General features: G+C 36.6%; 4 protein-coding genes, 2 long non-coding RNA genes and 1 other non-coding gene across 13 annotated transcripts; 2 read left to right on the forward strand and 5 right to left on the reverse strand.

Moving 5' to 3' along the window:
* The first annotated feature begins 5,312 nt into the window (after nt 1-5,312).
* LOC145583083 (acireductone dioxygenase 2-like) lies at nt 5,313-14,526 on the forward strand. Its single transcript, XM_081640209.1, has 7 exons — nt 5,313-5,469; nt 12,840-12,951; nt 13,039-13,133; nt 13,235-13,349; nt 13,489-13,613; nt 13,997-14,067; nt 14,158-14,526. The coding sequence occupies exons 1-7, from the start codon at nt 5,449-5,451 to the stop codon at nt 14,222-14,224; spliced, it is 606 nt and encodes a 201-aa protein (XP_081496335.1). The 5' UTR covers nt 5,313-5,448; the 3' UTR covers nt 14,225-14,526.
* A 775-nt stretch (nt 14,527-15,301) lies between these two features.
* LOC145583081 (transmembrane emp24 domain-containing protein p24beta3-like) lies at nt 15,302-21,650 on the reverse strand. The gene is made up of 4 exons (XM_081640208.1): nt 21,321-21,650; nt 19,037-19,223; nt 18,816-18,923; nt 15,302-15,603 (listed from the first exon to the last, which is right to left on the reverse strand). The coding sequence occupies exons 1-4, from the start codon at nt 21,543-21,545 to the stop codon at nt 15,470-15,472; spliced, it is 654 nt and encodes a 217-aa protein (XP_081496334.1). The 5' UTR covers nt 21,546-21,650; the 3' UTR covers nt 15,302-15,469.
* A 3,822-nt stretch (nt 21,651-25,472) lies between these two features.
* Nucleotides 25,473-25,579, reverse strand: LOC145583695 (small nucleolar RNA R71). The gene has a single exon (XR_014100294.1). It is a non-coding gene; the product is annotated as a small nucleolar RNA R71 (small nucleolar RNA).
* A 14,660-nt stretch (nt 25,580-40,239) lies between these two features.
* On the reverse strand, nt 40,240-42,514 carry LOC145581040 (uncharacterized). The gene is made up of 7 exons (XM_081638112.1): nt 42,350-42,514; nt 41,810-42,283; nt 41,560-41,685; nt 41,292-41,413; nt 41,049-41,235; nt 40,706-40,967; nt 40,240-40,520 (listed from the first exon to the last, which is right to left on the reverse strand). Exons 1-7 carry the CDS (start codon nt 42,512-42,514, stop codon nt 40,240-40,242), a joined length of 1,617 nt encoding a protein of 538 aa, XP_081494238.1.
* Nucleotides 42,515-42,538: 24 nt separating this feature from the next.
* On the reverse strand, nt 42,539-43,309 carry LOC145581041 (uncharacterized). Its single transcript, XM_081638113.1, has 2 exons — nt 43,247-43,309; nt 42,539-43,066 (listed from the first exon to the last, which is right to left on the reverse strand). The coding sequence occupies exons 1-2, from the start codon at nt 43,307-43,309 to the stop codon at nt 42,539-42,541; spliced, it is 591 nt and encodes a 196-aa protein (XP_081494239.1).
* A 1,154-nt stretch (nt 43,310-44,463) lies between these two features.
* Nucleotides 44,464-48,398, reverse strand: LOC145582123 (uncharacterized). 2 transcript variants are annotated; one of them, XR_014099782.1, is made up of 5 exons: nt 48,032-48,398; nt 47,445-47,530; nt 45,886-45,973; nt 45,244-45,273; nt 44,464-44,789 (listed from the first exon to the last, which is right to left on the reverse strand). It is a non-coding gene; the product is annotated as an uncharacterized LOC145582123 (long non-coding RNA). The 2 variants fall into 2 exon arrangements; XR_014099781.1 differs by having other exon boundaries at nt 44,464-45,294.
* Nucleotides 48,399-56,610: 8,212 nt separating this feature from the next.
* LOC145583084 (uncharacterized) lies at nt 56,611-59,616 on the forward strand. 6 transcript variants are annotated; one of them, XR_014100034.1, is made up of 5 exons: nt 56,612-58,548; nt 58,641-58,714; nt 58,824-58,902; nt 59,000-59,235; nt 59,328-59,616. It is a non-coding gene; the product is annotated as an uncharacterized LOC145583084 (long non-coding RNA). The 6 variants fall into 6 exon arrangements; XR_014100033.1 differs by having other exon boundaries at nt 56,611-58,548; nt 58,641-58,902; XR_014100035.1 differs by having other exon boundaries at nt 58,641-59,093; nt 59,167-59,235.
* The last annotated feature ends 12,473 nt before the right edge of the window (nt 59,617-72,089 follow it).

Here is a 72,089-nt window from a genome sequence, read left to right on the forward strand (position 1 = left end):
GAAGCGCCATGGCTCAGGGGCCAAGGGAACCATATCCTCAACAGGATCAAAAGTGCCCTGGTAGACGATAGATACCAGCAGAGGCACGAACTCTCTGGTCGAAGCCTGTCAAATCAAACCCGAATAATTAGGATTGACTCGGGGGCTATCAAATGAACAAATGGAAAATGCAAAAAGTATACCTCTCTCGGCTTTGGCAAGCAAGGAGGTGGAGCCAAGCGTGGCAAAAGCCTTTCCTCATAGCAACGGTCCGAATGGATATGACTCCTCCAATCCGAACTCGTTGATGTCCTAGCCGCCCGGTCTCTCAGCCTCTTCTGATCAAACATGTGACTAGGAGGGCGAAAAAGAAGAACAGGGAACTCTGAGGAATGCTGAATCGCAACTCTCTCGCCCAGATAGACCGCAGCGTCGTATGTCCCCTGAAAATACCGATGCTGGGCAGTGTACTGCACGGCCAACACAGGAAGGAAAAAGTCATCTCACGGCCAAAGTCGAACCTCGGGCTCCTACAAGACGAACATCCATAAGCTCAAATCCCGCTAAGGGTAAAAAAACAAACGCAGAGTGTTAAGAAGCATACCGAGAGAAGTAGCTCTTGAACACGAGCAGTAGCAGTCTGGTCATTCACACGGCCTCCTAAACTGGCGGCAATGGGGAGCCCACGAGGCGAAGGCCTCGCTGGTGAAAAAGAAGGGAAATACTCGTAGAACCAGACCTGCGAGACAGGATAAAGTGTCAGCAGAAGATAAACACAAAACCAAAAGCAAGCTCTGGTTAAAAGAAATATACCTCTACGATCCCCCAGAAACTAGAAAGCGTGACTTTCCCGTCAAAACTGCGATGGCGACAAGCGAGTCGCAATCCAAGCAAGAAGTCTGCATAGGCCAAGCTGGCCCAATCATATGATCCGACCATGCAAAGGTCACGAAGAACAGGCAAGTAGTAAAGTAGCACAAGCCTACCCTTGTCAGGGGAGAAGGTCCCCGACAAAACGATCAAAGCAAAGATGCGTACCCGCTGCTTAAGGGTAATCGCACCATCCTGAAAGGCCTCCATCAGCATGGTCCGGCGAATACACCGAGCGCTGATTTGTGTCAGTCGAGCCTCGGCACGAGCCCGGATGGCTATGGGGCCGATGAACGCCTCTACCTCCGGGGAGTAAATAATGATGTCGCTGCCGAAAGGCACCGCGGTCGCCCAAACTCTAAACCAGTAATGAGGGAAAAGTCGAGAGGAGTGATAGTCATCTCGCCCCACGGAAAATGAAAAGTGTTAGTGGTATCCCAAAAGAACTCCACTAGAGCTTGAACTAAGCAGCGGCCCGACGAGAAAGAGTACACGGCCCGCGTAGTCAGGAGAAGAGGAGTCAGAACGCAAGACTCCCAAAGCTCGCATAACTCGATGCTGTCACGAAAGTATAGGTCGTATATCTGACTGATAATTACGTTGCCTGAGCCATGACAACGAATACGGTCGCCTGTCATCCCAAGCCGCACGCGCTTTGAGATGTGAAGGTGAGGAGCAAAGTAGAGAGTGCACTCGTCCCACTCAGGAAACTCCCCTAAGCTAGTAGAAGCTCCCTCGCCTGTGTCAACAGGCTCGTCCTCCCAATGAGCGTCGCGGGAGCGAAAACCAGAGCCACGATGTCTAACCATGCTAAATTATGGAAAACGATAATAAATCAAAGGTTCTATGGTACCTAAGGTTCGCCTAGCCGCATGATACTATGTTCAACAAAAAAAAAAAAAAGAAAAAAAAACAACAGGGTACGTAGTACTAAAACAGAGTATGATTTTGATTCGAGCCGAAATAGCATTTTCAAGTAATTAAACAATTTCTTACAATACTATGGCAAAAATTGTGACAAATTGAGCATGGATAGCTAGAAAGAACATCAAGAATGAGCAACATTGTTTTCACGAACTTAAAAGAGTCAACAATGGCAAAATGTTCGTTTCTTCACCAATTGAGTCAAACAAGTCTCAAAACACTCTCAAGGCAATATACAAGTATAAGCAAATAGATTCATGGCATAAAATTCAATAAATAAAGCAAATTGGGCGAAATTAGGGTTCGAATTTTCGAAAACCCGCGAGCAAACATACACAAAATTGAGCAAAACCGAGGTGAGTTTGAAGGAAACTTACATGGATCAGGAAACTAGAGATCGAAAGCTTCGATTTGCAAGAAACTTGAGCGAATTCGGTTGAGAAACGAGCAAGATGAAGTTTTTGCGAAAACTCGAGCAAAATGAACAGCAGAGGCGAAATGAAGGAGAAGGGGTTTAAATCCGGAAAACCCGACTTTGTCGCCAAACAACAGAAATCACGCGCAGCGTGATTCTTGTCGCATCGCGACAAAGCATATTCGTGGCGACAGAAGGTTTCTACGCGCGCTGGCTCAGCGACAAGACGTATGGCCCCCATACTCGTTTATGCGGACCTCATGAAGCGGTTTGGGTTCCTTAGTACGCCAGTTAGCCCATATAAGCAAATTGACATGATTAGTAGTCGGCTCCATTACAATCACAATAAGTGAACGACCTGACCACGATCGTCTCACTTTGCTTAAAGCGCCAAAGTATTGGCTCATCACAAACACTGAGGTAATGGTTCACAAAGCGAGTATAATCACCGAGGTAATGGGTCACAAGCAACCACAAGCGCAAAAGTACCGGCTCATTACAAAATGCGTCGAGGTACTGGCATAGTAAGGAATCACAACGAAGTAACAACAAATAGCAAACCGAACTATTAGCATTGAGGATTAACAAGCAGTGATCTTCGATAACTCTCCTGGGAAGGTTATCATTATAGAACTAAAGATAGCTACAAGTAGCGATCTTCGACGATGTCCCGAGGTAGAGAGGAGATTGTCCATAGCGGCGAGGTACTGCCGTGGCGAGGTACTGCCACAACCTTAAAGATGGCTACAAGCAGTCACCTTCGACGATGTTCCCAAGGTACTGAGGAGGATTGTCACAAACAATCGAGGATAACTACAAGCAGCGATCTTTGACGATGGCGTTCATGAGGCACTGTGGAGGTTGTCATAACAAAAACACAACAACTAATCTGTTACTCCAGAGACGTGTGCTCGACGATGCAAGATACACGTTTCTTAACTCTTTTATCTGTTTAACTAACGCTAGTTTGCAGGTATCGGCGTTACAAGAGTGATTTAGGATCGCAGAACATTCTGAATCATTCTCCGTCCCTATCGCTACTTTGACTTTTGTTTTCGAAACTTGCGTTTCTCCAAACTCAGTCAAAGTAGGGGCTTCTATAGACACCCAAATGTGTCTCCCCAAAACCAAACCCAGTGATGAGTACTTTTCACGTCATTTGATTATCGAATAAAGTGAAAGTGTGAAAGGCCTTGTGATGTGTTAGTTTTTAATAAAAATCTTTCTTTCTGTTTTTGAAAACTTCTCTATTTTATGAAAATAGCCAGTCCAATTTAGTTTGGTCCATGATAAGGGTCCAATAATAGTGTAGTTGGATCGGGCTCATAAAGACCTTTCCAACGATGTATTATAAGCCCAATTCCAATGAATAATGAGGAAGTTATGGTCCAAATACTAATTTGGGTCTGAAATGGTTTTATGGCCCAATGATCTAGTGGAGGGCCCATTAATTATTAATCCTAAAATTATTAGGATTGATTATAGTCTTCTAGAATAGTCTAGAAGGTTATTTTGAGTTCTAATAGCATTAGGATTGATAATTAATATCTTTGATAAATAATGAATTTGGTTTGAAATAAAACAAGTGTTTTATTTTGATAAAATCTGGTTTGAAATTGATTAAAACGGAGTTTTAATTGCTTAATTATATTAAGAAAACGATTTCGTACAAAGCGCATTTTATCTTTTAATTGTCGCAAAACGACAAGCCTGTCGCCAAACGATAGAGCTTGTCGCCATGTGTGATTCCTGTCACATGGCGACAGGCTCTGTCGCTTGCGACAGGGAGCAGTTTTATTCCAATTCAAATTCTGATTTGTTTCTATCAATTTCGGACTATTTTCTTATAAATAGGATCATATTTCCTCGTTTTTATTCATTCACAATCATCAACAATCATCTACTCTCTCTCTCTAAAAGCTAGAAGCTTATTTTCTCCTTTTTCTAAACCTTCCCCTTTTACAAAATTCTACATTCACAAGTTCTAGACACACCTAGCCAAATTCGAAGTTGTCTTCGCCCTAGACGTGAAAGAAAGAGATATGAGGCATCCAAGTAAGTTGCCTTAATTATTCTTTTTCTATAGAAATCATGCTTTAATTATTTTAATTCCTAGTATCATGTTAGGATATCTTTATGATTCCTAGTATCATTTTGAGGGTAATAATTAACATTTCTAATATCATGTATGTTTTTAGTATCATGTTTTGGTTGCTTCCTATTCTTTCTAATATCATGTTAGTATCATGTTAGGGATGAAGTTTTGATCTTTAATATTTAGTGACATGCTAGGATTTGTTATTAATCTTGTTAGTATCATGCCTAGGATTTTGCTATTATTATGTTTTATTGAGAATATTATTATGATGATGACTGTTGTTATGTTGCTTGATATATATTATTTATTGTTATTGCTTGATCACGCCTTTTATGCATGTTTAAAGGGAATTTGTACTTGTAATCACGCTTAATAAGATAATTAATAATCTTGTTTAGGCTAATATGATTATATTTCAAGTGATCACCAATAATAGTTTTGTTTGTGCATTAATATTCAACCAATATAGAGTAAACAGATTTAGGGTTAATCTATTGATTGTATGTTAGTCAGAAAGCGCACATGAATATGAGAAGAATAAAGTAGATGCCTATTTTTAGGGCAGATTCAATCTCTTTTAGGTTGGATTTGTACCTTCATCCCCGAATATCCAGTCATGGTTCCGGACCACTATGGAGTTAGCGATCTCATGGATTGTGAAGGGGTGTAACCTTCACCCTGTAAACGGTTTACAAGTTCCTAAAACTTGTTGGCGACTCTTTTACTCTACCTTCCTTCCCTTTGAACGTCACCATGCTTAAGGTTATGATTACATTGGGCTCAAGTGTGGGATGTTTGAAATATTCTCTAAATTAGTGAAAGAAATTAATTAATTATTGTAAATGATTTCTAAATAAGAAAATAGAGCAGTATTTAAAAACGACCGAGAAAAAAAAAAGTGGAGTAATATATATTTAAAAACGGAGGGAGTACCTAACTTTAGGTATCGCTTGTGTATGAAAAATTTTACCATTGACCAATGACCCCGTATTCCCATTTCAGGCTGTCGAATATATGAGCAATGAGCTGACGTAAATACCACGGATCCTTCACGCTACCCGCATCTCTTGTAGGCTTGTATCCATAAAACAAGCACATACCACATTTACCCCATAAAACTGCCCGTTGCATCCACAGAAATCTAGCAACACAAACTCTAATCATGGTGTCCGAAGCTCCCAAGGTATATTTTACTACTCTTTTGTTTATGCTATCATTCTATCAATTCTACTCCTTCAGTTAATCAATTTTTTTCTGAATTTTTATAAATTTTTGGCCCTTTTTTTAATTTATGCTTGATTAATTCATTTCCTATTAATTTGACGGACGTTATGGTTATTTGATTTGTCGCCGGAAAGTTCTGGCTTGCTGATTTTTTTTTTTTTTTTAAAAAAAAAAAATTGTTTGTCCGATTGCAGAATTGGTGGTATTTTTCTTTATGACGATTCATATTAGCCGACCCCAAATTATTTTATGACTAAGGCTTTGTTGTGAGTCCTAATCTTCTGATTTTTATTCTGCATAATATACCTTCGTCTAACTAGGGTTAATTGTTTCGATATAAGAAATTATTGAAAGTCACCCTTTTATTGTATCTGAAAGGGTAATTCTGTTTAAGAAGTAGAAAATTTTGGATAAAATAATATCAATAAGCAATGAATAAATTTATATAATAATCACCTGTTTTAGGTTGTTGAGTTTAAAAATCTTATATTTAGTGAGTCCTTTTCTCATCAAATTTTGATTTTGCATGGGCTAGTCTTTACCTGTTAGATCACCATGGCTTGGTTGAACTATTTATTTGACATAAAGTAGTTGATTATTACTATTATCGATTGACCTTGGCCCTTGGGTGTACTGAGGAGTGATGATGTTGCCTTGATCAACCCGGGTGTCGAAACACGTGATGCGCCTTTTGTGTGTGGGATGCATCATAAGGAGCATACCTACACCCACCCTATTATCTACTAGGTAGCTATTTGTAACTTGCTGTCCCCATTTCCCAAACAGAGTTTTTAATAAGGGATAATAACGAAAGCCTATAATTGCTGCGTAGATGTATCTTGCAGTCTTGTCCTTGTATATGTTCTGTTGAATTTTTTGTTGGCTTGGAATTCTTTTTCATCATTGATTAGTATTGTTCAATGTTAATTACTTCGTAGTTTGTACTACAATTGATTAGAGGGTGACTGATAGTTTTTATCAATATTTTGTTCATTTACAAGTACCTGTGAGCTGTATAGGGATGCTTGAGGGGAATGAAGTGTCCATACTTAGTGAGTCGATCCACCACTACTAGGATAGAGTCCCACTCCATGGACTTAGGTAATTCCTCGATAAAGTCCATCATATGTCTTCCCACACCTTGTCCGGTATGGGTAATGGTTGTAACAGGCCTAGAGGAGATAAGGTCGAGGCCTTGTTCTGTTGGCACACATGACATTGCTTAACATAGGAGGAGACATCTTTCCGCATTCTGTAATGGACTGAGTTCGGTCACCCAGTGATTTCAGATTTTAAACAGCAAAATTAATAAAGGTGAAAGCTTTAAATTGATTAATAATAGTAAAAGGGTTACAAACGATAATTTAATAGCTTAAGGCTATCAATCTTCGAAAGTGAGTTTAGCTCACAACTCTCCAAAATGGCTTTAGGCCATAACTCTCTAAAGGGTTCATACCAAATTTCTGCCTGCCTTCATTCTACTCCTCTCTACCTATTTATACTAAGGACTATAAACCCTAATAAATTAACATATACTAGAATACCTAAACTACCCCTCCAGATTGATCTATTACAATACCGGCCCCCTAAACTTTCATCTTGTCCTCAAGGTGGATAATAGTCAGCATTCGATTTCCGGCCTTGGCAACTCTGACCACTGTTCCAGCTCTTGAATAGGCGAAAATTAAGAGCGGACTGCATTGAGGAATGTTGTTCCTTGTTGAGAGTTAGTACTCCCTCTAGGAGCCTAAACATAGCAGAAAAACGCAGCAGCTTGTCAAGGGAAGTAATTGGAATTAGGATGAAGTCAGTGGTAAAACAAGAAGTGTGCAATCTGGGAAGAAATGAAGTATAGCTTGGTATGTAGGCTTGTACTCGGAGCAGGTCAACAATTGTTTGAATGGAAGAAGTTGGGAGTTGGAGGGTGGGATAATCTGGGTTAAAGAATATGGTAAGATTGGACTTAGAAATATAGTCATAAATCTTGGGCCCAAACTTTTGTGCCTGAACTAAGATTAGGAAATAAAAAAGGATTGGCTTTAAAGATGGGTTTAGTTTATAAAGGGTGTTGGATGTTAAAAATGGTTGTGGGGTAGAGATGTTAGGCTTGGGAGCATGGAATGGGGTAGTGGGCCTTGTTGTGGTGAGCCCAATTAAGGGTCTGGCTTCATAAAAGAAATTGCTGCTAGACTCATTAGGGTATAGGAAGAAGATTGTAAACACGTTGCCCTTGAGCTTATCTCTGACACTTGTATTTGTTTTGTCTCCCAATACACAAATGACTATAATACCCTTAACAACATAATTTGAACTCATCTTCCAAGCTGAGAAGATATCATGTGGTCCAAGTCCAACTACTCCTATAGGGTTAACACTTTTATCAGCCCCTGCCATGTAATCAGCTCCCACATTTACAAGTCTACCCTTACTAGTACCTTCCACTATTGGCTTCCTCTCCAAGCCAAAGTATGACTCACCCAAATTTCCCAACAACTTTCCTTCGTCAGATTTTTGAAACTTACCAAATACCCACCACCCTTGGGATTCTCCACCTTCTGTCCCGCCACCTGCAGGGGACCCCAGCCCACTTTCGAACAAGCTACCACCACCTGTAAAACCACCAGAAAAATCACCGTTCTTCACTGTAACTCTACTTTGCAAGTTCGGACCACCTGCAGCCCTTTGTTTACTCGCCCAACGCAGACAACCCGAACCACCACCTGATCCACTTCCTTCGGTGCCGCCTCTCTCGAAAATCCCTCCAACAGTGTAAAAGTTACCGGCCAAATTATTTTGTTGCCCCTTACCGAAATCAACACCTGAGTTAATTTCTCTCGTCGGCTTACTCATGAACCCACCTGAACAGCTAATGCCGTTACCAGCCTTGTTCGCTTCGCTAAATCCTTCTCTGGCAGTCCTACCTGGACCACCGCCGGATCCACTAGCATCGGCACTGCCCTTCCCAAGAAATCTTCCTGACCAACCACCACAAAAGATACTAGCCTCGCTCACTCTAACACTATCAAAAACACCCCCAATTTCACGAGTTCCACCACCGAAGTCGCCACCCAAGCCACCTTCGAAAACGCTAACCCCACCACCCCGACCACCCGTCAACCCACCAGCGCGCCCATGAGGTACAGCACCAGACTCGCTTGCACCAGATCTGCCCTTCATCCAGCCATCGCTTTCTCTTTTCAGGCCACCACTAGCGGTGGTCTTGCCACCACTCTCTACCTTTCCGGCTGAAACTCCTGCACCCAATTCGCCGGCGAAGCCACCTTGACCCCCACCGGTAAATCCATCTCCAATGTCACCAAGCCTTCCACTAGATTTGACGACTCCTCTAAAACCCTTATCTACACAATTTAACTCACCACCAAGGTTTGTCAAACCACCAAGGGCTACACCCCCAACAAAAAATCCATTTTCTTCTTCTGACATAGAGTGTACCTGCTCCTCCTCTATATCATCCGCATTTTCGTCTTCTGATTTTGCTTGATGATCTTCTCCCTTCATCTCCATTGGGGAATTGATTTTGGTAGTGATTTTGTCCTCTACCTCCTTTGAGAATTCTTGAGATGGCGCCTTTGTTTCCTCTTCGATTGATGGTGTCGGAACTGGAGTTGGTTGCTCGTACCAGGGCGTTATAGATGACGAGCCGAAACGACTCGCCAACACTTTCTTCAGAATTCGCCATTCCCGTATTGGTAGCCACCTGTGCTCACTTTCAAACCACTCCAACGTTTCGCCGCTAAGCCCTATAATGGCAGCCTTCAATTTCACCTCCTCGTCTAATTGGAAAATTTGGAAAGTATCCTCTAGTTGAAGTACCCAATTATCCAGATTACTACCATTAAACTCAGAAATTTGAAGCTCACATCGGACTCTTCGTTCGTCATTCAGATCTGAAACACCACGCTCTCTCTTTCTGGAAATATATGCGTATCCCTCTTGGATCCAATTTTGCATAAGTTGTGATGCCTCTCTCTCAGCAATAACAAGCACCATTTTTTTTTTTTTTTCAGTTTCGTAGTGGTGGTTTCCGACACCGGACAGCCAGGAACACCGCTCTGATACCAAGTGTAATGGACTGAGTTCGGTCACCCAGTGATTTCAGATTTTTAACAGCAAATTAATAAAGGTGAAAGCTTTAAATTGATTAATAATAGTAAAAGGGTTACAAACGATAATTTAATAGCTTAAGGCTATCAATCTTCGAAAGTGAGTTTAGCTCACAACTCTCCAAAATGGCTTTAGGCCATAACTCTCTAAAGGGTTCATACCAAATTTCTGCCTGCCTTCATTCTACTCCTCTCTACCTATTTATACTAAGGACTATAAACCCTAATAAATTAACATATACTAGAATACCTAAACTACCCCTCCAGATTGATCTATTACACATTCCTGACCAATACCATTCAGCAGCCAGGCGTTGATAGGTTTTCAAATCCCCGGCGTGCCCCCCCCCCCCCGGTGAGTCATGGTATTCCCTGAGTAACCGAGTCCTAAGCTCAGATTTGCTGGTATGACAACCCGGCCCTTGTACTTCAACACCCCATTCTCTAGACAAAACCACTTTGGGGCAACTTCTCCCTTCTGGAGCAGTGTTCGCAGCCTTTGCAGAGTTGTATCCTTCTCAATAAAGGCCTGTATCCCACACGAAGTAACCAAAGTAGTACATTCCACCTCTGGTGGATATTTGCGAGACAAGGCGTCTGCTACTTTGTTTGTGGGTCCTGGTTTGTAATGGATGTCGAAGGTGTAGCCCATTAGCTTACTGACCCACCTCTAGTAGGCTTACCCAATCTCTCGTTGCTCTAACAAAAACTTCAAACTCTTCTGGTCTGTTCGAACTATAAAGTGTCTGCCAAGGAGATAGTGTCTCCATTTTTCTACTGCAAACACGATAGCCATTAATTCTTTCTCGTTAATGGCCTTACTCCGAGCTCGCATTCCCAGTACCTTGCTGAAATAAGCTACTAGATGCACACCTTGCAGTAGTACAGCATCCTGATGCATCGGTTTCCACCACGAAGGGCTGGCATAGCCAGAATTGGTGCTTGAGTCATAGCTACCTTCAATGTGTCAAAAGCTTGAGAAGCTTCCTGTGTCCAACCCCAATTATCCTTTCGAAGTTGGTTAGTTAGGGGTCCTGCAATCACAACATAATTGTGTATGAATTTTTCGTAATAGCTCGTGAGTTTCAGAAAACCTCTGAATTCCTTAAGATTTTTAGGTACTGACAAATCCACCATAGCTTGGATTTTTGTGCTGTCCACTTCCACTTCCTGAGGTGATATCACATGACCCAAGTAGGCCACACGCTCCTTCCCAATTTCACACCTCTTAAGGTTCGCATATAACTGATGTGAGGCCAGAGTGGAGAGAACTTGCTGCAAGTGACCCCTATGTTCCTCCATGGAATGACTGTAGACAAGTATATCATTGAAAAAACCAAGACAAACTTGCGGAGAAAAGGTCTGAAAACCTCATTCATCAGAGACTGAAATGTCGCAGGGGCGTTTGTAAGACCGAAAGGCATTACTAAGAACTCGTAATGCCCTTCATGTGTGCGGAAGGCTGTTTTGGGCACACTATCCTGCGTGACCCGAATCTGGTGGTATCCAGACTTGAGATCTAACTTTGTAAACATCGAAGCACCATGTAATTCGTCAAGAAGTTCGTCAATAACATGAATAGGAAATTTATCCAGGGCTGTTTACCGAAAGGCATTACTAAGAACTCGTAATGCCCTTCATGTGTGCGGAAGACTGTTTTGGGCACACTATCATGCCTGACCCGAATCTGGTGGTATCCAAACTTGAGATCTAACTTTGTAAACATCGAAGCACCATGTAATTTGTCAAGAAGTTCGTCGATAACAGGAATAGGAAATTTATCCGAGACTGTTTCTTTATTCAGAGCTCTGTAATCAACACAGAACCTCCACGAGCCATTCTTTTTCTTAACTAATAATACAGGACTGGAATATGCACTAATAGAGGGTTGTATTATACCTGCCCTTAGCATGTCCTTCACCAACTTCTCGATCTCGCCTTTCTGATACTGAGGGTATCTATACGGCCGCACGCTAATGGGGTCACTCCCATTTTTCAAGAGAATCACATGCTCAATCTGCCTCGGAGGTGGGAGGCCCTCCGGCATGTGAAAAACTTGCTGAAACTCCTTGATTAACGGTTTAAGATAGGCAGGTGTGTCCAGCTCTGCTTCCTAAGTGCCCTCTACGTGATTGCGCTCCAGCAGTAACCCATGCCCTTCCTTTTGAAGAGTTTTTACCATTGCCTTCAGTGAAATACAAGATCTCCCCAACTGAGGATTTCCCTTCAAAGTCACCATATCCCCTCCAACTTGGAATTTCAGAGTCTGGGTTTTCCAATTGGAGGTGATAGTACCAAGCTTCTCGAGCCATTGAATACCAAGAATGAATTTCCCTATGGTAAAACAAGGAAATCCTTGATGATGGTCGGTTAATTCCTCAATACAACTCCCTTCTTTCGAGAGGAAGAGATTCTCTCCAAAACTACTACTCACAACTTTTCTGAATGATACTACTCCCTTTCCCTTTTCTCTATTTAATACATTATTCCCTGTAACAAACTAACAGCTCAGAATAACAAACTTCTCTCAGATTACTTAATTGCCCTTTTCCTCACAAACTTCAGTAACAGAATTATTCCACATCAGCTAGCAAGTTGCATCAAGTTGCTGCTACTGGTTTGGCCTTCCTTCTAGCAGAACAATATGTTTGGATAAAGAAAGGGGAAGGAAAAGAAGGGGAGGGAGGAGAAGAGGAGGAGAGGGAAGAATGGTGAGTTTTCCTAAAAATCTCTCCGTTGTTGGAGGGATCAATTTCCTACAATTTAATCCCTCCATTTCTCTCCCCTCCAATTCCCTTACTTCCTCATTTTTTATCCAAATAAAAGATACCTCATCTCTCCATTTCCCTTCCCTTCCTTTCCCTCCATTTCCTTTCAATCCAAACACACCGTAAGTGATGTGAATAGCAGGCTTGGGCCAAGCCCTTGCACGCTCATCAGACACTTAGTGTTTTAGGTTTGGAGAATTGGTAATTTTGACGCTTTGAGGAGCTTATATCCCTCAGAAATTAGCATTTGGCAGTGACTTTTGGCCTTTTGAGCATGTACATTGTGCCGAATGCTGGTAGCAAGGCCTAAATAACATAGGAGATTAGTGAACTTATTATTTAGACAATTATCTTTTGCATTGAATTCTCAAATATCAAGATCTATTGACTATATCATAATACAGTGTCACAGTATTTCTTTTCTTCATGCTTTACAGGATCCTAGGGAAGAAGTCATCCAAGCATGGTGCATGGATGACAGTAATGAGGATCAGAGGCTTCCTCATCACAAGGAACCTAAAGAATTTGTTTCTCTGGAGAAACTTGATGGTGTGTTAATTGAACTTTTCTTCATTTTGCACAACATTTTTACTCTAGCCGTGTCATTTATTTTTTTCCTTCTCTTGTAACCTGAAGAACTTGGGGTTCTGAGTTGGAGATTGGACGCTGATAACTATGAAACTGACGAGGAATTGAAGAAAATTCGTGAAGCTCGAGGATATACCTACACGGTATTAATTTTTCTTGCTTATTTATTCTTTTGAGGAGAATATGAATTAAACATGTTTTATTTTTGACTTTTGGTCACCTCACACACTCTTTATGCGTGAAGGATTTCTGTGAGGTATGCCCTGAAAAGCTTCCAAATTATGATGAGAAGATTAAGCATTTCTTTGAGGAACATCTGCACACTGATGAAGAAATCCGCTATTGTGTAGCTGGAAGCGGTAATGTTTGAGCTTGCATTTTTTAAAAATTATTTTATTATTTTCTTTTTCCATGGAGCAAGAGAGAAAGAGGAGAGGAGGTGGCGTTTATGCTAGAAGGAAAAATAAACTGATATTTGTGTATAATTCTTTGTTTAAGGGTATTTTGATGTGAGGGATCTTGATGATAAATGGATACGCATATGGGTGAAGAAAGGTGCTATGATTGTATTGCCTGCAGGAATTTACCATCGGTTTACTCTGGATTCAGACAATTATATTAAGGTATGATTATTGGTATCTTTATTCATCTTGATATCAAATTTACACATTGCACTTGTCATAATGAGATATTTCTTGAAAAATGAGGACAAAGATAAAGATTAGAAATCAAACTCTCCTCATACTCTATGTAGATTTCTGGTCGGTGATATATGATCGTTTCAGCTCTTGAACGTATAAAGTATTATCTCTAACCTGAATAAACTCATGAGAGTCAAAACTTTCTTTAACCAGATGTGTAATAGCTTTCCTTTGCCCAATAGGCCTCGTATGTTATTGACTTATTGTGTATTCTTTCTCTTTTCATCTGCGAGCCTTGAATATTTGTACATCACATCTACATTCATTATTTCACAGTTTACTTAAGGTAGCTTAACTTTGTGTAGGCCATGAGACTGTTTGTTGGTGATCCAGTTTGGACACCCCATAACCGCCCTAACGATGATCTGGCTGCCAGGTATGTGCTGGCATTTTCCTTTACGAACTGGTAAATAATGAACCAATGTTTGTGTGACAAATAAATTGGATCTCTACTTATTGTTTTCAGGAAGGAGTATCTGGAAAATTTCGTGAACAAGGGCACTTCTAACCAGGTCGTTGATGCTACAGCATGAGCCACTTTCTTCAGACAAAACTAGATGTTGATAAAGTTATGCTGGAAATCTATAAATACCATGCTGTTGAGGATGCAGAATGAACAGCTTGCTGTAGAGAAAAATAAAGATATTGAACTGCGTAATTGCGTTGTATGTCTACGAGTGCAGATATGTATTGGTGAGGGGATCTTGTAGAACTTTAATTTGCTTATGGACTACATCTGTAGATTGGCCATTTATGATGGTGTTTGGCTCATTGGAGCACAATAATAATAATGTAACACCTCAAATTTGCCCTTATTTCATTGGGGTTTTAATCAGTTTTTGGGACAAGGATTTAAGTAGATATAAAAAGGTTTTCATAGGACGGTAGGAGTATTATTATATTTTTTTTAAGAAAGTTACTTGGGCCACTATGTAAACAACAAATCGTCATTTGCATTTTTGGTTTGAATCCAAATTAGTCAACTCTAATGGGATTGGATTGGATTGGATTTTATAGAAATCATAATCTAAAAACCAAGCTATAATACAAGATTTATAGTGCTTGTGTCAAATCCAAATCAAAAACCAAACTTTCATCCCTGTTACCAATTGCTCTTTTTATAACTGGTATTAATTAGCTTATGATTCCCACTTTATTCACTTTCGTTTCCAGCACACAGTTGTAATCCATGGTTAATCGTGGTTATTGCTGCTCTTGCATTCAGTTTCTGCTGTTGATAAGGAGGAACCTGACCGTACCTTATTCAGTTTCTGCTGTTAATACTCATTTGTACTGATCAATATTTTGTACGAACCATGTCTCAAATGATATCTATTTTGATAATGACTACAATCAGTTTCCTCTATTGAGGCAATGCTTCCCTCCAACGGAAAGAAAGTACAATCCAGTTTCTGCTGTTGATAAGGAGGAACCTGACCGTAACTTATTCAGTTTCTGCTGTTAATACTCATTTGTACTGATCAATATTTTGTACGAACCATGTCTCAAATGATATCTATTTTGATAATGACTACAATCAGTTTCCTCTATTGAGGCAATGCTTCCCTCCAACGGAAAGAAAGTACATCGACCGTGGCTTTCAGTCCTGCTAATCGAAGTAACTTTTTGCAACATATTTACCTAACGTACAGCCAACGTAAGGATAAATAAATAGAAAGTGGCAAAAGAGGGATCTATAAAACAAAACAGCCAAAATACACTCTGTTTTTCGTATCTAAATCTAGTAAACGGCAACAAAAAAAATTAATTACTGCAGCTCAAACACGGTTGTAACCCACAGACTTGCTGAACAGTTTACGAATGTAAACGACTTGAAGCCCACTAGCTGCTATCAGCATCAAATATTCGGCCAATGTATAAAAGATGACACGCTTTCTAGTGCTCTCGTTTGCTGCAGCAAAGAAGCATGCAAAATAGTTCAGTTAGGTTGCAAACAGCAAATAAATAATTATAAAAAATAAGCCAAATCAACTAACTAGTATCGATGTTGATGCAGAATATTGATAAGGTTTTTTTTTTAATTTTTGAGAACAGAATATTGATAAGTTACAACCTTGTAATGATAAGAGAGGCTTTTTCATGCCTCAAAGTGATAGGAACGTGAACTTGAGAGTAGTATCCAACTTTTCATGTAATAATCATTTATTCAACTATAAATTTTCAACAAATTAAGGGAGAGAACTAGAACAATAGAATAGGAATTGAAAATCAAACATGTAAGATGCATCCTGCCAACAGGAAGTAACCTAAAAAAGCTGTACGGCACAGTAATAACGATGCAAGACTCGTAGCACATCCTCAATGAGATAAATTCTCCAGGAAAAAGTTCTATAGTCCCAAAGATATCCATTCACAGTTCCTTCAGCAGTCAAAATACAACAGACAATCTGATGCATTGAAAAGCAGGAAATGTGAAGCTTAAACTGATTAATGTAGCAAAATTTATAGGTATATATTTCAACAAAAACGGACTAAAAAGTGTTTTGAACCAAGTGGGGATCCTCACACACCAACACCTTCGATTGAGTCCAAAAGACACAGCAGTTGAAAAATAAGTCAAAAAAATCAAGTGAACAGAAAGAGAAACAGAAACTTAAATAACACATTTCGTCAGTGGAACAAAAATGCCAGCTCCATCTTTATAGTTAATTGACTGAATCTCCTTCAAAGAAACTTAAATCACTGACCTCACTCAGAAAATTGCAACCTAAAATGTATAAGTCATGCAAGAATGTTAATATGATGCTTAGTGTATCAACCACTTCTCTAACAGTCAAGCAAGCAAAGGTTTGCTGGCTACAATGGTGCCAAGGAAAAAAAAAGACTTAATTGTATCAGAGCCTCAGAGGGGTGCTAGTTAACTAATATCTAAGCAATCAAATTCTGCACATTCGTCAGAAGCCATTGGGTTCTCCTGGGATCGGGTCTAAATGAGTGCACCAACAGAGTAAAGATACAGATTTTATCCTCTATCAAACCTGTGTATACTACTTAGATATTTGCTGAAGTCAAATGTATTATGAGATCCAGACAATACGTTAAATGGATAATAACAAGTTAGCTTCGTCTATTCCCTTTTATCTAATGCTCTACATCACACATTGTAAGCCCACTTTCTCCATGTCCTTTTTAACTCCCTTCATTCAATTCATCTTTGGTCTTCCTTGACTACATTTGAAATCTCCAATACCCCAACTCTCCACCTTCCTTACTGGTACATCTTCCCATCGACATCTTACATACCCAAACCATCTGATTCTTCCTGTCTTATTCTCAATATCGAATTGCAACTTTAATGTACATTCCTAATGTTATCCCTCAATGTAACTTTCCTCCAAAAATGTACATTCCTAATGTTATCCCTCAATATGTTCCCACGCATCTCTACTACACTCATCGCTTAATGTGTTTCTTCATAAACTCCAAATATTCCAATCCGTACAATAATGTTGGTCTAGTTGTCTTCTTATAGAACTTCTCTTTTAAGCTTTAAGGTACATTACGATCACAAAATTACCCAGTCAATCCCTGCTTTGTTCTCCATACTCCATTTGAGCCACCCATACTTAATTCTATGAGTTACGTCCAGATCTATGTTTCTGTTTCTATGTAGAATCAACCAGAGGTACTTCAAACATTCATTAACAAAAAACTCCTTAATGTCTATACCATCCAGTACTCCAGTGTCACAACATCTTAGCTTTACCCCCTTGTAATGCTAAAATGGCACTCCATGTACTATGCTTTACTCCTACCAAGACTAAACCTCCTAATTTTAGTTTTTATAGCCATGTCTCTTTTTTTTGAAAACTTGTTTTTATAGCCATGTCTCTAACTTTACAGTAATCCCAGCTTTTGTTTCATCTATCAAAACGATATCATCTGCAAAGCAAACACCACAAACACCTCATCTTGGATAGACCCTGTTACTTCATTCAAAACTCTTTTGAAAAGGGAAGGGCTTAGGGCTGACCTTCAGCAAAATCCAATTGTAATTGGAAAATTCATTGTTAATCCAGAACATAACATTTGTTTTGGATAGACCTTGTAAAGATGATGTGTACAGTGAAATTTCAATATTCAATATATCAATATCAAATATTTGGGGGGACCTGGGATAGAAATTTAGCAGGTGGTCTACACTTTTTTTTTTTTTTTCAAGATAACACCTTATACCTACGTCATATTTCATTATAGAAAAAATTATCAGATTCACTCCTTATAACAAATGAGGTGGCTGGTTCCTTGGAGCATGGTGAAGATAAACCAACAAAGAAGTCTCACAGCTTCAAAAGATTGCTAATCAAGGTGAGCAACAAAGACACAGCAGACCAGCTGACTAGCCTTTATGTTCATCTCCTTATTTCAATAAAACACTTAATTTTAAACAAAAGGAAAACAGGACTACAGGAGTGTAGATCTGCTAGAAAATTCAGATGTTTTCATTTTGTCATAGTAGATTCAAGTCCTATGGACACCCTTATAAGCCAGGAATATGCTCAAGATAAATTCAGTCATACAATCACAGTGATTATCCCAAAGATAGATTTACATTGATTCAAAGACAGAGCCCAGATCTTTTAATGAGGTCACAGCTTGTAAATAAAACTTGAGATCAGTCTTATGAAATATATCTTTGAAAGTTTCATTGACAATTCCTTTCATATTAAATATTTCTGTTTCCAAGCAACCTAGACTCTCAGTTGGCTTTGGCATGCATACATCATTGCTTTTTTCAAACAAACTAAAATAATACATAGATTAGAATATGATGCTATCTACAAATAATCATTGTATACTAGCATTAATTTGAGGAATATGGTAGTCTGTGGGTCTCCCTAAATTGGCAATCCTAAGATTCAGGAGATGTGGTCCCCTTAGTCTTCGGTGAACAATTCTTTCATGTCATACAAACTTCACCTTCACCTTCTCTCACTAAAAAAATAGGCAATCTCTTGCAGTTGAAGGCCATACCAGTAAAAAATAACAAAAAATTCATAATGCCCATGGGCCCGTCTCACATTTTTAAAAAAGGACGAGAAAAAAAGATAACATCATTGTAATTTAGTAAGTATTTATTTATAAAATACAATAGGAACTTACTATGACGATGACGTGTATCACGTGCTTTCAAATACTTCTGCTCTGCCGTTACAGACTCCAGTGCTTCTCTGAGCTCAGCAATTTTGACATTGATTGGGTCCAAGTGCTCTACATAGCAGTACAACAACAATGTGTAAAACGTGAAAGATTGACAAAAGTCTAAGAACATCAGCATACTCTCTAAGGAAAAGAATATGTAATTGATGGAAACATTCACAAACCATCTTTTGCAATATTATGCTCGCTTGGAATATGGCCCACGTGAATGTAGAAAGAGACGGTCTCTGGTGCTGAGTATGGATTGTGAAAACAGAATTTATACATCCCACTTCGGGGAGCTTTCAGTTCAAACTTGTCACCAGCTGTTCCTTTCTGAGTATGGACAACATTACCTGCCGGGGATGTCACCTGCAATGAAGCCACAATAATCACATATGAACCAATTGGTAGCAAGTACATAGATCCAGCAATCAGGCATATGGATACATAACTGGAAAAAAGTACAGCTTTGAAAGCACATGTGCTAGGAAGGTATATCCTGACCAGACAGTGAAAGCATCTTCCATATTAGATCAGACAAAAAATATAAGAGAGGAGAGAGGGGGGGGGGGGGGGGGGGGGGGAGGTATGTGTGGTTTCACTAATCTTTTAAATTTGCTGTGGACTGCAATTAGTTTTACAATAATCCACTAATCATCTAATTAACGAATGCGAGAGCAAAACCAGAGTTTGACTTGTGCATACCATTATTTATTATAATGCTGCCACGCCTGATCTGCTCACTAAAGAGGCTAGCAAACTGTTTCATGGCTACTAGCTACAGCAGATTTTTCAAGGAACATGCTTAGTAGATGTGCAGATGATTCTTGACACCCAACTACGCAAGTAAACAATCTTTCTCAATTTATGAACAGAGATTTCTTTCAGCTACATGACTCCTTGAATGGGGAATGTCAAGAAACTCAAGACTTAAGACTTTCAAGACAATTAAACATTCTAACGCCCTCTTTCGTTTTCTTCTTTTATTTTTCAGAATATAATTACACTAAAATTCATATTATGAAGATGTCTTCAACAAATTGCTGGAAAACCCTGTTCAGAAGCTCATGCTGAGTCTGACAAGAACCTATCCTGCCTTATTGCTAAATAGTTTGACTAAGCTTCTCTTTTACTTCTATCCTGAAATTTATGTTTTCCTATCTTTTGATATATAATATGATGTATCCACTACAATAGGTATAAAAATATTATCAATATTTTCAGTGATGGACCATTGGATACACACAAACAATTCTGAATTGTTGCTCTATCTAACTTGATAGACCTTAGTACATATTCATATTTCATAAGACTCATAACTCATAATGATATAACATTTGTACATAACTTAAAAATAAATAAAGAATCCCATGTCAATTTCCATAGTAATACAACTCTACCTCAAATATGTATGCATTTTTTACTTAAATTTTCATTCCTACTTGTTACTACATGGAAATAAAATATGATTGGAAATAAAAATTTGTAAAGCTAAACACATATTAGGATATGTAATGTATTATTCAAAGCGTTACTAGACTTTGGCATGTGATCTTCCAAGCAAAACAACACATGGATTCATTACCATAAGTCCATTACTATGACTCATTATCGTCAACCAAACAGGCCCATAAGTACTATCGATAATTCCGGAAAACGTCAAGTTCAAACACCTATACTCAATTGTAAGTTGTAAAGCTTTAATTTATAATGAAAATGTCACAATATATTAACTTCTTGTTAGAACATATTAAATCGAAATAGTTGGATTAACTTCAAATGCTTCTAATTTTACTCCGATACCACAACTGAAGACTCATCAGCAAAATCACTAGCTATTACTCGTAAAAAACAAACATTGTAAGCTGGACATGAGCTACATCGAAGTCTAATATAAGCATCAATGAATCGGAATTGCACTGCCTTTCCCAATATCTTACTCCGTACTTGTATTATGAATCAACATACAAATATAATCTTGTGAAAAAAATTACATTACCCAATAATTTTCGCCGATACTACGGCTGAAAGCTCATCAAAAGAATTACTAGCTATTACTCGTACAAAACAAGCATTGTAAGCTGGACATGAGCTACATCAAAGTCTAATACACGCATCAAAGAACCAGAATTGCACTGCCTTTCCCAATATCTTCCTTTGTACATGTATTATGAATCAACATACAACTATTATCTTGTATAAAATTACATTACCCTACAATTTCGAGTCAATCAATAACTATGAAAAAAAAAAAAAAAAAAAAACCTAAGCAAATTATTACAAATAATCCACCAAAATATTTCCCCAAAGTGCATCTAATTAAAAAAAATCAAAATTTTGTAATTTTTCTACAAATTCTAGATAACAGAAACCACAATAACCCTAATCAACTTAAATCATCAATCAAAACATCAAAAATCAACAAAAAAAAAAATCAGAAATTGTAGGAATTAGGGATAAACATACAGTAAAATCGATCCCAGGGTGATCGGAGCTCCAAAAAATATCATGATCAACAACAACGAAGTTTCCAGAAATTGTGTCGCCTTCGTAAAGAACATATTCATAGATACATTCGACATCGTTTACAGTGACGGAGAGAGCAGAGATGTTCGAAACATAGCAGCTCAATAAGAGTCCAAGTATGGTGTAGATCTGTATCAATCGATTTCTCTCTCCTCTGACCGCCATATTTGCCGGCGAAATCCCGGTTGTTTTCCAGCGAAGTTTGATTTGACGGAGAATAGAAAGGGGGGATGTGGAGAAGAATTGCAGAGGTGATTTTATGACGGTGTCGTTTGTTTTTGTTATACAAAATTTGTTAATTTGACGTGGCGATTTGTGATTGGCAATAACACGTAGGGGAACATGGCATATATAGGAGAAATAGGACTATAAGTTTTTTAACAAGGAAACTACTTTGTGGCTTGGACGATGTTTTGAGTTTTGTTTAACAACTTTTGTGTGTTGCCAGCAAATGTATGAGTAATTCCTGATGAGGTAATCCTTGTCGATTGAGTAACCCCGACCAATAAGTAATTCCTGAACGAGTATCCCCTGATCAAATAACCCCTTACCAATCGAGTAACCCCTAACTGATGAGTAATCCTTGATCAATCGAATAACCTCTAACCAACTGAGTAACCCCAAACTGATCGAGTAACCCATATTTAACCGAGTAACCCTTGACAAAATAACCCCTGACTGACTAAGTAACTCTTGACTGACCGAGTAACCCCTAACTAGCCGAGTAACCCCTTACCAAGTAACCTCGACCATTCTTTTGAAAAAAAATGTGACTGGCCACATATGAAAGTTTGTGTTGTTTAAATATCATACGAAAAAAAAATATCTTAATTATAATTTAAATTGAATAACATTTTGAAAACATTACATTAGTTTAAAATAAAATTTATTAAAAGTAAAAAAAAAATGGAGATAGAAAGAGAGATGTTGTAGTATACTTATAAATGTTACTTTGTCTAATCGCAAGCTGATATTAAATTAAAAAAATTAGAATTCAAGCAATAACAATTATATGTGATTAATTTCTTACAAATTAAATGGGATAAAGCTAATATCTTCAATGTAAAAAGCCATAAGAAGATTGCAAGTGTATTGTTATTAAAGTATCCATAGCTAATTACAGAGTATTAATTGATTGAAATTCTAATCGTAAATTATTCAAGGAAGTAACAAAAGCATCATTTATTGATTTGATATTCACATTTCATTATTGTTTAAGTTAATAGCTTCTATTACATAATTTGACAAATACAAAGAAAAAAATATATAATCTTGTTGTGATAAACGTACATATAATATGTCTTTCCTGAATATAATAGTTCATATATCACAAATTATGTTAAGAATATTATTTTTTATTTTTTTAGCTTAGTTTATAGTTGTCAATATGTCTTTTTTTTTTTTTTGGAAGAATACATCAAATCTTTTATTATACTTTGTATGTAATTATTACTATGTAAAAGATTTGTTTCTTAAATAATTTATTAGGAATTTTGCTAAATAACACCACAAAAAGTCACGATTTTGATTATAACACTAAAGGAAAAACTTGTATTATATAACACCACAAAAAAATCAAAAATTTGATTTCACCACCACCTAACGGATTTTTGATGGAATTGATAGCTTGCTATTTTGTATGATTATAGAGTGGTTTTTAATGATGAATATGTGAGGAATTGATGCCTTACTTCATTACTTACCCTATTTTTATGCATATTTTTTGTGTACTATGTGCTTCACGGGTTGTTATTATTTATAATAATGTTATAGGCCCAAAGAGCGGACTACGAAGCACCCCGGGAAGTATGCAAGGAATTCTAAACAAAGAGGAAGAGTAGTGAAGCAAAAATGAAGAAGAAAGAACCAAGATCGAAGAAAGGAGGGAAAACAGGACAAAGAAGACCTTGCACGGTCATGCAACATCAGGCAAGTCCATGCAGGAGTGACCAAGTGGAATCAGGAAATCGTGATTCAGCTCTCCCCAGCCAGCACGGACGTGCAGAAATCGGCACGTCCGTGCAACTTCTGGCACTTTTCGTGCTGATTTCTTGCACGTCCGTGCAAGTCTGCAGCACCAAAATAATAGCTACTACTTCTATTTTTCATGTTCTGCACGGCCATGCACAGGGTGGCACGTCCGTGCAACATAGGCTGCACGTCCGTGCCAAGCTTGGCATGTCCGTGCAGGCCTGTAGTCGAACCCAATTCTTGTTTTCTCCGTCTTTTTTATTTGGGGGTCTTATAAATACCTCCCTTGAGCTCATTTGTACGGACCTTCTTCCTTTTGGTCTTCTTAGGCCCTTAGTTTCTTAGAATTCTCATTAATTAGATTAGATCTTCTCAAACTCAATCATTGTAATAGTTAATTGAATATTATTCTCTTGAATTCAACATTTCCTCAACTTTGAAGCATTTTAAGTAATCTCTTTCCTCTATCTCTTGTTATTAAATTTCTGTTTTTATTCACTTTGAATTGTTAATTTCTTTCTTAAACTTGTTTAATTATTGCTGCATGTTCAATCCATCCTTGCTTTATCTCTCTCCTAGCTTACTTAAATTCATAAAAACCATAGATTTAATTGTTAGAGTAATTCCCACCATGTTTAGTGAGTAGTTTCTTAGTTAGGGGTTGGGTGAAAACCCAACCAAGCCATGGTTGATTGACTTAGATTTATTCATGTTCTACTTTGGATTGATAGTTGTTTGTGCTTGAATTGATTGTTGCATGTGTACTTTGATGGCCACTTTATGATCATGTGTTCATCCCTCTACTTACATCGAAAGATGGGGTTTTGGAGTGAGTCCTTTCTTGTGCAATTAGATCATGCCATTTTCATAATTATGGATGTTTGGTTTCATTGAATATGATGCTTTAATGTGGTATTTAGGTGAGAAATCCCAATTATCTGTGCTTCATGCTAGCTTGGAACGACCGAGAGACAAACTCGAGCTAGAAACCCCCTTCCTATTCTTGAGACTTAATCCTTGTTATGTTAGTGCTTAATCTAGGGAATACTTATGTTGTGACTTTGAAAGAAGACAATGTTAAGTTCCTACTCTATCTTCCATGTATGCTCATGATTTATCCTTGTTATTGATTCTTTGGTTTGGTTGGTGTTGAATCCCCTTTCCCCTAGCGTTCCCTTATATAGAAGTTAACTAATCAAAACCCAATTTGTGACCGAATTAGCTTACAACCGTTTCATACTCTTGGTGTTCTTTACCCATTCCCTGTGGATACGATCCTCTACTTACCCTAGACTTGTCTTAGGTTGGTGTAGGTAGAATTATTGTTTGGTTTAGGGTGATTGTCCAACGACCGATTATTCCTCTACTAAAATAGCGATGTTGCCGGGAATGACGTTAAGTATTGAGTTACTTGTAAAATATGTGAGACTAGTTCATTTCTTTGCTTTTATTTTTCTTTGTTTTCTTTGACTAACCTACTAATATCCCATCTAGTCTTCTTTGTTTTATGCCCAAACGCAGCAATAGAACACTTCCTCTTGTGCCATTGAACCTCGAGCTTGAAAAAGTGGTAAGGGAAATCGAAGAGAAAAGAGGGCGATAGCTAGTGGTGCTACATAAAGTGAGCCACAAGTAGTAGTTGAGTCCGATCATTCTAGTTCTAGTGAGTATAGTGGAGACACCATTCCATTAGAGTCACCAAGGACAAATTCTCCAACTTCTCCACCTATTCACCAATTTGAAATGGCTACTCCAAACAAGACTTTGAGAGAATTTGGTGTCCCTCCACCATATCAAGAAGCGAGTGGGATTGTTACTCCCACCACCGAGGTAAACAACTTTGAGATAAGGCCCACCCTTATCACCTTGATCGAGGGTCATCAATTCTTCGGGGCAAAGCATGAGGATTCCATTGCGCATCTTTAGCAATTCACACGGTATTGTAGTACCGTGAAGGCAAATGGGGTGACTTCGGAATACATTCTTCTAAGCATGTTCAAATTTTCTCTTTCGGGGAGTGCAAGTGATTGGCTTGATAGGTTGATTCCGAACTCACTCACAACTTAGAATGAGGTAACTTCGGCATTCCTTGGAAGGTTCATACCTCTTGGGAGAACGGCGGAATTGAGATCCAAAATTTCGAACTTCCAACAAGAACCCAATGAGTCTCTCTATGATGCTTGGGAGAGGTTCAAGAGCTACTAAAAACAATGCCCACATCATGGCATGGAAGATTGGCTCTTGTTATATGGGTTCTATAGGGGTCTCTTGAGGACGAATCATATACTATTGGATGGAGCATCAGGTGGGCCACTCATGAATAAGCCACCATTGGAAGCACTCAAAATCATTGAACACGTGGTGCAAAACTACACCGATTGGAGTCCCGATGAGAGGAGCACTACTAAGAAAGGAGGAAGGTATGAGGTTAGTGCTATCAATATGCTTAGCTCAAAATTAGATGCCTTGTCCTCTAAATTTGATCAAATGCAATCTTCTCCTCCCCTTATCTCCCCTCTCCATAACTCACATGCATCTAATTCTTGAAATGATAATGTGTCTATGCAATTGATATCTTGTGAAGTGTGTGGTGGTGAAGACCATATATCTTCATAATGTCCCTTGTTGAATGAGAAAAGTTTCCCTTCCCCTTCTATGAAACAAGTAAATAATGTGCATGCCAACCCTAGATACGACCCCTACTCCAACACCTATAATGATGGATGGAAACATCACCCTAATTTTGGTCGGAGAAGTGGCCAAACCCAAGGGTAAAGTAGTGGTCAAGGTCAAGGTCAAGCTAGTGGTAATGGTAACTATGTGTCTAATAATCAAGGGAGTTATAGAAATGACAATAGATACCAACAAAAAGGTCAATACTCTTCCACTCACAACCCACCAGGTTTTAATGGAGGTGTAAGACCAACTCTAGCTCCTACTCCTAAACCGCCACTTCAAATTCAAGCTCCCCCTCTCCTAAGTCTAAATTAGAAAGCATGATGGAGCAATTCATCAACACCCAAACTAAAAAGACAAATGACTTAGAGGAAAGCTTAAAACAAATGCAAACCCACAATAAAATGTTGGAAAATCAAATGGCCCAAATAGCTAGTGCCCTTAAAGACAAGTCTAGTACCTCATTGCATAGCAAGGTCTAGATCCTAGAGAGCAAGCCAATGCCATTGTTACTAGAAGTGGGAAAAGCTTGGGGGAAGTCCAAGGGAAGGGAATGCAACGTGACTTAGAAGGTGAAAAGTCAAACCAAAGAGTGATTGAGATGAGTGATTCCCATGGAGAGTTGAGAGTGGAAAAAGAAAAAGAAAAAGAGAAAAACAAAGAGAAAGAAGTTGAAAAAGAAAAAAAAAAAAGAGGGTGAAATCCCGCTTCATGTGGCAAAGCTTCCCTTTCCGAGAAGATTTGCCGGGTCTAGACTTGATGAACAATTTGCTAAATTTTTAGAAGTCTTGAGAAAGCTTTATGTTAACATTCCATTCAGTGATGCTATAAAACAAATGCCAACTTATGCTAAATTTCTTAAAGACATCTTGAGTAATAAAAGAGAAGTTGACTTTGTGGAAACGATTAATATACCGGAAAATTGTAGTGCAATTATTCAAAATAAGTTGCCCACTAAGCTTAAAGATCCCGATAGTTTTTCTATTCCATATCTATTCGTGAAATGGTGATTGATCGTGCGTTATGTGATCTAGGTGCTAGCATAAGCTTGATGCCCCTCTCTATGTGCAAAACACTTGGCCTAGGAGAGTTAAAACCCACTAACATTTCCCTTCAATTAGCCGATCGTTCAGTTAAGATGCCTTTGGGAAAATTAGAGGATGTCCCCCTTAGGGTGGACAAACTTTATATTCCGGTGGATTTTATTGTGCCTGATACGGATGAGGATTTGAATGTCCACCTTAGGGTGGACAAACTTTACATTCTAGGTAGGCCTTTCTTAGCAACGACGGGGGCTATTGTTGATGTGAAACATGATAAATTATCTTTGCTTGTTGGAAAAGTGAAAGTGGAATTTAAATTAAACCAAGTTATGAAATGTACTTCCAACATGGATGATTGTATGAGAATTGATATTGTTGAAAATGTTATTCATGAATCCATACAATGGCATTTGCATAATACTAATGATTCTCTTGAGATTGAACTTGAAAACAAAGATAGGTTTTGCAATGAAGACATGGAAATGGAGGAAATTGAGAAGAATCTTGACTCTACTACCATGGACAAGGAAGAAGCAAACCTTGTGATTGGAGAAGAAGAAGTAAAAAAGGAGCTCAAGAATGACAATGGTAAGGAATGTCCAAGTGTAGAGCTAAAACCTCTACCATCCAACTTGAGGTATGAGTTTCTTGGTCCATCTTCTACTTTTCCGGTCATTGTCAATGCATCATTGGATAGGTTCAAACCTCAAAATTGTTGGAAGTCTTGAGTATGCATCGCAAAGCTTTGGAATATAAAATTGATGATTTGAAAGGTATAAGCCCAACGCTTTTCATGCATTGAATTTCATTGGAAGATGATGCTGCCATCAATTAAAAGACAAAGGAAGCTAAATCCTCCAATGCTTGAAGTGGTCAATAAGGAGGTTCTTAAACTTCTTGCCGCCGGTATCATTTACCCTATTTCTAATAGTAGGTGGGTGGAACCGGTGTAAGTAGTCCCTAAAAAGGGGGGCTGACGGTGATTAAAAATGAAAAATGTAAGCTCATCCCTACTAGAACCATTACCAACATTTGATCAATAAAAGACAAAGGGAAGTGGTCTTTCTTGGTGGATGTGTTTAGCTTACGATAGTCTATACACATCCACCAAGAAGGACCACTTCCCTTTGTCTTTTATTGATCAAATGTTGGAAAGGCTAGTGGCTCACAAGTATTTTTGTTATCTTGATGTTATTCCAGGTTCTTTCAAATCCCAATTCACCCGGATGATCAAGAGAAAACAACATTCACTTGTCCATATGGCACCTATGCTTAATGTAGGATGCCATTTGGTTTATGCAATGCCCCCGCTACTTTCCAACGGTGTATGATGGAAATTTTTTCGAATATGATTGAAAGAGAAATGGAAGTATTCATGGATGACTTCTCGATGGGGGGAAGTTCTTTCGATGATTATTTAATTAATCTCACACGATGTTTGAAAAGTGTGAAGAGGTCAACCTTGTCCTTAATTGGGAGAAGTGTCATTTTATGGTTTAAGAAGGCATTGTTCTTTGCCATAAATCTCTCATGAGGGGATTGAGGTTGATAGGGATAAAGTGGATGTAATAGAGAAGCTCCCACCCCCTACAAATGTGAAAGGGGTGAGATCTTTCTTGGGTCATGCCGATTTCTATCGACGTTTCATCAAGGACTTCTCTAAGATAGCCAAACCTCTTACTACACTTCTTCAAAAGGCGTGTGATTTTGTATTTGATGATTCTTGTTTAGATGCATTTTGTAGGTTTAATAATGCATTGGTCTCAGCACCAATAGTGCAAGCTCCAAATTGGAGCCTCCCCTTTGAGCTAATGTGTAATGCAAGTGACACGGCAATTGGTGTCGTGTTGAGGCAAAAGAAAGAGAAGAGGGTGCACGTGATCCACTATGCAAGAAAAACATTGAATGATGCACAAAAGAGCTACACCACAACCGAAAAGGAGCTTCTTGCGGTAATCTATGCATTTGACAAGTTCTGCTCTTACCTCTCGGGTTTAATGACCATTGTCTACACCAACCATTCGACAATTAAGTACCTCGTGTCAAAGAAACATTCAAAGCCTAGATTGATGAGATGGGTGCTTGCTTTGCAAGATTTTGATATTGAGGTGAAAGACAAGAAGGGGACGGAAAATTTGGTAGCGGATCATTTGTCAAGGTTGGAGATCCGAGATGAAGATGTTGATCAACTTCCAATCAATGATGAGCTAAAATATGATGTTTTGTATGCCATCCAAGCAAAGTCATTGCCTTGGTATGCCTAGGGGTGAAAGTAATACGGTTTAAAATCGAAAACCAAACCAAATCAAACCGAACTAACAATTCGGTTTGATTTTTTTCGGTTTTCGGTTTGGATCGGTTTTAAAAATCCAAAATCGAAATATTTCGGTTTGAGGCCTCAAAAAACCAAACACCAAAAATCCAAACCGAATTATACAAAGCCCATATATCCCAGCCTATTTCCCTTTCATATATATACCTAAACCCTAATTTTCTCTCTCTCATATCCCTTTCCTCTTTCCTCTTTCCTTCTTCTGAGTTCTGAGTTCAATCTTGTGGCTCCCTCACCATGACAGCACCTCCCTAAATTCTACCCCTTTTCTCACCGCCTCCCTCACCACCTCCGTTAGCACCTCCTTCACCACCTAGCAAAACACCTCCGTCGCGTAAGACCTTGTGGCTCCCTTGTATGCGAACACTTCTGTCGCGTCACTACCTTGCGGCGCCCTCACCAACACCTCCGTCACTTTCACTCTCTCATACAACACTCAAACGTAACAGATCTATTCCCAAATGTTCGAATTAAGTCCATTGATGCTGCCTATGTATGATGCTGCTGCTTATTGCTGTTATCCTACAATATTCCTACTGCTGTTTCAATTTTTAAAGTTGTTATAATGTTGAACAATTTTTTTTTTGGATGAAGTGTTAATTTTTTTTCCAGATTGCCCTTGCAACTTTGAACTTGAATTAGAAGTGTTGAACTTGTTTTAATCTTATTATGCTACTGTAGTATTGGTTTATATGGTTTGGATTTTAGAAGCCCAGAAAAATTGCAGATTAAGGCCCAAATTAATAAGGCCCAAAAAATCCGGTTTGATTCTTTTTTTTTTTTAACTGAAATTTATATGGTTTGGTTTGGTTTGGTTTCAAAGGTAAAGTGGTGCGGTGTGGTTTCTAAAATTCAGAAACCGAATTAGAGTGGTTCGGTTTCTGTTTGGGGTATAAACGAAACCGAAAACCAAACTTTCACCCCTAGGTATGCCGACATAGTGAACTACTTGTCTTGTGAACCAATTCCGCCAGAGTTCACCCCTCAACAATGAAGAAAGTTGAAGCATGAATCGAAAAGGTACATATGGGATGATCCCATTTTGTACGAGATAGGGGTGGATGATCTTTTGAGAAGATATGTTCCCGACGATGAAATTCAAGATGTGCTTCATATGTGCCACTCATCACAATGTGGTGGTCACATGGGAGCAAACAAAACGACGGCAAAAGTGTTGCAATGTTTGTTATTTTGGCCTACTTTCTTCAAAGATGCATGGGTCTTTGTGAAAACTTGTGACAAATGACAAAGAACCGGGAACATTTCAAAAAGGAATGAGATGCCCTAAAATCCGATCTTGGAATTGGAGGTGTTTGATGTTTGGGGGATCGATTTCATGAGTCCTTTTCCTTCATCCTATGGTAATCTCTACATCCTTGTAGCGGTAGATTATGTGTCCAAATGGGTGGAAGCTTTTGCATCGCCAAAGAATGACTCAAGGGTGGTGATGAAGATGTTTAAAAAGATCATATTCTCAAGATTTGGCATTCCACGAGCTGTGATAAGTGATGGAGGGTCTCATTTTGCTCATAGAACATTCAAGGCTTTATTGGTTAAGTACGGAGTTCACCATAAGGTTGGTTTGTCCTACCATCCTCAAACAAGCGGCCAAACAGAGGTATCTAATAGAGAAATCAAGCTCATTCTTGAGAAGATCGTGGCTAGAAGCAAGAAGGATTGGGCGGCAAAGCTAGATGATGCCTTGTGGGTATACCGTACGGCGTTTAAGACTCCCATTGGAACCACTCCCTACAAGTTGGTCTAGGAAAGTCTTGTCATTTGCTCGTAGAGTTGGAGCATAAGGCTCAATGGGAAATCAAAGCCTTGAATTTTGATCTCAAGAGCGCCGGAGAAAAAAGAATGTTAGACTTGTATGAATTAGAAGAATTGAGAATGAATGCATACAATAGTGCAAATTCCTACAAGGCAAGGTCAAAGGAATTTCATGACAAATACATCATCAAAAGAGACTTCAAGGAAGGTTATAGATCCTTCTCTACAACTCGAGATTAAATCTTTTTCACAGAAAGCTCAAGTCAAGGTGGAGTGGCCCTTTTCAAGTGGTTAAGGTATTTCCCTATGGATCAATTGAAGTTTGGAGTGAGAGCACCGGAACGTTCAAGGTAAATGGTCAACGCCTCAAGGTCTATTATGAGGGTGACAAGAGAGGTGTGGTTCACTCCATCAAGGTGAAAGAATTCAATGACTCCGATTAATGTGATCGAAGGGTCGTCAAGCTAGTGACGTTAAAAGAGCGCTTACGGGAGGCAATCCGAGTTTCTCACCCTTCTCCCTTATTTCTTTCCTATTTTTGCTTCTCCTAATTTTTATTTTCACTAACTCCTTTCTTTTTATACTTGTAGGTATGCTTGAAAGGGTTATTCTTAAAAAAAAAAAAAAAATATGAGAGAGAAGTGTCAATAATAATAATAATAATAATAGTGATAATAATAATTTTTTTTATTATTATTCTTTATTATTATATTTATTCAAAAGGGGGGGGGGAGTGTGCAGCATCAAGTCTGCACGGACGTGCAGAACATCGCACGTCCGTGCAGAGGCAGTCAGGGGCGACCAGGAACTTAAGATTTAAAATCCAAGTTTCAGCACGGACGTGCTGAGACGTTCCGAAGTCAGCACGTCAGTGCGTCAAACTTTGCAAGTCCGTGCAAGTAGCTGTACGTTCGTGCGGTATCCAGGTCAAGAAACAGATACTACTGACCGACGCAGCCTCGGTTTAAAGCGGCAGCAACACGGCTTTAACATCATAAAAAAAAAAATTCTCACTCCTCACTCCTCACTCCTCACATCCACGAAACCCACTCTCTCTCTCTAACTTCTCCTTCCTCCTCCTTCATACTCACTTAAATCTCCCTCAAACACTCAAATTTACACCCAAATTCAACAAATTCTTACAAATTCCTTACTCCTTTTTCAACATGTTCATAATCTACTACTCCTTTTAACCACTTTAAACCCAAAAATTACCCAAATTCTCAAACCCTAACTTAAAAAAAATTGATTTAGTGGTTTTATTGTGGGTTGAATTTTAAAGCAATAGGTTAAAAGAGTAAATTCAAGCAAGCACAAGGAGGATTAGGAAAGTTCATTGGCGGGTTTTACACCCATGTTAAGCTCGGTATAATCGTTCCATTTCTCTCACTAATTTCTTGCTTGTGGTCTTGAATGTTATGTTTTATTTTGCTTGAAAAGGTTGTTTGAATTGGTTGTGAGTGAATGTTAGTTGATAAATATTAAGCATTGTTGAATTTGAAGGTGTTTGGTGAATGTTGTGAGAATTGGAATTTTGTAAGGAAGTGTGAAATTAGGGAGTTGATTTTTGTGTGAATAAAGAGCATGCTTGTTTTGGTGGATTCTTGTAATTGATTTATTTGATGATAGTGCATTGTTGTGTAGAATTGGATTAATGTTGAATTGTTATGGAGTGAATTGTTGAGGTAATCTTGGTTGTTTGGTGATTTGCTTGGTCTTGGTTTTCAGGTGGTCGACTTAGAGCTTGACTTGATTGGTGTGGCGCTTGTCGTTGTTTGAGCCTTGAGATTATTAATTTGGTGGACCTATTACTTTTGGTGTGTTTTGTTGCAGTGATTTCATTGTGTGGTTTGTGTAATTGTTTTGCAAAGACCGACCATGTCTCGAAGGAATCGACCTAGAAATACCGATGCTAGATACCACAACCTATCGCCTCCTCCTCCTGTTGCTCCACCACAAGTGGACACAATGGGGATATTGTTCAATGACCCGGCCTTCTTGGCCAATTACCTTAGAATAAGTAGGAGGAAAATAAGGCCTACCAAATTCTATAATGACGATGTAGCCGACACTTTAGGGGTAGGGTTGAGACGTAAGGATGGTCTTTGAGGGTTCCGGACTAGGACCTTGGCTAGATTTGCACGCCCTTACCTACAAGAGATTGACTCTTGAGTTCCTCTCTACCCTCTACGTGCACAAAGACACGACCCGGACCCCCCGATACATAACCTTCCAACTAATGAACGCCAACCATAAGATGACTATTAGGAGGGTTAACCAAGCCTTTGGGTGGCCAACTACCGGAACCATAGGGCCTAGGGATAAGTACCCTCGTGACTATGACTCAGGGGACTTTTGGAGAAGAATCTCGAGCCTTTTCGAGTATAACCCTAGGTCTAACAAGGCCACGACCATTATTCACCCCGCCTTTAGGCTTTCACAGCGCACCATAGCAAACACGGCGTTTGCTAGAGGTGACAGTTCAGGGGTGGTGTCCACTAGGGAGCATTCCTTCTTGTGGCACTTAAGCAAGGGGAACACGGCCCTAGATGTTGGGTCTTGGTTTGTGGAACACCTAGAGGATGTTGCCACAGGTTCCGAAAACATCACAATAGGCGGCATAATCACCATTATTTCTTCTTTTCTTGATCTTGATTTTGCAGATGCCGAGGTTTATCCAGGACCGACCTAGTTGGATATGTAGTCCCTGTGAACGATGAAATGGCTAAGGGACGCAGAAAGGGCCTACCCCTTCCTTTTGTTGGTGAGTAGGCGACCCTACGCCTATCCCCCTAACCCCGAGAGAACCGTCATCTATGATGAGAGCAACTGGTTCTTTGCTAAAGACTTCCCTTCGGCTCCCTGTGCAGAGGGAGAAGAAAGAGAAGAGCAAGAGTAGCAACAACAACAAGAGCAACTAGAACAACAACAACAACAACAACAACAACAATTCCAACAACAGCAATTCCAACAACAACAATTCCATCAACAACAATTCCATCAACAACAATACCATGAGCACCAACAAGGGTACCAAGGTTAAGGTGTGGGTGAAGCCAACCCACCCCTATAATTCGAGAAACAAATCCAACTAATGAACGCGGGTTTCACCTGCACAAGCACTGAGTTTGAGACCATGAGGAAGTGCTTTATCATGTGAATCATTGGGTCATGTTGTGTTCTCGTGTTGGCATGTTGAATTTGCTTGTTGTTTGTTTCCCTCTCCCTAACATCCAAATTCCTTGAATCTAAATTTGCTCTCTTTGAAATCCAAATCTCTCATCATGTGAATACTTCTACTCTCTCCTTAGTTAGTGCGTAGTTGTGTTTTATTTTCATGATCAACTTAGTTTACTATTATAAATATTAGTGCTTTGTAGAATTTTCTCTCTTTCATAAAAAAAAAGAAAGAAAAATCGAAAAGTCGATAAAAAATGCCCAAGGATGAGACTCAAATGACGACATTTATGTGTTTTGCTTGCTTGACTTAAGTAATGAGTAAAAGTTCTCTTAGAAGGGTGTATGCAAGAGTTGGGGTCATTTAGAGAGTTATTAATCTTGATTGCATTAGTGTCTATGAAATGAAAGCCAATGAATGATAGCATAGGATATTGTATAAATCTGCCCAAAGTAGGATATGTTTGATTTGAATTCCGGTCCCTTGTACTCTTGATATGCATCCTTTCCTCCCCGAAATAAAACTCTATTAGGGAATTGGTTCTACTTGTTTCATGCGTAATAAGTGGCATAATAAGCCACATGTTTTGAATAAAGAAAAAGCCGTTCACAGTTAAAAGAGGCGAGGGCAATGAAAAAAAAATGAAAAGAAAAGAAGAGCATAGAAAAAGGGATAACAAAAACTACCCCAAGATTTCTCAAATTGTTATTTTCTATTCTTTAGAGGTCAACTTGTGGATGCCTCCCACAACGTTTTTACATTGTTATATCTTGTGAAATCCCCGATTTAGAGTGTAGTTGAAGGGTCTTGAATGTGCATTTTGGGAGTTGAACTAGCATTTTGAGATTTTATAACCGAAAAAGGGGCTTGTTACAACTTTGGAATATCTAGATGTGCTCTAATGAACTAGTAAAAGGTCTAAAGAAGTAGCCTAGTGCAACCTTGCTTAGTTCTTCTCGTTACCCCTAACTCATGTGTACATTTGTATGATTAGTAATTCTCGAAAGTTTCTCACTTGTCTTAATTATGATTCACATCCCGATGAGTTGACTTGGGCAATAAAAAACATTGGAATGTGTGTAACCATTGATGGTTTGTTTTGGTTTTTGTGTGAGTTGTGGGTTAAACTCAAGGGAAACCCTCACGAGAACAAAACTCGTCTCGTAAGGCGACTTGTGGGTTTAAATGGCTTCTCACTTATGCTAAAAGTGATTCATGTTTGCCATGAGTGCGGTTTTGTTTGCATTCTTTTCCTCCCTTGTTGCCTTAGCTTTATTTGCTTTGAGCCTAGCGAGTTCTTTCCTCTCTTAATTTGGTTTGTTATGTCTGATTTGCTCGGGACAAGCAAAAGCTTAGCTTGGAGGAATTTGATAGCTTGCTATTTGTATGATTATAGAGTGGTTTTTAATGATGAATATGTGAGGAATTAATGCCTTACTTCATTGTTTACCCTATTTTTATGCATATTTTTGTGTACTATGTGCTTCACGGGTTGTTATTGTTTTTGATGACGTTATAGGCCCAAAGAGCGGATTAAGAAGCACCCCGAGAAGTATTCAAGGAATTCTAAACGAAGAGTAGTGAAGTGAAAATGAAGAAGAAAGAACCAACATCGAAGAAAGGAGGGAAAAACAGGACAGAGAAGACCCTGCACGGCCATGCAACATCTGGCACGTCCGTGCAGGGGTGACTAGGTGGAATCAGGAAGTTCTTGATTAAGCTCTCCCCATGACGGAGGGTGGATTCTTGGTCGATGGAAACTAAAATTCCTCCAATCAAACTAAATTTAAAACCAAACCTACACCTAGTAATAGGGCAAGTTCGGGTTGAACCACTAGGAATGGGGGGAAGTTTGCTACAGCCAATGTCAAGCTACTTCGAAAGGTAAGATGGTAGTGTAGGTTATCTAATTCAACTAATCAAACCAAGTAAATCAATATATCAAGACACTAGGGATTTAGGATCCACATGTACTTGCAATGGACACACACTAATCGGGTTGGAGATTGATTAATTCGAGTATTGCGAGGGAAGATAGAAAATGCAATCAAAAGAGCTCGACAAGCTATCTCCTAGAGGTCTAGCTAGCGCCAACTACGAAAGACTTTAACTAGGAACATCACTAACCAAGCTCAATCGACAAATGCGAGCTACAAATCAATGGTCCGTATCAATGTAGGCACACAATGCAATCTAGTATGATAATTAAAGTTAGCTACTCTTTAACTAATCACACACATGCACAAAATCAATCAACCAATTTAATCACAATGGTAAATCAATCAAAACCCCCAATTAGCTATGATCCATCACTCAAACATGCTTCACCACATCCCTAGCGAGTAACTACTCACAATCCATGGAAGAAATCAAGATCAAAACTAAGCAAATCAACAAATTCATCATCATCATTTCAATCAAACAAATTCAATCAACTAATCAATAAACTTTAACAATCAACAAAACAATTGAAATCAAAAGCTAAAGATTGCATTAAAGTAAAAGAAATCTTTACAAACTTTGATGAAATCAAAGGAAATGTGCTTAGAATCAATCATCAATCATCAACCATGAGTTTCTCTCTCTAAAATATTCTCTAATTCTTCTCTAATGAATTATCTAATGAAAAATCCTCCAATCAATTCTCTCTCTAAAAATCTCTAAACTTCAAAATTCTCTAATCAAATCCCCTCTAAAAAATAGAAGAAAAATCTATATATAGTAAAGCTAACAAAGAGAAGTTGGTTAGATCGTCCAAAATAGACCCGTACAGGAGCGACCTTCTTCAAGAAGATGCGCGGCCGCGCAAAAGAGGGTACGGAACAGGGGGAGCAACAGGCGCGTACGCGCCATTGTCGCGTGCGCCCGCACCTGGGAGCAGGGCAACTCTCTTCCCCTTCAACTTGACGCTCCTCGTGTGCTCCACTTGGTGTGCTTGATGAACACGGAACATGGCAGATTCCAAACACCTTGACGGTGGGTTCAACACCAAAATTGGTGCCCCCACGGTTTGAATGCACGACCTAAGGAAACTTGAAACTTGCACATCTCCATACTTGGGCTTCAAATGGAAGACACTAAGCATCCCAATTAATGCAAAACCTGGGAAGAAACCTCGGGAATCTTTGGACAACGATCTTAACTTGAAAATGAAAGAAAACAAACAAATAAAAGGGAGAAAGACAAAATAAACCAAGAAATACACGAAAATGGAAAATCAACTAAGGAAAGTGCAAACTAAAGAAATAAAGAGCAAAACTAAGGAAAAAGGAATGAAAAGATCTATAAGAGCAATATAAAATCACCCTAAAAGAGAACAAATGAGTGCCATAAATGACACTCATCACCCCAGCCAGCACGGACATGCAGAAATCGACACGTCCGTGTAACTTTTGGCACGTCCTTGCTAATTTCCTGCACGTCCGTGCAAGTCTGCAGCACTAAAACAATAGCTACTGCTTCTATTTTTCATGTTCTGCATGGCCATGCATAGGGTGGCACGTCCGTGCAACATAGGCTGCACATCCGTGCCAAGCCTAGCACATCCGTGTAGGCCTATAGTTGAACCCGATTCTTGTTTTCTCCGTCTTTTTTATTTGGGGGTCTTATAAATACCTCCCTTGAGCTCATTTGTATGGACCTTCTTCCCTTTAGTCTTCTTAGGCCCTTAGTTTTTTAGAACTCTCATTAATTAGCTTAGATCTTCTCAAACTCAATCATTGTAATAGTTAATTGAAGATTATTCTCTTGAATTCAACATTTCCTCAACTTTGAAGAGTTTTAAGTAATCTCTTTACTCTATCTCTTGTTATTAAATTTCTATTTTTATTCACTTTGCATTGTTAATTTCTTTCTTAATCTTGTTTAATTATTGTTGCATGTTCAATCCATCCTTGCTTTATCTCTATCCTAGCTTACTTGAATTCATGAAAACCCTAGATTTAATTGTTCGCGTAATTCCCACCATGTTTAGTGAGTAGTTTCTTAGTTAGGAGTTGGGTGAAAACCCAACCAAACCATGGTTGACTGACTTGGATTTATTCATGTTCTACTTTGGATTGATAGTTGTTTGTGCTTGAATTGATTGTTGCATGTGTATTTTGATGGCCACTTTATGCTCATTCGTTCATCCCTCTACTTACATCGAGATGGGGTTTTAGAGTGAGTTCTTTCTTGCGCAATTAGATCATGCCATTTTCATACTTATGAATGTTTGGTTTCATTGAATAGGATGCTTTAATGTGGTAATTAGGTGAGAAATCCCAATTATTTGTGCTTCATGCTAGCTCGGAACGATCGAGAGACAAACTCGAGCTAGAAACCCCCTTCCTATCCTTGACTTAATCCTTGTTATGTTAGTGCTTAATCTAGGGAATACTTATGTTGTGACTTTGAAAGAAGACAATGTTAAGTTCCTACTCTATTTTCCATGTATGCTCATGATTTATCCTTGTTATTGATTCTTTGGTTTGGTTGGTGTTGAATCCCGTTACCCTAGCGTTCCTCTATATAAAAGTTAACTAATCAAAACCCAATTTGTGAACAAATTAGCTTACAACCATTTCATACTCTTGGTGTTCTTTACCCATTCCATGTGGATACGATCCTCTACTTACCCTAGACTTGTCTTTGGTTGGTTTAGGTAGAATTATTGTTTAGGGTGATTGTCCAACGACCGATTATTCCTCTACCAGGAATCCGTTAGTGGGGCCCTAGAAGACACGTGTCAAGTGTCTATTGGTTTAAATGAATAAATTCATAAAAAGGAAAAAAAAAATTTAAAAAGAAAAAAAGAACCTAACCCCTTACCCAGCCAGCCCCACCACCGTCATCACCTGCTTGCCGCCATTAAAATCGGCGAACCAGCCCAACTTCCACCCTATAATTTCCGACTCCACCGCTTCCCCCTTGCCCCTTCCTGAAAACCACCCTAAGCCCATCAAAGCACCGCAAAAACCAACTTGACCACCGCACAAACCCCCCCTTTCCTCCACCCTTGAAATGGTCATATTGGCCATGGAAATCGACCATTCTGGGTTTCCATCATCGATTTCGGCCGTTTGAAGGTGAAGGGTTTCCATGGTTCGTTTTCTTGGTTGGATTCCATGATTTTGGTGGTTTTCAATCGTTAGTTTTTAGCTTCCATAGGTTTTAGCGCCGGTTTATGGTGGCTGGGGCTGGAGTGTTTAAGGGTCGGCTTGGGTGCTGGTGATAGGCTGGAGATGCCGGTGGTGGGGATGGGAAGGGGATTGGGGTCGCTGACAGTGGATGTCAGGATCGCTGGTGGTGGTGGTTGGGTTGGGTTGGGTTAAGGGTTAGTTTTTTTTTAATATTTCTTTTTTTTTATTAATTTATTCATTTAAACTAATAGACCCTTGACACGTGTCTTCTAGGGGCCCACTAATGGATTCCATCCAAGAATCTGTTAGGTGGTGCAGAAATCAAATTTTTGGCTTTTTTTTTTTTTTTGAAAAAGGTAAAAAAAATCATATTAAAAGATCAACACCAAATACAACAAAAAAACAGTCCAAAAAGGACTACAAAAAAACAAAGCACCAAAACACCACCACCCCTTACACCCAATGAACAACATAAACACAAAACTAAATCCAATGCAAAGCATTGAACCACTCTAAGTTCCTTGTACTAGTTTGGCATTACATGAGAAATTTTATGATAAATGTCTCTGCACAGGTTCTGAATAAGCTTGTCTGGCTTCATTATGCACTTGTCCCAAACTGCTTTGTTTCTTTGAATCCAAATACAATATAGTAGACCTGCATAGTAACTCTGAAACACCTGTCTCTGAAATCTGCCCTTGATATCAAGCAGCTTCTGATTACATTCTTCCAAAGAAGAAAAACTGACATTCTGCCCAATTCTCAACTATAAGTCATTGCAGCATATTCTAGTACACTGACAACTGAAGTACAGATGATCTACAGTTTCAATACCATTCTCACATAAAGGGCACCTATCATCTGAGATGACCCCAATTTTTTCAAGGTGAGCTCTCACTCTAATTCTCTTCCACATAATCATCCAGCAAATAAAACGATGCCTAGGAATATTCAGCCTATTCCAGACCCAGCCACTCCATTTCACATCTTCATACTGATGCTTCAGCCACTTATAGCCACTAGCAATAGAGTAACCTTTTACATTAGCTATTCATCTATCACCACAATACCCAAATTTCATAATATCCTTTATTTTCCAAACTTGCTCCAATTCCAACTAGCATTCTCAGGGCACTAGAATCTCTTCCAAGTTCAACCCTTTAAATATAAGCCATTAACCCATCTAAGCCAGAGACTATCCTGCTTCTGAGCAATATTCTAGATATTCTTACCAATAGCAACAACATTCCAGGCATGACAGTCATGAATGCCCAAACCTCCTTGCTTCTTACTCCTGCAAACAATATCCCATGTAATAGGAGGAGCTCTAGAATACACAGGCTTCCCACCCCATAGGTAGTTCCTACAAATAGCAGCAACTCCATCTAAGATAGCTTTGGGGAGAACAAAAATAGTTGCCCAATAAATGTGCAAAGAGAGTAGGACAGAGTTGACAAGCTGAGCTCTCCTAGCATAAGAGAGAGTTCTGTATCCCTAAATTTTAATTCTATTGGTGATTTTATCAATCAAACATTGACAATCATCCTTAAAGAGCTTTTTATTACTCACATTCACCTCAAGGTACTTGAAAGGAAGCTTCCCTTCCTTAAAACCAGAACTCTGAATGATATTAGCCTTGACAGAATGATCAATGTTGCAGCAATAGATATTGGACTTTCCTTCAATTGCAACTAGACCAAAAAAAGCTGCAAAAGTAGCCAGAGCTCTTAGCAAAAGCCTAACTGAGATATCCTCCCCCTTACTGGAGATAATCAAATCATCAGCAAACACTAAGTGGTTCAGACCTAAACCTTTGACCTAGGGTGAAGCTGAAACTGAGGCTGCTCCCCAACAATCTTAAGAAGCCTGGTCAAGTACTCCATACAAATCACATAAAGGAGAGGAGACATGGGATCCCCATGTCTCAAACCTCTCTTTCCCTTAAAAAAACCAGTCAAATTACCATTAATACTCAAAGTGAAAGAAGGGGTCCTAACACAAACCATAATCAAGCTAATCAGCTTATTAGGGAAGTTTAAAGCACCCAACATTTCTTCCAAAAAATCCCATTGAACAGAATCATAACCTTTCTAATGTCAACCTTCAAAAGACAAGCACTAGGAGACCTCTTCCTACCATATCTAGCCACCAGATCCTGAATGATACTAATATTCTGAATGATCTGCCTTGCTTCAACGAAAATTGTCTGATTCTGAGACACAATATCAGGAAGAACTAACTTCAGTCTGCTACAAATCATCTTAATAAATACACTTATAGATGACATTGCAGCAAGCAATCGGGCTAAAGTCGGTAACAGAGCTAGGATTATCCACCTTATGAACCAGAGTAAGGATAGTATTATTCACTTCCTTCAACAACTTCCCATTCTCAAAAAATTGGAAGATAGCTTCTGTAATCTGCTCACCAACAGTGTCCCAAGATCTCTTGAAAAATGTACTATTGTGCCGATTAGGCCCAGGAGACTTATTGCCTGGAATAGAGAACATGGTTTTCTTAACCTCACCTCTAGTGAAAGGGGCATCTAACATTTGAGCTTGAGCCTTATCCAGAATATACCCACTCCTAACCACCTCAAACTGCACACTCAGCTTATCCCAAGGATCAGAACCAAGCAGCATCTTGTAATAAGAGACATAAACTTTAGAGATCTTGTTAGGTGAATCACACCAAGAATTGTTCATATCCTTCACTGCTATCACCCTTTTCCTGTATTTCTTCAACTTAATACAGTAATGAAAATACTTAGTATTTTCATCCTCAACTTTGAGCCAATTAATCTTTGCCTTCTGAGACAACAAAGAAAAATACTAAGCTCTAATCTGAGAGAAGTCATCTAACATCCTCCTTTCAACCTCTCTTAACCCCATATCATTTATATCAGCTTGAACAGCCAATTGAGCATTTTCTAGATTGTGCTTGCTCTTAGCAAACTGAACCTCAATATCAGAGAACTCACTTCTATGCAATTTCTTTAACTCTTTCTTCAAACTCTCCAGCTTACTCACCACTTTATACATCTCTACCCCTCTAACATCAGCATTCTAGGCTACTCCCACAATCCCAGGATAAGCAGAATGAGAAGTCCACATATCAAGGAATTTGAAAGAACTCTTACCAAGAACATACTGATTATCTAAGTGAATCAATCCAAGGCAATGATCAAAGTACATCTTAGGTAAATAATGAACATAGGCCTCTAAACAAGTCAAAAACCACTCATCATTCCCCATAACTCTATTAATTTTAGAATAGACTCTACTATCCCCATCTTGCTTATTATTCCATGTATAGGTACACCTAACATGCTTAATATCCCTCAAACAACAAGCATTAACACACTCTCTAAAGTCATCAAACTTAGAGTGAGTAACAGGCTTACCAATTCTGTTAGCAAAGTTAAGAGGACGGTTAAAATCCCCTGAAATCAACCAAGGACCCTCCATAGAATTCCCAATCTCCTTCAATGAACTCCATAACTCAACTCTTTCCTTAGCATCATTCATGCCATAAACAATGGTACAATGAAACTCCAAGTCAAGAGCTATATTCTTTACTCTAACATGCAGAAACTAAGCATGACAAGCAATAATATGAACATGGAAGAAATCTGGAAGCCAAGTAATCAAGATTCTACCACCCTTTACAAAAGAAAAATTCGAGGACACACACCATCCTTGAAAAAGATGATTATGAACAACAGAAAAATTAGCACACCTAATTTTAGTTTCAAGCAATCCACAAAAACCAACCTTATTCTGAGACAAGAAGGCCTTAACCTCCTTCTGCTTTGAAAGACCATTTAAGCCTCTCATATTCCAAGTAAGGACTTTATCCATTACCACCCTTTTGCTCAAGAGTGGGAGCACCACCTTCATTCACCTCCCCAAAACCTATGAAGGCCTGCAGTTCATGAAAAGAACTTCTCACCATAACAGGAGAATTAGGATTCGAAACATTCCCAATCCCTTTCTTCTGTCTAGTAGCAATCCTCCACTCACCCTGCTCATCATCCTTTAACAAATCATTCTCATCAGCTGAACCTGTATCATTGCTAGGCCCTAGCTTGTCCGAATATTTTTGTTGCACTTGTTCAGCCTGAGGTTTAGGTCTCCACACTTTCCTCACCTTCTTACACTTTCCTTCCTCATGACCCAATTGTTTGCATATAGAGCACTTAATGGGTTTCCACTCAAACACCACCTTCTGCTGATACAAACAACCCTTCTCCGAAAGGAACTCAATCATGTCAGGAAAATCACCATCAATCCCTACCTCAATTAAGAATTGAGCAAAATTAACCCTCTCCTTCGATCGGGTAGCATTATCAGGACGAACAAGTTTTCCAATCAAACCCAGAATCTTCTCTAAACAATTCTTACCCCAATATTTAAGAGGTAAACTTGGCAATTGAACCTAGACAGGAATCGTAGTAAACTCCTCACAATTCACTTCCATTCCATCCTCCCATTGTTTCATGAAAACAGGGCGATTATCAAAAAGCACATGCGAAGCATTCAGAGCTTTTTCCTTCGATTCTACATTCAAAAATCTAATAAGGAACACCCCTTTCTTAAGAGGAACACTACTACATTTTTGATCTATTGCAACCCCTAAATCCGTCGCATTAGGCGTCAAAATCCATGGCATTAGGCCTAATGCAACGGCCATGTACCGTGGCATCTGCTGGCGTTGCAGTAGGTCTAATGCAACGGTATATGAGACCTAATGCCACGGCATCAATAATCCGTTGCGTTAGATCAATACCTGATGCAACGGCAACATTATTGCCGCGGCATTAGTTATAATACCTAATGCCACGGTTTCCTATACCTAATGCCACGATGCATATACCCTAATGCCACGGTTCCCTAAACCTAATGCCACACAGTACATATACAACCTAATGCCAATAAAAATAATTGTACTACTAATAATAATAATAATACAAATAAAATAAGAATTTTCAAAAAAAAAATTAGGATTTTATTAATATAAATTAAAAGTTTGCACAATGTTATCTACAAGAACAATTACAAATTAAAATTAAATTATCATTAGTTAAACTAAGAAAGAAAACAATTAAAAATATTATATAAATCATTTTGTCCCCCAAACAATATTATCAGCAATTCTTTGGACCGCATTATCATTTTTTTCTCTTAGCTTGCTTCTCCAATTCCATTTATTTCTCCTGCTTCTCCAATTTCTCAAGTAAAGCAATTCGGGAACATCTTCTTTAGCTTCAGTATCCACCTCTAGCACTGTTTACACATATCCGATTCATCTGATTCCCTTGATAAACAATAACCCCAAAAAAATCAAAATGGAATTATAGAATAATCGAGCACTTAAAAAAAAAAAAGGAACTTGATGTTTTTTTTTTTTTTTTTTTTTTTTTTTTTTTTGCCCCTCTTAAATGTAATAGTTTGAATATTAACATGAATGGTAAGGCCATAGTTCATATAAAGTAAAACAAAGACATATATAACCAACCAATTAAATCAAACAAGAAAAGAGCAAATTGGTATCATAAACCTGCTCCCACTCTTTTTTAGTATATTTATTTTCACAAACATAATAATCCTCAATAACACTACTCAAGAAACCTCAAATCTAAGTGATATAATTAGTTTACCAGATAAACAAATTAATCCAATTATATATAAGAATCTGTAATAAGTCACCGAACTTCAAATCATTAGAAGGAGAAGAGACACACATAAAATCATTAAAGGAGAAGACAAACCTGCTAGCTTAGCATATAATTCACGGCAGCCTGGTGGTATTATATAAAGTACTTCAGAAAAGAATGTCGAGATTTTCAGAGTGAAATAAAAAAAAATTAAAAAAAAAAAGCGACTGCTATGATGATAACCACAGATTGATCCCAACTTATATAGTACTACATAACAAAAATAATATTCTAAAATATTCACCAAGACAATATTCATAGATACAACGGAAAGGGGTTAATATGTTGATCACCAAGCATTATGAACTTAAGACTGATAAAACAAATTGCAGTAGGTACATACTTTTAACATGTATGCCACTGGACTAATTAGGAATAGTCTCAGGTCAATGTCGAAAGCAATGTTAAGTGTCAGAGGTGAAATCTTAGTGAGTGTCTTTTTTTTTGCTAAACAACAAGCATTTACTAACCTAATGAATAATGGTATATTCAAAAAGTTTATTAATGAAAAGGCAAATTAATGGTATATTCAAATAGTTTATTATGAGGATTACTGCCGAAAAATTTGTATCACCCCCATGCTAAATCAAAGCTCAGGTAGAAAAAGAGAGGTACATTAGAGATTGAGTGAAAAATATACTAATATTACAAACTATTTTAACGACTAAATAACTGAATGAATGGATTGGAGCGCACCTACTCAGTAATCTAATGAATAATGTAAGGGATGTGTTGAATCTTGGGCCATTCCTTCTCATTGGGTTTTTTGCAACTTTTTCCTGGACTGTATAGCAACAGTTCAATAACATCAATAGAAGCAACAGTTCAATAACATCAATAGAAGCAACAGTTCAATAACAGCTACAATAGAATTAAGGCAGCATCATACAAAAAAGCTAGACAGTGCAAGTTTCTTAAACTCTACAAAAGTAAAATAATAACAAGTGTCTAAGTAATTAATTAAATAATGCATATTCTTATTCTGTCACATAATAGTTTAAATTTTAACATATACTTCATGAGCAGTAGCTTGAGATGCTGTCGTCTCAGGTCTCACATTGTCATCCAAAAATATAAACAAAATCATGAAGTTTGGTCTGCTTTCCTTAGTTTCCACTATAGTATCACGATTATACACATTCAATCGTTCAATCTCTTTTAGTTAGCTTACTTTATAGGAAACTACTCATAAGTTTCACTCATGTTTTTATCAAATTTTTTCTCTTAGCCTTAATATTTCTCATAATACATGCTAAGGACAATTAGTGGTACCAATTCATGATAATCTTTATAAGTGAAATGAATTTCAACTTTAAATCATATTCCTAAAGCTTAATATTCAACCTGTATCTGGGATATTAGCTAACCAATAAATAACAGGACACTACTTAAAAGCTCCACCCAACTTATAATTATAGTGTGCAAATTATATAAACATTTTACATATATATTAATTATAGATACCAAGATGCATGCAAGGCTTTTAATAAACAAAGTTTCACTATTCTAATGATGGCAATTTAGAGATGCAGAAGACTATAAAATAATAAAAAGCATGAACATCAACAACAGAACATAGAACAATTAAAAGCAGCAGCAAACAATAAAACCATCAACTATATACAAAAATAAAAGCAACAGCGGGCATTAGAAAAATTCATCAACATCAACATTTCAACAGTAGCTACGGTATAGTCAGGTTAGCAGCATGCATCAAAAGCTACACAGAAGCAATAGAAAATAATTTATGATATTTGATTAATTGTGGCACCAGATTTAGACATATTCGTCTATTCCCCATTCATATTCATCATTTCATTTGGCAAACATCCACCAGTTTTTGGTTTCACTATCCATTCCTCAGGGTAAGAATTAAGAAAGTTAATTTATTAAAAACAAAAAAAAAATTAAATTCACGAGAACTCAAATGCATAATAAAAGCTAAATATGAAGTATGACAAACGTATTATATGTAAAAAGAATGTCAAATTGCAAGATTAATGACAAAACACAATATCACAAAACTACAACACTATATCTTTACAGCTTTATTGACATAAAATCATTGAGCAAACTTAGAATTTAAGACACCAAATAACAGATTAACAATAAATAAAAGTCAGCAGGCAGCTAGCAAAAGACGACCAGAGTAACACAAGATGAGTAAAATATGTTAGGGTAGCAAGTTTTCTAGTCGTTTAATACACTCATATGGAAGTCCGATTTAAAAAATCAAAAGTAAAAAGTTATCTTACCCTTAGACTGCCCATTTGATCTTTATCTCAGATGACAGTTACAACAATGTATACCACTAACTCAAGATTAATTTTTGTCCAACAAGCTGTCATAAATTTACAAAGGATTAGTACTCCATCACATCCGTTTAAGGAACTCTAACAAAGACTGAATGCCAAGAGTCTTGAAATCTAGATAAATTCTTAAATACATATTACATTAAAATTTATAGATTGGTCTACAAACATATATCAAATCATCTTTTATGGTTAGATCCCAAAGTAACAAATAAACTTATCTATCTTTCCGTTTCCTGATGTTTTTAGTTCAAATTTTCTCTATTTTTCCAGAAATTAACCAGATTGTATATGGTCGCTAATTCGAGTTATCGTGGAAAACGATTACCCAGATCGTTTCTCACCCAACTCGTGAAATCTCTCTAAAATATCAAATTTGAACTAAGTAATTTCATCTTCCTGTTATCATAATATATGGCCTCAAATACAAATTTGCAAGCACAACAACGAAAACTTCAAATTAATCACCACGACATGCAACAACAAAAATTTCAATTAAGCAATTTCAAAAACAAAACTTTGCCGTAAACCTTAAACAACCATTCGAGCAATCAACCACAAGGCAGGAACATGAAAGATGAAAATGGGAGTTTAAGTAGCCTAAAACTCGCAGCCACCACTTGTCCGCCTGAAATTCAAGCAATTAGCCACCGCCTAAGTGCCGCCTTCGTCTACTTGCTCAGATTTCTTTGCTCAATTTTCCTCTCATAAATTTTTGAGTACTTTTCCTATCGTAATTTAGGGCTTCAAAAATGGAGAATTGGGGGAAAATGGGTATAGTGCAAGAATGTGAGAAAAATCAGAAAATGGGTTTTTTTTTTTAAGGGGAAAATCAGAAAATGGGTTTAGTTCAAAGAAGTTTCTTACTTTCCAATTTTCTTTTTTTCTTTTTTCCTTATTATTTTTGGTCTTAGAATAGCAACACGTGTAAGAGGTTTAAAATATTTGGGGTAAAAGTAGAGGGAAGTCATGAAAATTTCCGCGCCTGGCCTCTAAATTTTCAATTTTCATTACAAACCGTTGCATTAGCTTTTTTGGTTGTTGAAATAGCTAGGCTAACACAACGGTTCTCTAGTGCCGTTGTATTAGCTCTCCCTATTAAAATATTAAAGGTGAATCCGTTGCATTAGCCTATGCTATTACAACGGTAGTAAAAATACCGTTGCATTAGCCTTTAATTATCCGTTGCATTAGGTCAAAAATGTAGTAGTGGAATCACCTTATCAATGTTCTTAGCCCCCCATATTCGATTGCAAAAACTCGAAAAAGAATTCACAAAAGGATTACTCCAAATCACAAAAGCAACAATACTCATATCCAATATGCAATTTCATCAGAAACATCATCTAAAGACAATTGGAACAAAGAACTATTCGAATTTAAGAATTCAGAAGAAATGGGTACCTCCGCAGAAGATACTCTATTTTGCACAACTCTAGAGCCCTTTCGATTAACCCCGGAATCCCTTATATTCATCATAGTTAACCATTCAGATAGTTTGGATTTAGTTCTAGATCCTTGAATCAATTCATACATTGATTGCTCAGGCGAAAGCAGCAGATCATCCAAATTATCAAGTTCCCCAAAATTAATTGGGAGAGAACCCTCAATATTTCTAGGTCTACTCTTCGATTGAGCAATTAGACGATTTTCTTCATCAATTTCCTCAGAACCGGCTGAATTCTTTGAATTTCCCTCCCCCCCAGGCAGATTCTTCTTCGTCTTCTTCTTCGCCATGGCAGAAAAAGAGGATTTTCGAGAGAGAAAGTCTCAGTTAGAGAGAGAAATGTACCAGTTCTAATTAGTTCTTAGTTCTAATTTTTTTTTTTTTTGGTGTTATAATAAAGGTTTTTTTATTTATTTTGTGGTGTTATAATCAAAATCATGACTTTTTTGTGGTTTTATTTTGCAAAATTCTCTAATTTTTTTTTATAAAAAATTAAGGACACATGTCATTAATGGTGTGTTTTTTATTATATAATTATTGATTACTTATAAGTTCTTCATTGGCTACCTTCCCCTATTTTTTACGGATCTCGTATAATGCAATTTTAGTAGTTTTTTTCACAAATTTGTATATGTGGCCGGAGTTACTTGAGTTACTCAGTCAGGGGTTACTTGAGTTACCCGGTCAGGGGTTACTCGAGTTACTCGGTCAGGGGTTACTTAAGGGGTCCGGTCCGGGACTGCTCGTGTTACTCAGTTAGGGGTTACTTATGGGGTTCGGTCATGGGTTACTAGATCAGGGGTTACTCGGTCAGGGGCTACTTAAGGGGTTCGATCAGGGGTTACTCAGTCAGGAGTTACATGCTGAGGGGTTCGGTCAGGGATTACTAGAGGGGTTACTCTGTCAGGGGCTACTTGAGGGGTTAATTGGTCAGGAGTAATTCGAGTAACCCCTGACCGAGTAACTCGAGTAATCCCAGCAACTCGAATAATCCCTGTCCTAGTAACTCAATTAACTCGGGCATCTCGAGTAAACTTGACCGAGTAACTTGAGTAACCCAATCCACACAGAAAAATCCCTCTTTTTTCGTGGAAGAAGGCTAAATATTTATCAAAAACTTTAAATGGACAAAGTTATAGTGATAACACATGACAGATTTCGCATTTTCCTATCTAAAACAAGAAAGTAATCATATTCATAATATCGTGTAAAAATTTATAACAAGTGCTCAAGTAGAACACAAAAAAAATAGATAAGATAGGGCAGCCAAAAGAGTACTATAAGGATAAAAAAGACAACATTGAGTTAGTGAAAGTGTTATTATTTCATTATTGCTAATATTCGAATATGACAATATCAAATTAATCATGCTAATTGTGTATAAATAATTGAGAAAGGAAGGTAGAAATCATCTCCAAAACAAAACTCGCAAAACTTACAAATGAAACCACTCCATCCCCTGTTTTTCACACAAACAACAGTTCCCCTCTTACTTATATTAGAAATGCAATACCATCTTAGAGTCACTAATGTCGTAGGTACTGAAACTGATCATAATGCATTGTTGGCCATCAAGAGTAAACTTATCGATCGTAGTCCAGATGATATATTGAGCTCATGGAATCACACACTTCACCATTGTTTTTGGGATGGTGCTATTTGCGGGCTCAAACACAAAAGAGTCATTATGTTAAATTTGGATTCGAGAGGCTTAGCAGGAACCATATCTCCCTTTATAGGAAATTTGAGCTTTCTAAGAGAGATTCGGTTTAGCCATAATAGGTTACATGGTGAAATTCCCCCTGAAATTGGTCGTTTGTTCAAATTACAATCACTATTGTATGATTCCAATAAACTCTCTGGTATAATTCCCCCATTCATTTCTAACCTTTCCTTACTTCAGGATTTGGACTTATCTAATAGTCAACTACACGGGGAACTTCCAATGGGATTAGGAGCAATGTCTAACCTCAAAGTGTTAAAGGTTTACTCCAATAAACTCTTTAGAATGATTCCCCCGTCTATATCTAACCTTTCTTCACTTCAACATTTACTATTGTATGATAACCGGTTACAAGGGAAACTTCCAATTAAATTAGGATCGTTGAGTAATCTGAAAAAACTTGTTGTTAACAACAATAATTTCAAAGGCATGATTCCTCCATCTATCTTCAACCTCTCTTCTCTTATTATTTTAGACTTGGGTTTCAACCAACTACAAGGAAGTATTCCATTAGATATAGCCTTCACAATTCCTCATTTACAATTTCTAAGTCTATCATCTAATTATTTGACAAGACCATTATCCACATCCTTACTAAGCCTCACAATAAATCTTAACAAATTTCAGTTAAATAATAATAATTTCACAGGAAACTTGCCACTTCATTAGGAAACCTTCATAACCTAGAAATCTTAAACCTTGCTTCTAATAATTTCGCAGGTGACATCAGCTTTATTATTAGTATACTTGTTAATTGTACTAAATTAAAATCCTTACACTTGCAAATAAATATCTTTACGAGAACATTACCAAAAATTGTAGCCAATCTTTCCAACCATTTAACCGAGCTTAGAATTGGGAGAAATTCTATAACCGGAGAAATTCCTATGGGTATTGGTAACCTCATGAACATTTTTATGGATTCAAGCAACCTCATAGGTTCCATCCCTTATGATCTTGGGAAGCTTCAAAAACTAGTGAGTTTATGCCTTAAATCTAATAGACTAACTGGTGAAATTCCCAATTTCTTTGGAAATATATCACTTTTGAGCACTATAGGGAATATTTCAAGCCATTATCCCCAAGCTTGAACCCCATTGTGATCATACACTTAAGTATGGTGGTGTCCAAAGGGAAGGAAGCTAGAGCAAAAGAGTTGCCAACAAGTTTTAGGAACTTGTAAACCGTTCACAAGGTGAAGATTACACCCCTTAACGATCCATGAGACCGTCAACTCCAAAAGGTCTTGAACCAAATAGGGTTCGGGGATGAAGGTACAAATCCAACCTAAAAGAGATTGAACCTGCCCTAAATAGGCCTCTACTTCATTCTTCTCGTATTCATGTGCGCTTTCTGACTAACATGCAATCAACAGATTAACCCTAACCTGTTTATCTGTGTTGGTTGAACTTAATGTTCAAATAAAACTATTATTGGCGATCACTTGAATTATAATCATATTAGCCCTAAACAAGATTATTATTTATCTTATTAAGCATGATTACAAGTACAAATTCCCTTTAAACATGCATAAAAGGCGTGATCAAGCAATAACAATAAATAAGCATCAAGCAACATGATAATCATAACAATTATAATCATGTTCATGTTAGTGTTAAAGCATAATAATAGCAAGATCCTAGGCATGATACTAACAAGATTAATAACAAACCCTAGCATGTCACTAAACAATAAAGATCAAAGCTTTAGCCCTAATATGATACTAACATGATATTAGAAAAGAGAATAGGAAGCATCTCAGGAATCATAGTAAGCATATTTGATATTATAACCTTTTCCCTAAACATGATACTAGAAAGCAATAATAACATGCTAACATGATACTAGGAATTAAACAAATTTAAACATGCTTTCTACAAGAATAAAGCAATAAGATTACATACTTTGATGCCTCGTATCTCTTTCTAATAACAAAATACACGCGTTAGTAACTTCAAGGAAAATATAAAATCAAAACAATCAAATTAAATAATGGAAATAGAGATTTGGGACCAAACCCTCAGAAATTATAACCTTTCACGTCTAGGGCGAAGGCAACTTCGAACTTGGGTAGGTGTGTCTAGATCTCGTGAATGCGGAATTTTGTAAGAGAGAAGGTTTAGAAAAAGAGAGAAAGAAAGCTTCTAGCTTTAGAGAGAGAGATGATTGTGAATTGATGAATAAAAACGGAGGTTTAGGACCCTATTTATAAGAAAACAGTCCGGAAATAGGTAGAATTTGATAAGGAATAAAACTCCACGCTGTCGCTGCAAAACCGACCTTGTCGCCAGGCGACAGGGTCTGTCACTTAGCGACAAGGCTTGTCGCGTGGCAACAAGCCTGTCGTCTGGCGACAGCCTAGATTTCTACGCGCTTTCTAACACGGAGTCCACATACGAATCAAAATTGATTTGTAAAGTCCGTATGAAAACTGAAATCGTGTTTTTCATAAAATAATATTTTATTCCAAATAAAACTTATCAAAATATAATTATTAATTCTAATTCTATTAGGATTAAAAAGAACCTTCTAGAGAATTCTAGAAGACTATAATAAATTCTAATAACTTTAGGAATAATAATTAATATTTGGCCCTCCCCTAGATCATTGGGCCGCATGTAAAGATCAAACCGGGCCCAGTTTAGTATTTTGGCCATAACTTCCTCATTATTCATCGGAATTGGGCTTATAATATATCGTTGGAAAGCTCTTTGCAAGCCCCATCCAACTACACTATTATTGGACCCTTGTCGTGGACCAAACTAAACTGAATTGGCTGCTTTCATAAAATAAAGTTGTTTTCGAAAACAGAAAGAAAGAATTTTTAATAAAACTCAACCGCAACACTTAACTTTTCACACTTTCACTTTACTCGATAATCATTCGACGCAAAAGGTATTCATCACTGGGTTTGGTTTTGGGAGACACATTTGGGTGTCTACAAGGACACTTTATCTAGATGATAACAAGTTCCATGGGAAATTACCTCCCAACCTTGGTAATTGTGTAAACTTGTTATATTTGGATTTATCCTCAAATAAATTGAATGGATCCCTGCCAAACAAGCTCTTTCTAAAAACTAACTTTGTTGAATTACATTTGGCTCAAAATCATTTAGAAGGATCCTTACCTATGGAGATTTGCAACCAAATTCATTTGAAAATTTTCAATATGTCTAATAATTATTTTTCTGGTAGAATTCCGAATGTCTTTAACAAATTACCAAATCTTCAAGAAGTGTACATGGATCATAATTTCTTCCAAGGTTTGATTCCTTTGTCATTCTCCTTTTTGGAAAGCCTTTCCTATGTTGATTTTTCCTTCAACAATCTTTCAGGCCTTATTCCAGAATATCTCTCTTCATTTTCCTGGATATACAACCTAAACTTATCTTATAATAATTTTAACGGAAAAGTTCCAATAAATGGAGTTTTTTCAAATGCAAGTGCCATATATCTTGATGGAAACATTGGGCTTTGTGGAGGAAATCCTGAGCTTCATCTACCAAGATATGAGGAGAAAGATAGGAAGAATAGAAGAATCTTATGTGTTCTTAAATTGAAGATAATTCCAATTGTTTGTGCATTTGTTGGGGTAATAGCCATGGAAACATGCATATGGTTGTACTTGACAGGTCAATCTTGGAAAAGAAAATCAAGCTTAGCAAATGCACTAGAGAAGGAATTAATCATTCTTCAAAGTATCCTATGACAAGCTACTCAAAGTTACTGATGGATTTTCTCTAGGAAGTTTGCTTGGTTCTGGTACATTTAGATCTGTGTTTAAAGGAATCCCCTAGATGGAGAGACAGTTGCTATTAAAATACTCAATTTACAACAACAAGGTGGGTTAAAGAGCTTCATGCACACTACTACAAAAGTGACTTTAGGTAACACCAAATGGTATCACTTTGAAGGTTAGAACCTTAACTAATTCATAGTAACGCTTTTGTAACACTTTGACATTATGTAACACTTGGTTGTAACACTTTGATATTAAGTAACACTTTATTGTAACACTTTGATATTAAGTAGCACTTTATTGTAACACTTTAATTTTTGGTACTTAAGTATAGTGGCGTCTAAAGGGAAAGAAGCTAGAGCAAAAGAGTCGCCAACAAATTTTAGAAACTTGTAAACCATTCACGATCACGGAGATTGCTAACTCCATAGTGGTCTTGAACCATGACTGAATGTTCAGGGATGAAGGTACAAATCCAACTTAAAAGAGATTGAACCTGCCCTAAGTAGGCCTCTACTTTGTTCTTCTCATATTCATGTGCGCTTTCCAATCAACATGCAATCAATATATTAATCCTAAACCTATTTAATCTATGTAAGTTGATTAATAATGCACAAACAAATTTATCATTGGTAATCACTTGACACTACAAAAAACATAAGAATAGGCAACACATAAAATTGTAACAAAATAACAAATGTTGTCTTTTGTAGGAAATGGCAACAATTCTTATTTGTTACCTTGATCATACCAATCTATAGTACATGACAATGCAACGGTTGCAAAAGTGTTGCTTTAGAGTATGTTAGACAACAATATTATTAAATGTAGTCTCTTCTCTTACATAAGACAACATTTATTTCATATGTTCCCCTACAAGATAACAACAATCAAATTGTTGTCTATATAAAAATATAAAAGTTTATATTATAAAAGCATTATATTATTATAATACCTATTTAACAACATATATAATTATAAAAAAAAATTGTATTTGATAAAGGAAAAAAAACTATTGAACAAAATTTGTATTTAACTTTTTTTTAAAAAACAAAATACCAAACGTGTCAATGATTTTAGGTTTAAGGGGCTTTGAGTTATCACATTAAGTCATTTATGGGTCATCGTATCATTATCATTTTCATTCTTATCATTATCTATCAACTTATTATTTTTAAATCAAATTGGTGTTGAATTATCGACAACTGAATGTACCATATAATATGAGTCACACTAAAGTGGTTAGGGTTAAACAGGTTGTGGGTTCGTTGTAAATAATTTGGGTATGATGGGTAATAGACTTATAGGTAAAAACGGGTCTAATGGGTGGCCGGGTTTATATGATTTCAGTTAAACTTTTGGTGGGTTATAAACAATAAAATTTGAGTTAAAACTTGTGGCAGGTTAATTATAAGCGATTTGGGTAAAATAAGTTAGTTGTAGAATGAAATGATTTAGGCTCATCATGTTTATATGATTTTAAGTACAATACTATTAGGTTTGAAACCTAATTGGTACAGGTAGATCATTTACAACTCTATTTGAATTTCACCTTGTATTGGTTTATCAATTATGTCTCTTAATTAGAAGATTATTTTAGAAGCCCGCATATTTATCTTGATAATTTTGGATAAAATTGTATATTCCTATAATTGGCATATCTTGACCAGAAATAGGGAGCTTAGATATGAATATATGATTTAAAACTGATTTAATTTAATATAGGGCAAGTTACTATCGTTTTCAAAACTAATCAATATGCCGCATTATTTTATAAATAATATGAAGTTATTTAACCTTTATAACTCATTGAGACATTGATCAAAATAATTTACAAGGAGTTGAGCATTGATTGGCATTGGTAGAAGGTGCCCTTTACCTAATTACCTATCAAATATTCAAAATACACAGAGTACTTTATAAGAAAAATAGAAATCATGACATAAAACTCGTTAAGAGATAGAAATTAGACCATTATCCTTATTAAAAAAAAAATTAAACCTTTTTCTTCTATACATAGTTATAAAAAAATTCACTTTTTTTCTTTAATAGTTGAAATAAAAAAACCTCATATACTCATAATAAGAGATAAAAAGTAGAACTCTCTTAAAAACTAAAAAAAAATTAAAATTACTGTGGAACTTTTATCTCAAAAAATAAATAAATAAATAAAATAAAGACAATCAATCACCGCGAAAATGGTGAATTGTTTTTTGGGTTTTTCCACTAAGAATCAGTTACTCATAATTAACAACGGAAAAAAAATCGCAGCGAGAAACGCTTCTCTCTCTTCAATGGGTAATCTGCCACTGCCAGCCACCGCTGCTACCTGTGTGCCAACCTGCCGCCGCACCGTCCATCCACCGCACTCCAGTCTCCAGCCACCGCACAGCCACACTCTAGACAAGTTAATTCCGTATTCATACTTAACTATTGATTTTTAAGCTTTTAATTTGTTATTCTACATGAGTTGTTGGGTTGATTTTGTGCATAAATTAATTGTTTATGTTATGTAATCTATCAAGTTAGTGTGGATGTTGCTTGAAATTGATGATTTGTTATTTAGTTTATCAAATGAGAGAGTTAGGGTTTCTAAATTTTTTAGGAATTGATAATATTGGTTTTTTCGATTTTTTTTTCCTTAGGAATTGATAATATTGGTTTTCTAGATCAGCCACTGGTGTAAGTTATCTTTAGGAATGAAATTAATGAATTGATTTCTATCAATCAAAATTCAAAGAAAAAAGGATTACAAGCTCAGCCCACCTTCTTTATGAAATTAATAACCAGATTATATAGTCATTATTTATCCTGCTTAACTTGAATTTGCTTGTATGATACTGTAGTAATGTTACATTTCATAATTGCATTTATTTCGTTAATATATGAGCTGTTGTACATTCAATTGTTGCTTAAGATTTGTAGCCATTTTATTGACATCTCCACTTGATTACATGTGTTTATTGATGGAAATAATTCACATACAATATTTTGGTGGATGCAATTTGGTACAATAATGTTTAGATGGAATAATTTGGATGCGATTAAATAATTTCTTTAATCAAGATATATTCTACATAGATGTTCAAGAATGTGGGTTGTGTGTGAGAGTTTGGTGTTAGCATTGCTTTTATCTGGAAAAAGCTGAGTTAGTGTTATTGTCTACTCTGTATTATTGTTGCTTGAATGTTAACAGTGCTGCTATAGTTTTTCTGTTTAATTGCTACTGTATTTTGTCTGAAATTATTGCTGCATGTAATAATGTTGTTGTTGCCATGTTGTATTGCTGTTGTTGTTCCTTTGCAGTTTCCCCATAGCTGCAGTTCTATTTGTCCCAAAATTATGGACTTGCATTCGTTTTTAGCCCCTATCCCCTTCATAAAAGTTATAGATCTTGAAAAGTTATCCAATCTAGGCTCAAAAATTTCTCAATTTGGAATTGTGTGCCGAAAGTTATGCCTTCTAGAAATTTATGTGGTCTGCTAACTTGGTTCTATCGCAGCGAGGCTATTATTGTTCTCTTGATGCCTATGTGAGGTTGTTGCATTGAGTTGGGTAGGGTTGCTAAAAAGAATACTCTGCATTTTCTTTTTTATTTTTATTCTATTTTTCCTACAATTTTTTACAAATTACTTCTTAAATTAATATGTGGATTTGGAAATACTGGTGTCTTTTGTAAACAAATGTGATTTTGGTGCATTTCTAAACTTGAAGTGATTGAGAAGAATTCTTGAAGTTTTCAGAAATTAGCTTGAGAGAACCATACAAGTTATAGTTGTGCCAGATTATAAACGGATTTTGGGGCTTGGTTATCTTGGTTGTCAGGTGGTTAGATGTGCCCTAGCTCTAAATAGATCATTATTATTGTAAAACTTGTGTGATTTCATAGTTGTAAAAATGAACATGTTTGTGGGAAAATTGGCTCATTAAACAACACTTAGAGGAGTTTGTCCATCAAGGGTAAGCAAAATAGATCCTTTGTGAATTTATTATGTTTAATATATAATTTGAGAAGGTTCGTCCTACCTCTCTTGTTTCAGTGTTTGCCAATAACCACTGATGTCAGGACTTACAACGAGAAAATGCTTAACGATGAGTTCTACATTGGTCTATGACAAAGAAGAGCCACTTGGAAGGTTGTAAAGCTTTTTTAAATTTTTTTTCTTTGATACATGTGATGAAAAATTCGCTACATTATAGATTGAGGTTACATAACTTTTTATTGTAGGAATATGATGAGCTTCTTGAGGAGTTCATGAGTGCAGTAAAGCAGAACTATGGAGAAAAGTTCTTGTTATACAGGTTTGTTACTAGACTTACTACTGTCTATGATTATAATTTTTATTATTTAAAGTAATTTGTATCCTTTCATATTTTAAAATTTAATTGGATTTATAATTGAAATTCAAAGACTACCAACCATAATGCCTTCAAGCTGCTCTCAAAATACTCAACAAGTTATCGTGTGTTAGTTCAATGGTGATATTCAAGTATGTAATGAGATAGATACGTTTTTATGTTATAATTTACTCTGTGTCAGCTCTAACCCCCTTTTTTTTTCTTTCAATTCTATTCTTCTCTGCATAGGGGACTACATCTATTGTCCTAACAAGAATTTTTTCGGCACTGAAATTAGTTGGTGGCACCTTGGCAAAACATACATTTTTATTCCTTGGACCAGGTTAGGTAAGAATGATACCTTTTTTCTTTGACGTTGAAGCTCTGAGTGTAAAGTGGTTCTGATTGAATTACAGTGAAGCTAACATTTTTATTCAATTACGGTGAAGCTGATTCCTGTCATATGACATTGTAGGATGCCCAAGGTTTTAATTCTTTGTTTAGAATTTCAATTATTTATCTTAAATTTTGAAAAACTGTGTTATTTTTTAACTTTTTTATTTGATTGGTATTACAGGTAAAGCACATGGAAGAAAGATATATATTGAAGACAGAGAAAGAGAGTTGATTTATTAGAGCTTTAGATTGTCTATAGTCAATTGACTTGTTTCCCGCTTTGGACGTCACAATACCTCCATTGTATATACAATTAGATACGAACAATTAGTGGTACTAATAATGTACTAGTTTGTGAATCTATTTAGCATTTTTAGGGTAGACACATTGTGTTGTATATTTACTTGGATATTGTTTTTGGATTTTGATAGATGTGTTCACATGCGTTATGATATAAAAAATGTTACATCTATATTGATGTTCAGCTTCCATTTAGATTAATTTTTCTACCATTGTTCAGTTCACACGTTTATTCATTATAGTTCTTTCAATTCATATACAATAATTTTTAAAGCGTTGTCTATCAGATTTTTTGGCAACAATATTGTATTATTACTATCTAATACAACAGATAAAGAGCTTGATACATATTTTTTTTTTGAAAGAAAACATTTTTTTTAATGTTTTCTAAGATTGCAACAATTTTCTTTTGTTGCCTTTGTGAAAGTGTTGCCTTAGGTATCATTATATCTTGGCTTTTAAAATTGTTGTCTTTGAACTAAAATGTGTTGCCTTAGGAATAGACAACGGGGGCATAAACTACGCCTCATATGTGTTGCCTTAGCTACAAGGCAACACTTTTTTGATATTAGGCAATAGTTTTTCAGCGTAACCTTTGCTTTATTTTGTTGTAGTGTGAATTAAAATAATATTAGCCTAAAATCAAATTATTAATTATCTTATTAAGCGTGATTCAAGTAAAAATTCCCTTTAAACCTACAAGAGAGGGCGTGATCAAGCAATAACAATAATATCAAGCAACATAATAATATCATTGATACAACAAATCATCATCATCATCAAAATAATAATATTAGCAAGATCCTAGGCATGATACTAACATGATTAATAACAAATCCTAGCATGTCACTAAATAATAAAAATCAAAGCTTTATTCCTAACATGATACTAGGAATCAATAAAACAATCAAAACATGATTTCTAAAGAAATAGAGCAATGAAATTACTCACTTTGAAGCCTCGTACCTCTTTCTATCAAAACAAAATACACGTTAGTAACTTCAAGGAAAATATTAAATCAAACAATAGTAATAATATTAATTGAGATTAGATTTGGGACCTAACCCTCAGAACTATCAACCTTTCACGTCGAGGTATAAGGCAACTTCGAGCTTGGCTATGTGTATTCGAATCTCGTGAATGAGGAATAGTGTATTTTGTAAAAAGGTGTTGAAAGGCTTAGAAAGAGAGAGTGAAAGAACAAGCTTCTAGCTTAGAGAAAGAGAAAGAATAGATGATTGTTGATGATTGTCGGTGATTGTTGGTGATTGAAAACGGAGGAAAAAGACCTTATTTATAGAGAAAAATCGACCATAAACGATAGAAAAAGACTCATAATCAGACTCGGAATAAAACTAGCTCCATCGCGGCGCGACAACGCTATCGCGATGCGATAGCTTCATCGCATGGCGATAAGCCCATCGCGGCGCGATGAACCTATCGCGATGCGGTGGTTGCTGTATGATAAAGATTTCGTACGGAGTCCTTCTCCTAATCAAATTAGGTTACTTGGAGTCCGTATTTATCTTTAATTAAATCGGATTTAATCTTTTAAAACACTTGTTTTATTCCAAATAGAATTCTTTATCTTTTCAAAATCAAATATAATTATAATTAATAATCCTAATCCCATTAAAACTCAAAATAACCTTCTAGAAGATTCTAAAATACTAGAATAATTCCTAATGACTTTAGGAATACAATTAAATTAATGGACCCTCCACATGATCATTGGGTCGCCCATAAAACTCATTTAGGACCCAGTTTAGTATTTTGGCCATAACTTTCTTGTTATAACTCAGAATTGGGCTTATAATATATCGTTGGAAAGATAATTTCAAGCCCCATCCAACTACACAATTATTGGACCCATATCATGGACCAAACTAAACTAGATTGGACGTTTTTCATAAATAGGATATGAAATGAATGATTTTTGAAATAAGAAATGAATTATTTTTATTAGAAAACAGAAGAACCCACAAGACTCTTCAACATTTCATCTTGTTCGATATTCATGACGTGAAAAGTACTCATCACTGGGTTTGGTGTTTCGGGAGACACAATCAGGTGTCTACAGTCTTTAATCTTTTTATCTTTTATTGTTATTATCCATTCTTTAATTATTTGTCTTGTAATTTCTATCATCATGTGTGAGTAGTTTCATAATATCGGGCTAGGTTGAACCCTAATATGGATTAATGTGCTGTTTGATTCCCAATTCCCAATTCGATTAATTTATAGTTCTTCTTTATTAGGGTTGGTTTTATTATCAGTAATTAACTAGAAATAGTATTGTTGAATGTGATTAGGTTTACAATGAAAGTTTATTCCTAATTTATTTTAGAACCTTAATTAAAAGTAAGAGCCTTTATGCATGAAAATAACTAATTGTTCTTGCTAGGACTTATAGGAAGTCATTCTTAATGTCTTTAATATGTATGATTCCATGAAAATAGGTATGATTGCATGTTAGGGAAGTTATTAGTTAATCGAAAGAAACATTAGTATTATTACAGGGATCATCCGTTCTGTGGAATATTTATTGATTTAATTGAGGAATATGGGATTGTTCTATTGCATTGATTCATATTAGTGGGGATATTAAATCTTAGATATCTGTAGTTCTTGATTTAATTCTATATTATTTTCGTTGATTAATAGTTAATATTTGTTTTAATATAGGTTTCTCGATAATTTTTTGGTTACTTGCTTAATACTGATTTGAGTCAGTTTAATTAGTTAGTCCTTAGTCTCTTGGTAGGTAAAGTTAGTTTGATTATTTTTTTTAGGTACGCGTCATGCCTATCAAAGAATGGCAAAACTCCTGGTTTTCCTACTCGAATTCCGCAGCCCGAGTAGTTCCGAATGACAACAATTAACCTAGGACGAATCCTGCAGCCCAAGATATTGGTATGTTTCAACCATTGAATTCCGCAACCCAATGGTTGTCTTACACTCAAAAATCATATAAAATTTTTAAACATACTTCTTAAAATCATTCAAAAACATGTAGGGATCATCAACCCCAATTCAAAGTATTGTAGGTCTTTACTTCTAAGATTAAAATTCAATAGACAAAAAATCCTTTAAAAGAGTTTAACTTCAAAATTCTTCAAATTTTACAAAATCATTTATACACATAACAAGGTGTCAGTCTCATTGTCTAAGATTAAAATTCAATAGAAAAAAAATCCTTTAAAAGAGTTTAACTTCAAAATTCTTCAAATTTTACAAAATCATTTATACACATAACAAGGTGTCAGTCTCATTGTCTAAATTTGGGTACGCAGCTAATTATAACAAAATATCACAATACACTCCGTACACAACCCTTAGCAAAGCATTGCTAAAAATAGTGTTATTCTATTTTTAAGCACAACAACGTTGACAATTCACTTAACACCCAAAAAATGGCAGCAACTATACCACATCTTAAACGCTTCATAAACACACCCAAATCATGCCAAAATGATAAAATAAATCTAGGACATATTTACCCACATATTAGATAATATATATACATAAGATATCTAGGCTTAAACTCATGCATTTAACATGCTAAAAACTACATGACAATGCACCAGCCCTTAATTAGAATTATAGCAATACCTTGCACAATAAATTCACCCAAAATCAACCTTAAACCGATAATTTAACTTTGGGATATACCTAACATGATGCTATACCATATTAGGCACAAAAACAAACTAAATCAAGGCAAAATAAGGCTAAAAACCTACTACATACTGACAACAATTACAACGGCAATTTTGTGAGCGTTAGTGTACATATCATGCTTAAAAACCACCAAAGCACAATAATAATTTGTAGAACGTGTTGGAAATTCTTTATGAAAAACAAAGAAAAGAGTGGAATTAAAGTGAGGTAAATGCATGTTCTACATTGAAAGAACCTATACACTTGGTCGAACGAACCTAGACACTTTTGTGTTTTTAACGTATCTAGCTAGTCACTTGGCTGAACAAACCTAGACATTTTCGTGTGGTTACCATTGCTTGTTCTTCCCTATAAATACCTGTGCTTTCATCAGTCATACACACAATCACATAAACTCTATTCTCTCTAAAAATTCTAAACACTATTCTCTGATTTCTAGGAAAATATTATGAGTTCCACTTGGATTTGTGAGTGCACACAAACTCCGATGCCGTGCTTATCCTAGAGGGCGACCGCTTTGCGTCTACTGGACCGAGAGGTCGGCGGAATCGTCTTTAGGTAAGTGGTTATCTACGACTCGGCTATTTTCATTTGGTTCGCATCCCTTTGAGATAAGTTTTTACTATTTTATAGCATATAAGTCTAACAATCTAAAAGACGATTACGGCTTCTAAATTTCTGATTACTGATATTTCTAAGTTAGCTACTCTTGATGGAAAGAATTGTAAATGTTAGGTTCTTAGGATGCGTTTTTATTTGGAACAAATTAATGTTTCTTATGTGCTTGATGAAATTTTTGAACTTGTTGATAAGGATGATTTGTCTGAAACTAATGTTAAGTAATTTGCTAAGGATGATAGAACCTTTAAAGGCATGTTGTTGCACTATATGTCGAATAATCTGTTGGATATATATATGGGTTTTAATCATGCTATCTATAATTTGATTGACTAATCCTTTATATGAAAATGGGTTAAGGGTCAAATGTTTAGGTAATTTCTTACGGGGGGATAAATCAAGAGAATTTTGAATTAGAGCTCTGGATTTTTGTTCATCCCTCGCCAATATTTGGGATGCTTTAGAGAAAAAGTATGGTACTGATCGATGATGCTGGAACTAAACGTTATTGTGTTAGTAAGTGGTTAAGTTTTCAAATTTAGGATGATAAACCTATCATTAATCAGGTGCATGCTTATGAGAATGTTTATACTAATATGGTTGCTGAAGGTTTGTCTATCTGTGATGTAATCCTTACTATTGTTCTTATTGAGAAACTCCCTCCCTCTTGAAAGGATTTTCGTAACAAATAAAGAAAGAACTTACCCTAGAGGAACTTGTAGGTCACCTAAAAATTGAGGAAGAGAACCGTTTTAAGGATAAAGGCTAATCTATTTTCCCCTCCTCTTCTTCTGCCAAAGCCAACCTTGTTGAACCTAAACACAACAACCAGTCTAAAAACACTCCTTTTAAACCCAAAGGAAAAAATCCAAAAATATAAGTTTAAGGGAACCTGTTTTGAGTGTGGTATGACTGGTCACAAGGCGAAGGATTATAGGATCAAGAAGAAAACCGGGTGAAATCAAGCTAACCTTATTGAAAGTACTAATGATATTATTGCTATTGTTGTAGAAGCTAACATGACAGGTGATGTTGTTGAGTGGATTATTGGCACTGGTGTAACAAGACACATCTGCGCCAACAAGGACATGTTCATTGCCTACGGCAAGGTTGAAGATGCAAATGTCTTCATGGGCAACTCAGCTTCTGATTCTATTAAAGGCAAAGGGAAGATCATTCTCACTCTCACTTCTGGAAAATTGCTTACTCTTACTGTAATACCCCAGAAATTCCCTTATTTTAAAATACTATTTTTACTCTAATTAAATCTATTTTAAGAAAATATCCAAAATATTACCGCCACCGTGATAACGGCTAAGGCTATTTTTCAAAGTCACGCAGCCGAAGTCTAAAATAAAAACCAACTTTTAAAATAAAACTTGAGTTCACAACCTCAAAACAAAATAGAAATAATTAAATCACAAGTTAGAACCATTCCAAACATGGCCCTTTTAAAATTCAACTTAAAATAAACACATTAAGGTTAGTCCATAATAAATAAATCAAAACATAAAACTAGGAAAGCATAACAAGTAACTCTCGGCACTCATTCCCATCATGCTCTTCATGCTTCAAGTACATGTCATTTCCCCTTTATTTCAACCCTCTACTCACCATATAAATGGGTCATAGTAGGGCCAACAAAAGGAAAGCCAAACATAAACACAAAAGTACGAATCAGCAAAAGCTGGGTACATATGCACCACAATAACATGAATATCCTATCAATAAGAATAGTAATAAAACATGCTTGCTATATAATCACAGTCAACTTACCTTTGACTCATAACTAGCAATATTAATTATTAATTAATAGCTTTGGATTACGCATCGAACGGGTTTCCTTCCTTAAAAATATAGCCCATTAAAAATGGAGCTTCCAACCAAGGAGCTACCCCAATTGGCACCTACAGTGTCACACCTTGGTGACGGAATTCCAGCGCATACGTAATAATAAAAGAAAGAACAGAGTCATGTACCCCTGTAGAAGCTATGCTCAAATATAAAGTCACATAACTCCCCCCATATGTTCATATTCAAGGTATATACGTTCCAAGAGTTTTGGTGCTCATCCTCTTACACTTTACGTGATTTATCAATTTAACATGTGATGACTCCAACCAATCAATCAAGAATAAACACAATAATAATCAACACATACTTTCAATTAATTCTTGAATTAATTAGTGAGCACATACTATTTATTTTAATTAAGGTTCCTTGCCTAGTTTTGTGCACAAAATTGCACGATTACTACCTTGGTGCATAGAATGCACTAATAAACTCCCTTGACTCGATCTCAACTTACTTGAGTGAGTAAATAAATAAACTAACTTCCTTGACTCAACACCAATAAAAAAATGCATGAAAATAAAATTCATGAATCATGTTCAATAATTCTAATTATAGCTCTTTTAAACATACATAAGCCTTGCTTCTTAATTTCATGCTTCCTTGATACTCAAAAATAAAACATACTTCCATGATTCACATATATTCAATTTGTATCATGCTTCAAATTTCATATTCACATGCTTGCATAATAATTCATGTTCAACCAACATCAATTCTAAGCATATAATCAACCAAACATGCTACTAATTCATCACTTCAATCACAATTCATAATCCTAGCATGATACCACGCATGCACAAATATTCTTGTGCACATAAGTACCTTAAATAACGCCTAAACTCGACCACACTTGCTAGAAATCACCTAGCTCGAAACTTTCTACAATTAAAGACACATAACTATAATTAATCCACTATTCTCACAAATTTCTAGCAACTGTAAAACTACTTAAACCATACTAATTAACCCCTTTTAATGACAATAAAGCCATAAAACCTTTTCATTAAATGGGCACTTTAAATCCTTTCAAAAAGACTTGATTTTAATGACTTAAATAAAATTCCAGCATACTTATTTAGTATAAAACATCACTTTTAGACTAGGAAATCATATATAAATCATTAAAACCTTTTTCCCTTTTATGGGTAATCAAACCCTAACTCTATAATTAAAAAGTAGTGTGTGTAAATAATTCCAACATTAAATTGAAGGCTTTAAACTCATCAAAAACATGATTAAACCATGAATTAATCAATAACAACAACCTAGCCTCAATCCCTAACCAATTATACAAAATCCTCAATTTCTAGGGTTTATAATTTGGGGTTTTTGATTAAATAAAAATCTGAAATTTATATTAATAAATTAGCAACATCAAAATCCCAAAATCAATACCAAAACATAATAAAAATCATGCCTTTAAAACAATAAATCAATAGAATTAATTTTAGGATTGAAAGAATTTTTTTTACATACACACAAACCGAAAAGAGAGAAAAAAGGAGGAGGAAAGGGCGCCGGCCGGTTGGCTATCGGCACTGCTGCCGCCGCCAGTGGTTGTGGTGGCGCCGACGTGCTGGCCGAGCAAGAGGAGGGAGAAGGAGAGAGAGAGTGGCGTGGGATTTAGGGGAAAAAAAGAAAAAGAAAAGAAAAATAAGGGGAAAAGAAGAGAGAGAAAATAAAGAGAAAACCTTTGAATTTTTTTGTGAAATCTGACAATTATGAACTTGTGTGGAAAAATCTTGAGGTTTTAAAGTATTTATAATCTCCTTTTAAAAAAAACTCATATTTACAACTTTGCCATTATTAATTTTTACTCCCTTATAAATTCTCCCTTAGGGCCAACTTATTGGGCCCCTAAACTCCCAATAAGTTGGTCCACTCATTTAAATAGGATTGACCCAATTAAAAATATTTTTGTTGCCTCACTTCATGATCCACTCATTACTAATTTTTACTCCCTTACAAATTCTCCCTTTGGGTCAACTTATTGGGCCCCTAAACTCCCAATAAGTTGGTCCACTCATTTAATTAGGATTGACCCAATTAAAAATATTTTTGTTGCCTCACTTCATGATCCATTTTATTTATACACACTTACAATTTATTTAAATAAATAATTTCTTTTTAAAATAAAATAAATCATTTTAATAAATAAAATAAATAAAATAATTAATTTATATGTATAAAAATAATATAAAAATACTGAGTATAACACTTACTAATGTTTTGCATGTTCCAGTAATGCGCAGAAACCTTATTTCTGGCAGTTCACTACCAGAAAAAGAGCGTTTTCCAACGGAATTTTTCCTTCAGAAACACCTTGTTTTCCGTCGGAAAAGCATTGGAAGGAAAAATGACCTTTTTCGACGGAATTTCCATCGGAAACACTTTTCCGACGGAATTTATGTGTCGGAAGAGATTTTCCGGCCCGGAAAATTCCGTCGCAAAATAACAACAAAACATAAATCCATCGGAAAATTGAGACGGAATTTCCGTCAGAATCTTCTACCAAAAAAAAAAAAAAAAGCCACCCACACCACCACTCACCACCACGTTCAACCGCCACTGCCCAAACCCCAGCCGTTTTCCACCCTTTTCCCACCTAACTGCAATACCCAGTAGCCCCACCACCAAACCCGAACCCAGTAACCCCGAAAAACCCTCCCACACCCAAATCCCCACCCAACCCCAAACCCGAACCCAATAACCCCGAAAAACCCTCCCACACCCAAATCCCCACCCAACCCCAAACCCTAACCTAGTAGCCCCGAAAACCCTCCCACACCCAGATCCCCACCCAACCCAAACCCTAACCGACCACCAGATCCCCACCCATCCACCACCACCACGGCTTCCACCTTTTTTCCGGCAAACCCAAAAAAAGAAAAAAAAAACAAAACATACCCACCACCACCCACCACGGCAATTAAACCCAAAAAAATTTAAAAAAAAAAACAAAACACACAACACAAAACATAACACATTTACCACCGTGAAACCCAAAAATTAAAATTAAAGAAAACAAAAAAATTAAAAACACAAATACATACCTGAAAACTTGAATTGGCTTCGAATTTAAGCTTGAATTTGGTTTAATAAGGCCAAATTCGACCTTGTGTTTTCATGATCGAATTTGACCTTAAAAAACCCTTAATTTGTTTAACACCATCCCTAAAGCGAAATCGACCACCATGCAGCAACTACACCACCCTCAAACTGCCGAGAAACAAAAGAGAATAGAAAAGGAGAGGAAAGAGAGAAGAAGAAAGAGGCGAGAAAGAGAAGTGATAAAGAGAAGAGGAAAGAAAAGAAGAGAGGGAAGGAGAAAGAGAGAGCGAATCAAAGGGAAAGACAGAGAAGGAGAAGGGGGAAAAATGATGAGAGAGAAGGAGAAGGGGGGAAGGAAGGCAGATAAGAAAAGGGGATTTAGGGTTTCTATGTTTTTTTTATTATGTTTTGAAGGAAATTTCCGACGGATTTTAATCCTGCCGGAAAATAAAATTTCCGACTGAATATTCCGTCGGAAAGCCCATATATTCTGACGGATTTATACTCCGTCGTAAATTTCCGAAGGATTTCTGACGGATTGTTAAAATCCGTCGGAAATAACCGACTAAATAAAAATCCGTCGAAATTTCCTATGTTTTCGACGGAATTTCGTGTCCGTCGAAAATCAGCCTATTTCTAGTAGTGAGTTTGCTCATGAAAGTTGGATTGAAGCTCTCTTTTGATTCTGATAGATTAGTTCTTACTCGCAATGGGGAATTTGTAGGGAAGGGCTTTGTAATGTGGGGGGGGGGGGTTTACTCTTGATGTTAAAGTTAACACTATGAATAAGAATGCTAATACTTTTCTGCTAATTATATTGCCGAGTCTATTGATTATGGCATGCAAGATTGGGTCATGTTAATATTAATTCAATTAAAAGGCTTAAACACTTAAACTTAATCCCACGATTTTCCAATACTGATTTTTCAAAATATCAAATCTGTGTTGAAGCTAAGTTTTCAAAGAAACAATTTAAATCAGTATATAAGCAAACTGAAGTACTAGAGCTTGTTCATAGTGACTTCGGTGATTTTAATAATCACGAGAGTAGAGGGGGTAAAAAATACTACATTACTTTTGTTGATGACTGCTCACGTTTCTCCATGGGAAACCGATGATAATGTTGAGGGTATTTGTATGTATGATTTCCCTCAAAGCCTTAAAACTTTGGTGGAACTTGATTTTATCTAATACAATCCCCCACTTTCTCTCAAAAAAAAATCAATTTATATTAGTAACTAGAGTTTTCGAAAACTAATCCGTACTGGTGAACCCGAACTAGATTGAATTGGACCGAAAAGGAACCGAATTGCTAAGAACCCGTTTTCTGGAAACAAAAAATTGTCCCGGCCTAATTTTTTATACCCCGAAACTGAACCGAACCTAATTTTTGAGAGTCGTTAATGACCTAACCCGTTATCAAGCCGAGCTATTACAACCTGAAACCGAGAACAACCCAAATCGATTACAACCGAACTCGATAGTAACCTTACCCTTTTTAAACTGAAACCGTTTAAACCCGACAAAAACCTAATAAACCCTAATAGTTTGCAACCCGTTGTGACCGAACCATTTACAACCCGCAACCTGTTATAACCGAACCGTTTATAACCTACAACCCATTATAACCGAATCGTTTATAACCTGCAACCCATTATGACAGAATTGTTTATAACCTGCAACCCGTTATAACCGAACTATTTATAACCTGCAACCTGTTATGATTAAACCATTTATCTAAAAAAGTTTAACTAAAGTTTTGTTCAAGCCCAAAACAGATTTGGCCCAATTTAATTCTTTTAATCAACATTTTTATAACTTAGGCTTAAAAAAGGACCTTAAGGTATTTATGTTTTATTTCTTTACAGAAGAGAGTTAAGTTTCTCTTTTTATAACCTTTCTATGTAGATACTCCCCACTTTTTTTCAATTTGGCACTCGAGCAAATTATGACTCAAGTTTTTCTTTTTCTAACCTCTATATATTTATACTTCTTACTTTTCTTCAATGTGGGACTTGAGCAAATCTCTTTATTCAACAAAACTACTTTATGCTAGCTTATTCTCACCAATTTCCTTCTTTTTTTCTTCTCTTCCCATTGCATTGTTTCATTTGTTCAATCTTAATTAATATTGCCTACTTGTGTAGAGTCATTCATCATCATTTAATTAATTCTCCTTTAAACTTAAAATAGGGTGAATTATGGACACAAGTACTAACTTCTCTCTAAAGTGATACTAAATAATTATTTTTTTAGCTATGATTTTTTAATTTTCATATTTATTTTAAAAAATTATGTGTTGCTAACAAGTTAATCGAGTCAAGTTAAACCTAGCTCAATTAAATCGAGTTGAGCTAACTCAAGCTGAGTTTTGACCAAGCGTTGACCGAGTCAATTTTGAGTCACTTATAATCTGTTTAGCTCAATTAACACTCGTATTAGAGGGTTTGGGTGGGGACGAGGATCATGAAAGCAATAATAACAATATCAACTTCCTAAAAAACAACAATATTAACCCGATACCCGACCTAACTTGATTATCAGTTGACTCGAAACCCGAAATGACCTAAACTCGACCAGATTATTAATTGACTTATTGACCCGAATTTGACCTGACTCGCTTGTCAGATTTAGCTTAAATCGATTACGGGCTTGTTCTCTTCAGATTATTTTCAGTTCAGTTCAGTTCAGTTCCAATAAGTTAAGTTAAGTTAAGTCAAGTTCTTAATTTCCTTCTCTAAAAAAATATTAAGTTCAGTTAAGTTCAGTTCAGTTTAATTCAGTTAAGTTAAGTTAAGTTAAATTCAGTTTAGTTTAGCTCAGTTCAGTCAACCAGAACAGACCTTACAACCCGGCCCGATTAGGACCCGTGATGTTTTAACCCGAAACCCACTTTAAACTGGCAAAAACTGTTTTCTAACTGGCCGAATTTAACCCGACCCAATTAGGACTTGAACCGATAAAATCTAGACCCGATTAGGACCCGATCTGTTTTGACCCAAAACCCGCTTTAAATTGGCAAAACCTGCTTTCAAACAGACCGAGTTTAACCTGACCCGATTATGATCCGAACCGATTACAACCCAACCTGATTAGGACCCGATCCTAATAGAAACCGCAATAAAAAAAAAACCCAAAATGAACTGACCCGATAATTTTTAAAGCCGACCCAAACCGACTCACAAATTATTTCAAACTGTAATAAATCGAACCAAAAATCGAAATGTATACCCGATTGATACCCTATTAAGTAACTTTTTCTGTTTTTAAAATATTTGTAATTTTTTTTTTTTTTTTTTTTTTTTTTTTTTTTGCAGCGTCAATTGATTCCATTACATAAAACTTAGTTCCGCCCTTAATAGCAAACAACATTTTATGCACTCTATGTACACATTAATTTCTTAACTGACCCCACTTACACATATTTTAGCAAATTCAG

This window comes from Chenopodium album, chromosome 15, assembly GCF_948465745.1.
Source record: "Chenopodium album chromosome 15, dcCheAlbu1.1, whole genome shotgun sequence".
NCBI lineage: Eukaryota > Viridiplantae > Streptophyta > Magnoliopsida > Caryophyllales > Amaranthaceae > Chenopodium > Chenopodium album.

What these genes read in the sequence shown, in the direction of transcription:
- LOC145583083 (XM_081640209.1), top strand. Translation starts at nt 5,449, where the DNA reads ATGGTGTCCGAAGCTCCCAAG. An exon ending in TTCTCTGGAGAAACTTGATG is followed by an intron (nt 12,952 to 13,038) that starts GTGTGTTAATTG and finishes TGTAACCTGAAG; the next exon opens with AACTTGGGGTTCTGAGTTGG. An exon ending in CTATTGTGTAGCTGGAAGCG is followed by an intron (nt 13,350 to 13,488) that starts GTAATGTTTGAG and finishes TCTTTGTTTAAG; the next exon opens with GGTATTTTGATGTGAGGGAT.
- LOC145583081 (XM_081640208.1), bottom strand. Translation starts at nt 21,545, where the DNA reads ATGGCGGTCAGAGGAGAGAGAAATCGATTGATACAGATCTACACCATA. An exon ending in GCATAATATTGCAAAAGATG is followed by an intron (nt 18,924 to 19,036) that starts GTTTGTGAATGT and finishes ACTGCTATGTAG; the next exon opens with AGCACTTGGACCCAATCAAT. An exon ending in TGATACACGTCATCGTCATA is followed by an intron (nt 15,604 to 18,815) that starts GTAAGTTCCTAT and finishes TCTTTGCTGCAG; the next exon opens with CAAACGAGAGCACTAGAAAG.
- LOC145581040 (XM_081638112.1), bottom strand. Translation starts at nt 42,514, where the DNA reads ATGTATAAAGTGGTGAGTAAGCTGGAGAGTTTGAAGAAAGAGTTAAAG. An exon ending in TCCTTACTCTGGTTCATAAG is followed by an intron (nt 41,686 to 41,809) that starts GTGGATAATCCT and finishes ATTGTGTCTCAG; the next exon opens with AATCAGACAATTTTCGTTGA. An exon ending in CAGTTTCAGCTTCACCCTAG is followed by an intron (nt 41,236 to 41,291) that starts GTCAAAGGTTTA and finishes GATTATCTCCAG; the next exon opens with TAAGGGGGAGGATATCTCAG.
- LOC145581041 (XM_081638113.1), bottom strand. Translation starts at nt 43,309, where the DNA reads ATGAGAGGCTTAAATGGTCTTTCAAAGCAGAAGGAGGTTAAGGCCTTC. An exon ending in CCTTCTTGTCTCAGAATAAG is followed by an intron (nt 43,067 to 43,246) that starts GTTGGTTTTTGT and finishes TGTCATGCTTAG; the next exon opens with TTTCTGCATGTTAGAGTAAA.